At 25.8% G+C, this 72089-nt stretch overlaps 2 protein-coding genes across 2 annotated transcripts; one reads left to right on the top strand and one right to left on the bottom strand.

The window, feature by feature from the left end:
• Positions 1–14916: 14916 nt before the first annotated feature.
• LOC129988850 (E3 ubiquitin-protein ligase RNF103-like) lies at positions 14917–28414 on the bottom strand. The gene is made up of 3 exons (XM_056097130.1): positions 27729–28414; positions 21997–22249; positions 14917–19186 (listed from the first exon to the last, which is right to left on the bottom strand). Exons 1-3 carry the CDS (start codon positions 27961–27963, stop codon positions 17572–17574), a joined length of 2103 nt encoding a protein of 700 aa, XP_055953105.1. The 5' UTR covers positions 27964–28414; the 3' UTR covers positions 14917–17571.
• Positions 28415–28897: 483 nt separating this feature from the next.
• Positions 28898–52789, top strand: LOC129988827 (E3 ubiquitin-protein ligase RMND5A-like). The gene is made up of 9 exons (XM_056097098.1): positions 28898–29190; positions 30560–30705; positions 34012–34149; positions 39979–40079; positions 41472–41641; positions 42548–42713; positions 45431–45533; positions 47682–47836; positions 50483–52789. Exons 1-9 carry the CDS (start codon positions 29055–29057, stop codon positions 50544–50546), a joined length of 1179 nt encoding a protein of 392 aa, XP_055953073.1. The 5' UTR covers positions 28898–29054; the 3' UTR covers positions 50547–52789.
• Positions 52790–72089: the final 19300 nt, after the last annotated feature.

Raw genomic sequence — 72089 nt, 5'->3', positions numbered from 1 at the left:
ATTATTTTGAAGTTTCTCTTTAATCTAAAAATTCTTTTAATTTTCTATTATAGAAAAAAAATAAGGAGAAGAAATGTCACAATATTTGCCCTCCATAGTCGTAATTGTGGCATGCTAATCATCAAATTTATTTCCTGGAATTCAGCATCCTTTGTTTTTTTTATACGATTTGATCAATCCGTTGAACAAGATCTGTTGCAAAAGACTTGCGTCCCTGTTTCACTTTACTGAGAATGCGTCCTAGAGAGATAGACTCAGTTAGAGTTAGTCCAAGTACTTAGAGTTAGTGCGAGTGATTTATATCTTTTACCAGAATTGAAGAACCAATTAAGAGTTCAAAGCTTTCAGACTAATAAGCTTCAAATGAACATTAAAGCCCGTTTCACATAATTTGTGACAACCTCCTCGAAGAGGAGATCAGAAAACTGGCTCCGCGATATGACAAATAACTGGACTTTCTTGTTCAATTTTATCGAAAAATAACTGTGTTTTTATGTAATTTTTGAATATCCATTTTTCTTATTTTATATTCATTTATGGTCCATTGAAAGTTGTAAAAAAAACTGCCCTTGCATAATTTACTTTTTTCAAAAATTTACGTAAATTGGTTATCTGGCGGAAAGTTGCAAAACAAAAATTATCACAAAGTAAAATTCAAACGGGGTGTTTTTTGTTTTTTTTTATATACATATAAAGAGATGAAAATGTTCGATAAATAAGAAATACAAAACCTAAAGTGCAAAATAATTCTAATTATCTAAATTTTCCGAAAATGATTTAAGTAAATGGAAAATCAATTAACCCATACTTAATAACATAATTCAATATACTTAGACTTTTAGTTTCGCTGAAAATGCATCATAGTTTTAAAAGCAACCACTCACACTGTCAGAAATTGAATTAAGGTATCCGAACACGTTCAGAGAACATTTTTAGAAAAACATGGTGTAAACATACTTTAACCTTATATCTGGGTTTAAGAATATTAAAGATGAGCAATAGAATGTCAATATTTGAAATAAACATTCATAATTTTTGAAATTTGTCATTTAAGAGCATAAATTTAAGCATATTCTTTAAAAACTTCAAATTGGCGACACCAAAAACTATTACTCTCATCCTAACAGAACTTATACCAAAATAAACTACATAGTTTTCTCTATGGAATGAACTGCAGTCGTATGGTTATAAAAAGAAATAAAAATTTTACAACCAGTCGAAGATTTATCATGAGATTGTTAACAAATTTCTGACATTATTATTCAAACAATGGGCTATAAATTAAAAAAATATTAACTCGATACAAATTCTTTTAGTTCATTCCCTAGAAAACAGTATAAAGATTAGAAAGACTTTAGTTCATTCCATAGAAAACAGTACAGATTTCATAGTAATATAATAATTATATTTTGAGCAATTTGATTTGAAGTGAGCAACAAATGAGTAAAAAATCAGTTTTGAGAAAAATGCATTTAAAGTATACAGTATGTTTTAATAATAAATTATGGGCGTACATACTTAAAATTTACTACCTTTATACTTTCTTCTTTCTTCATCTTTTAATAATTTTTCCTTTTTTAATCATTTAAATTTTTTTCTGGCAATTTTTGCATTTGGCAGTGAATGCTGCTTAGATTCATTTATTCTGTCTTTATCGAGCTCAGCAAATGCTCTAACTGAATTTTCACTAGAATTCACTAGGATTTAGCATTCTTTTACACACACAGCATTCTTTTTAGAGTTTTTAATATTCAGAAAAACGGAAAAAAACAATATTTCAAAGATAGTATAAAAGAGGTTTTCAGTATGTTTTCCTTTAGAGAAATTTTCTCATCGAGTCTAAATTTGAATACTAATGAAAAATTATGGATAAATATTGATAAATAAGAATTATTTAAAAAATATTGTATTAGTAATCTTACTGCTTAGTAGTTTTATAAATAAATACTAAAGTAACATCCTTAACTGCTTATTTTAACATTACATTCCAATTTTTTTAAGTAAATCACATTTTAGTAAATCTTTAAAAACGAGAGTGGAAAAATAATCAAGTAAATTTATTTTAAACTTTTTGAGGCTGTTTTTTTTTAATTACCTGAAAATTAACGATTGATTAGTTATAGATTCTTTGTTAAAATGTACCTACATCGATGCAAAAATCTTATTATTTTTTATTGATTAATAAGAAATTATCCGAAATTAACTAAAAAGGTCAATTTTTTATACAAAAAAGGATCACGATAAATATAAAATAGGTTACAACGACCTAATGGATACAATGCACAAGCAGTCATACATTGATAATACAAGTGTCAATAATAAAACGTGAAACCATTGATTACGATGGTTTCTCTTAGGTTCTTTAAAATTGCTAAACAAATATAATTGATAAAAGCACTTTTGTTCAAAATATTTCGTTATAATTTTAAAATAAATATTTTTAATGATTTATTGGATGAAAAGTAATTAATTCGTTATTTTCATGTTTAATTTATTTACTTTATATTCCTTATGGTCAAGGAATCGCAAAAAGAGATTCCTTATGGACAGATCACAAAAAGAGAAAGTTAAAAAGACATTGTTTCATCTTTCACTTAAATTCCCAACGTATTAAATGTAAATTCTTCATAGCTTATTTTGAATTTTAATCTAAAGCTGCTCCATTTACAGTACTGCATATGATTTTCTTATTTAAATTATTTATTTATTTCTTGAAATTATTTTTTAAAACTATTAATGCCTTAATTTATTTATTAAAATAACTATTTGTTTGCTAACCATACATTATTTATAAAACTACTGAATGCTAAAATTAAATTTTCACTAGCATTTTCAGTATAAAAAATATTGTTTTGTCTTACCGCACTTATTTTAATTAATTCATTTCGTACTCATTTCATGCTTTTATTTAACTTGACTTGTTTCTTTGTACGTAAAAGATGGATTTCGAAATCGATCTTTTACTCATTTCCTTTTATGTGAAAGTTTTGAAATTTTATACACATGTATTTTTTAAGAGAGTAAACTATTTGAATATTTTGATGACTTCAATGTCATTAAATAGATATAATTATATTTAGATTTCCTGCTCGTGGCGCCACCTGGTAGTAAATAGGAGAAACATTTATTTCAAGATTCTATAAAATTCATAATAATGAATTATAAGTTAGAAATTAAAAAGAAAAAATAATAATAATAACTACAAAATATTTTTATTATATGAATAAAAGTATATTTTCTGAAATTCTTTTCATTAATTTATTAGAACTAGTTTTTCTTAATTTAAACTCTCAGATAAATCAAATTCATATTGTATCAAAATTTTAATGCATTTTGCAATAGTAAATCCTTTTTCTTTTGATTACAAAAATAGTACGCAAACAATAATCTTTAATTGATCACCATTAGTCATAAAAATTTAATATTTTGAAATAATCAAGATTTATTTACTATCCTAGGTGAGAGTTCTATGTAACTTTTAAAAATATATGTGATAATTCATAACTTGAAATTGTTCCGGACATATATACCGATACGAATTTTATGCAAAATAATTGTTTTATTCTCTAAAAATGTCGTATTATAAAATTTAAGCGATATTTAAGTATTTCGGCTAACAATACAATTGCCACAACACACTCTTTAAAAAATTGCGTTGCCTTTTTTCTTCCTATTTTGATTAGGAAATATTTTTGAATGGAATTTTATAAATTTATTTAAACGAGATATCAGCAAGATATGAGCTCAAATTACATATTCAAAAATATGAATTTTTTTCTCAATAAAATAAGAAAAATTAGATATTAAATTGTTGAAATGAATTCAACTTCTTTTCCTTCCAAAAGCAATTTATATCCTAAATATGAAGAAAGGAAATGCAGTATTTTACGATTCCCGAGAAAGAAATATATTTCTATATATTTTTTTTTTTCAGTTTTTAAATATTGATAGAATTATTACGAACATATTTATTACATAATAGAATACGCGAACAAGTTTTAGAAAAAGAATTATAAATATGCATATCCCAATTTTTATTTTTATTTTTAAGATCCGAGTATAATGTCTAGAAATACAATGAACTTTTTTTTTTCAAATAAACATTTCGCTTTATTTGAGTACATTGGGTATATTGGTAGAATGTATGAGAAATATGGGAAATTATGAATATTAATAGAACCTAAATATAAGACTAAAAATGCCCACTAAAATATTTTACACATGCCAAATGACAAATAAAAAATTAATTTCATGAATTTTTATGGCAAAGTTCTAATTTATAAATCAAATTTATTTTCATATTGAGGATATATTTAGAGTGCATTTTAGAAATTTGAAAATGTGTTTAAAAATAACTAAACCGAATTTCTTTTAATTTTAGAAAAGATTTTCTGCTTTCAGTGATTAACTTTAAATGAAGATTATTTATGCTCACGCGATATACGTATCAATTTAATTTTGGAATTCATTTTTCAAACTGAGGACTCCATTAACCAAAATTTCACTTTCACTTTAAAGTAAAGATGGATATTCTATTTTTTAAATATAAAAGCTATAGTTTTACATAAAAACATATCAAATATGAAAACCTTTGAAAGGAATTCGACGACTTTTCAAAGCAACTACGCATGTGTATATTTTCACTACAAATGGAATATTGAATTTTATCTGATTTCATCATTGTAATATTTTTCTCATACATTGTAACTTATTATTTAATGTTCTATTTTACTATCACTCACATTTATTTTCTATAAAATGTTAATAAAAAACTTATTCATAAAAACTTACCAGAAAAGAAAATTAACATTCTTCGAATTCCATCACTTTCACAATTATATGCTTTGTATTCCAATTTAACGATTCTGTGTAGTTCAATTTTTTTTTTTTTTTTTTTTAAATCAAAGAAAATTGTTGCCATAAATTTTTTGAAGAAATTGTTAAATCTTTTTCATTGGTCGCGAGCATTTTCATTGATTTAAAACAATAAAGATTAAAATTAAAAATCATTTAATCAAATCAATTTTTGTCATTTAAAGTATTAAATAATTTTCGTTAAAGTTTCTAGATTAAAATGATAATAAACTTACAAATCCTAATAACTTAACACATTTTTCGCAATATAGTTCGTAAATATAATTCTTTTTTTTAAGTAATGATCTAATTTAAATTAACATCATTTAGATGAACAGAAGACATGCGAAAAAAAATTAATATCATTAGATAAGCAGACGATATCAGAAAAAAAAATTAAAATCATTTAGATAAGCAGACGATATCAAAAAAAAAATCATTTGAATAAGCAGACGATATCAAAACATTATTTTCATGATGAACAATTCAGAATCGGTTGCAATTTTATTATAATAATTTAATCTTATAGATGTAATATCTAGAATTTTATACTTAATTTTAATTTACTTTCTCTTAATTACGTGTTTTTATATGCTTCTTTTCTTTCAATTTTCAATACTTACTCATCAAGTTTTTCTGAAGGTTCCTCATAATGAGCTTAGCATTAAAGATACGACTTCGGATATCTAAATTAGATTTGGGGAAATAAATATTTTCTTAAAAATGTGTGTGATTTTTTGGAAAATATCCGATTTTTTTCAACTTCACTATTTTTAAAATGTTTTTTAAGCAGTATTTTTATATCTGTATTACTATTTTCATAAAATTGATGCGCGTTGAGTTTACAGAAAAAAATTTCTAGCAATCTGAATCATTTTTAGGATTTCATACTAGGCATGTTTTGGGAAAAATAACCTGAGAAAAATGTATCTAAGGATTCAAACACAGAAAAATTACAACTCAACGAGCTAGTTACAACTCAAACCAATTATTTCTCTAAAAGATGACCAAACATTTATAACCGCGAAAGTTTAAAAAAAAAAAATCGTTTTTTTGGTTAATAATAGCTCTAGTATAATTTCATAATAATTAATAATCTAATTAATTGGTGAAAAAGTAAGAAACTTCCTTCTTTTAATTTTTAGTTCTTTTAAAATCAATATATTTAATAAATCATTTGTAATTCTTCTCATAAAATACTTATTACTTCCCAAATATAATTGTAAGGCGTTTAAATAAAATACAAATCAGAAAAACCGTCTTGTAACAATCAAAGTTTCTAGAAAAACAAACTATATAAAAATGGCCTACACAAACTTATTAATCACAGATCTTTCAAAATCAATATATTTCAAAAATCATTTGTAATTCTTTTCATAAAATAGTTATTACTTATTAAAATAATTGAAAGACATTTAAATAAAATATAAATCAGAAAAACCATCTTGTAACAATCAAAGTTTCTAGAAAAACGAACTATATAAAAATGGTCTACACTAACTTACAAATCTTTTTTATGTGACTCAAAATACTCTTGTAAAAAGCAGTTGTAAATTTTGCCTAATTAAAATTAAGATGTTCTAATAAACATCCAATGTCATTTATTCCGGTTTCCAATGAATTTGGCACTTAATTTGATTTACGGCCTCTTACTATTCATAATAAAATATGTTTTTCTGTTAACTCTAAGTATTTTCGTGCTCCTAGTATTTATTTATAGTGTCAAAATAAAAATAAGTAATGAATAATTATTTTAAAATCTTAAAAAATCTGGGTTTTTTTTTTTTTTTTTTTTTGAAAAAAAGTTTTCAAATTGAAACAAACATATATTCACACGGAAAGACTAGTGAAATTATCAAAATTACAAACAATGAGTAAACAATAGTGTTTTCAGAAAAATATTTAGCTTTGCTTCAAGATAAGAAAAATTAAAGATTTTCTAGTAAAGGTAAGCCAAAAGTAAAAGAGTCCAAGAAGCCATGAGCCATCATAACATGTCTATCAAAATGATTTCGTATCTCTCAAAATATTTGTCCCATCCTTTTAAAATTTGCAGAAGATTCAGTTCAAGGTCCAGAGATAAATTTAACCTCGAAATTCAAAAATTGAATTATAATCGATTAATACCAAGTCCCCTTTATAAGAATTATAATATGAATAATTAATCCTAATATGAATATGAGATTGCATCTCAACAAATTTTATATAATAAACATTAATCATAAAAATGATAGCATGAAAATAAAATATTTTTAATGACACGTTAATTATTCTCTGTTTGAATTTAAACCACTTAAATTACTGTTAAATTCTTTTATACAATTAATTAGTAGATTATTAATACATCTTTTATTCGACAAAAGATAAAATGATATAAATCTTAAATTAATTTCTTCTTCCTTCGTAACTATGACTCAATAAATAACGAAATTTAGAAAATTTCCGATCATTCCTGTTAGTACAATGATATATATAATACTGTTTTCCAGCATTTTGATAAACAATTATTATACTTTTTTTAATAATCAACTGTTAATTGAAATAATTATTAGTAAAATCTTTGGAAGGATAAAAAGTTATGTTATTGTTAATAAAATTATAATTCTATGAGAATTGACCTCCATTTATGAGATTATTTATTTTTAAAGAATGATAAATAAATAAATCGAAAAAAATATTTTGAGTTTCAAAGCGTCGGGATTCGCCAAGTAATACTTTCGAGTTCATTTAGCCCAAAGAAACGGAATTCGAAAAATAATTAAAATTATAAAATAAAACAGTAGTGTGTGTGCGTGCGTGCGTGATGAAATTCAATCAAATAGACTTTTATACTTTTTTTCAATAACAGAAAAATATTTATATGGTAAAGAAAACCTTACTTGAAAAAAAAAAACAGTTTTGCTGAATTAAAATGTTGATGCGTTAAAACTAAAATTTCTTTCTTTTGCCTTCTACGAATTTTATTTAGGTATCCCGAATTTCTCTATTCGAACACATTCAATATAATTCTAAATAGCCCTTTCATAACAATTGATTATGCAGTAGTTTACACTCCATAGCAAAAGATAAAAAAAATTTTAAAGGCCATACGAACTTCAGTCTGAAATAGCGCAGCATAATAACTTTTTGAACTTGATTCATCTATTTCTTTTTTATAATTATTATTTTTTTAAATTGCTTTTTTTAATTATATAACTATTAGCACTAGATACTGGGCGATATTTCTACGATGTCGTCCAATATTATCAATGCCGGCCAATGTCGTAAAGATGATGTCGTTGTAATGTTGTTGAGCAACTTCTACTAATAGGGATAGTAGTTATAATATAGTTAAAACAATAAAAAGTAATTATGTAAAACACAATCAAGATATTTTTAAAAATTTATTAAAATTAGGGAAGAAATTGCACGGAAATTAAATTGTTATCACAAAAGAAAAATATTTAAAAAAAACTTATTTTTTGAATCTTAAATTGGCAAAAAATTGATTTTTGTGCAATAATATGCTCTAAAGTTACTAAAGAAAAAGCGTTGAAATTTTTATTCCTTTTTAATTAAATATTTAATCAAAATTTGAAAAAAAATTTTGAGTAAGCTTTTATTTCCCAGGTCAAAACCGTAACTATCACCAGACAATTAAAGCAGTACTTGAGGCCTTGAGTTAAGACGGTTTTTTAGTGAGTTTAATATATATAGCAGATTGATTTATACTAGAGATTTTATTTTAAATAATTGAAAATTTAATATTTTGATTTTTTGATCTAATAATTTATAAACCTAATTAGAAATAAAGTTAATTTATAATTAAATAAAAAATGATGGGTGAAAATTTCAATGAGCAGTAAAATTATGTCAGTTTAGTTAATAGATGGCGCCACCGTAAAGATCTTCTTTGATGACAGGTTAATAGGCGAATCTGAGGATTAAGAGAAAGTACAGTTGAAAAAGGCAATATTTATGCAGGTATATCAACAATGATTCTATACTTTGGTGTTTTAAATGGTCTTTCTGAAATTTTCTCATATACTGTCCACTAAAAGGGTCATTCCTCTTGTTTCGCATAAAATTGTGAGCCTTCTGTAAGGCCGGGAATTTGTAACTTGAAATTGGCGACGACAGATACGAAATATAGATCTTTGGTGTAATTCTGGCATTTTTACTCAACTAATTTACTAAATAACCATCTATTCGTATGTAAATACGATAATTCAAAAATAGATGCATTAGTGAATGAATGAAATTTGGTATGTGATTTAGTGACAAAAATTACAATTGTTGTAATTGGTTGATAAAAAGACATCCAAAATGCATACTAGATTTTTTTTTTTTCTCTGTACTGTGAAGAACAAAAAAGCTAATGCGCGAGATTCTGAAAATAAAAATCTGAGAACTCCTGCCTATCAGAACCTTATTCAAAGTTCCCAATTTTTATGCTGGAACCGGGGAGGGAGGGGGCGATAACACCTTCATTAGGAAGTATGCGAGAAAATTTCAAAGAGACTATTCCTGCCAGTTCTATTAAGAAATGAAAGCAATACATGCTCACTTAATACCCACCGAATATACCTTCAAATCAATCTTAGAATCCATAATTCATACTGCATGTCGAAAAACAGTGAAGTTACTCTATAAAATAGCGTGCAACTAGATGTCAAATGAGGTGCAATTACATTTGTCATATGACTGTGGCCACACATGAATGGACTGAATTAGCGTATCTTGAACCCATGGCCAAATTAGACCTTCTAGGGTCGGGCCAATAGGCAGTGGGAATCTCGGAGCCCTCTTTTTCCTCCAAATTTACGAAATATAAAATGTTTATCGATTTTTAATTAAACCCTTATATAAGTAGCAAATTTAACATACTGGAAGAGCAAAACACTTAGTTACAGATCACTTTTTGAAATTTGGTTTTAGTATATTGCATAACAAAACATAAACAAAAGTAATAAATCAAATAATGAAATAGAAAGCATTTTTCTTAACCAAAATAAAAATATTTAATCATAGGATTAAATATTTAAAATATTATAAATATTAAATCCTTATAATTATTAAATAATTATAAAATAACATAAAATTTGCGGATAATAATTAAGTAGGAGTGTTAATAGAATAATGTTCAAAATTAATTTAAATAATATTTGATTTTAAATTGAATAAACTCCATTGCCTGGAATTTATAGTTAAATGAAAAAACAAAATTAAATAACTCTCAAAATATTACAATATATATATATATATATATATATATATATATATATATATATATATATATATATATATATATATATATATATGTTGAAGGCGCGGAGACTCCTAAAACTGTGGAGCCCTAAGGTAGTTGCCTATTTAAAAGTCCGCCCCTCTTGAATCTATTGCTGTATCGACATATCTTTTGGTTTTCTCGCCATTTCTCAAAGAACAGTTGGTATCAGAAAATGGAATGGCCAGTTAACTTCGAATTCTAGTATCACATCTAGAATTAGTCAGCCCATGGTTTATTTTGGTATTTATTAGTATTACGCAAAAGATTTGAAAATATTTTTAATGGATATTTGATGATAATCATAGATATTTAAAGTAATTTTTACTTGGAGGATAAATATGCATTCCGATTGTTTGTATATATATATATTGTAAAATATTCCTCCAAGACTAAAATGTTTATTTGTTGCAATAAAAGGACCCTTGCTGGAAAACCACTTTTACAGAGTTAGCAGCAATAGTATTGTTTTACAAAGACTTCATTCTCACAAAAAATAATGTTACCAATTTAGTTATGATTATTTGCGATTTTTCATGAAACCTAAAATAAGTTTAAGAGAATCCTGGATCGTTTACTAATAACAACGATGAATGTGTGTATGTATGTCTATGTATTGGACTTATGGCTGTCAAATTCAGCACAAATATGTTTTAGAGAATGAGAATGTGCACATCGAAGAAGTTTTTTAAAACCATAATTAGAGTTTATTAATTAAAAATCAAGCGAGATTTTGAGGACTTTTGGAAATAACTCTTTAAAATATTATTCCACGGAACTGTTTTTTGTATAATTTTACAATTTAAAATATTACAATTTTATTAGTTAAACAATAATTAAACAATTTTATTAGTGAAAATGATACTAATAGCGTCGTGCAAATTTTTTCTGAATTTTGGCGATTGAAAAAAACTATTAATTGGATAATTTTCAACAACAGGTTTCAGTGTTAAACTAAAAGGAGGCCCATTTTCTTTATTCCATCAAATATTTAATCATCTAATATCGTTGCATTGTTGTAAAAAAGAAAAAGAAACCTATTTAACATCTATATAGTTTTACATTAGGAATAATTTCTGAAAGTATAATTGCACAAAAACAAATTTAAAACTATTTTAAAATTGATTCTTTAAAATAATCCTAATTATGTCATTGAGCCTTTTTTCCTCCTAAGTGATGACAATGTTTTTCAAAATATTTTTTTGCATAATTTTCAACAATACATTTTACTGTTGCAATGGAACTAAAATCGTTTTCATTGTATTATCAAATATTTAATTGCTTGATTTTTATTCTATGTTGAAAACTGAGGGGAAAAGATTCTATTTTATCAACAACTCAGTTTGCTTGCATAAAATGAAGTTACACAGCTGCAAATGTTAGAAGTTAAGATTATCTAGACAGGTACATTTTTAACATCTCAATGGCATGATGGGACTCATTTTGGATGGTTCATGTACATGTGGAACAAAATTATGTACAGTTTTTAAAGAACACAGTCTTCATATATTTTAGAAATTTAATGCTTAAAACTTTTTTTTCTTTTCTTTTTTACAGTCAATGGAAAAAAATAAACCCTTTTGCGATCTCGTTAGAATAGCAGTTCCATTATACTTTCCACATGTTTATATTTTTAACCAACTTATTTATTTTAGTATTTAGAATTTTCGAAGATAAGTACTCAACAGTGTGAGAAAACGTTTAAAAAAAATCACAGAACTGCCAATGACAACATTTATTTCATGAAAAATCAGCTTCAAATACAGAACAAAATATTCTCTGAAAGACTGTTCACACTATCATGTACTGTAATTCAAATAGAAAATTGAACAGCATCATTAAAAAATGTAAAACAATTATTTCAACATCTTTGTCTCATTTATAAAGGAATGGCATCACAATGCACACACAGAGCTAGTACCAATGAGTTAAAAAAGATTTACATTTCAGATCATATTATTAAACAAATTAGAAAAGTTATATGATTCAGAGGAAGAAGCTACAATACATAGCCATATCACATTAATAGAAAATTAAGATACATTTAATATATTGAGGAAAAGTCAGTATCACCATTTGTGTAATAAATGTATTCTCAAAGTTTCTTAACTGTAAAAGAATATCCATTATACTAAAGAAACAAATTTTTTACATGTAAATCAGAAATGTGCAAGACAACATTTGTTCTTCAAATAAAACATACACAAGTTATGTAACTAGTATATGAATTCCGAATTTCAAACATTACATACTAATAATATATTTTTAAATAGAACTGAAAATTGAAAAGAATCAAATTTTGATGCTTGAATTAGTGAAATTTCAAGTAAATCGATGCTCAATTAAATACAAAAAGTAAGAAATAATTTATAATTATATTTTTAGAATTATCAAATATTTTGAAATATTAATATAAAGTATCAACAATTTCACATATAATCATTAAAAAATTAGAAATTTCAATAATTTAGGAAAAATTCAAAAATATTTGTTAAACATGTATAAAAGCTATTATTTTAAATGCTAATTTGGCACTATTAAGCAATGTACAAATAAAATACTAAGCACAATAATATGCAATTCTTAAATAGTAATCCAAATAATTTCTTAGTTCAAATGTATAAGTGAAACAAATTTTTCTTATGTAATATAAAACACGCATAATTTCCTTTGAATACACATTTAACGACATAATTATTTCAATTAATAAAACATATTTAACAATCAACTCCTTAATCTCAAAATTTGACTCTACATATATAATATTGTATTACTTTTCATTCACAATAAACTTATATAAAAATTAAAAGAAAAAAAACATTTGGAGAAATTTAAACAATTGTCAATATTCATCTGTTGCTTATAGCATTATTGAAAAGTTGTTTTTTAATGTATAAAAAGCAAATGATTAAAAAACATAAACTCTGATAAGAATGAAATTAATATCAGCTTTTCAACTGAAATAAAAAATTATAAGAAAAAAAGGAAAAAAAATACTGGCATGTGGAATAAATGTTCATGAGTTTGAACAAAGATTAAAAATAAAATAAACTAAGTCTTGATCACTCATCATTAACCAATCAAATTTGTCATAATTCAAAAGTACTGCTTAAAAAAAGAATTATGACAAAAAAAATTAAATGATTTTTGAAGTACAACATAAACTAAGCATAATCATTAATCTAATTTTTAATGTTACTTCAGCAGTTACTTTTTATGCACATAATTTTTATTAATTTAACTGCAAATTGATTTTAATAGCAAATAAAAATCATTAGAATAAAAAAATGGCTATTTTTATTACTTTGTAATAAAAAAAAATAGTTTAAGCTCTAGCAATTCCATACAATTATTCACCTTTAACCAATTTTTACAAGGATTCAATACAATTGTTCGATTAATAATATCAACAAGAAGTTAAAAAAAAGTTTAAATAGTATTTTCCTATTAATTATTAAATAATATATTCTATTTTTTCTGGAGTTTAACAAATAAAAGCATTTTAAAATAACAAATGCATAATGAACAGTAAAGATGGACCAAAAAAGAAACTAAGGTATTAAGCAAAAACATAAAAATTTGTAATCAGCATATAACAATACAAATTTGTAATAAACATTTGTACAATACAAATACACATTCTTATAAATAGCAAATCGGTTAACAATATAACACTACTGCTTCAAATGCTTTTCATATTTAACTGAATTACTGAAACATCAATACTTAATTCCAAGGAGAATAAAAAAATTGCTTTTAATACTTCCCAAAACTTTTTAATAATTTCGAAAAATATCTTGATAACTATTTTAATCATATCAAAAGCCTTTCTTTACTAAAAATCAGCTTTTAACATAAAAAAGCCAGCAAACAAACTGGCATATCAAACTTTTGATTACCAATCAATTTTGCAAATTTTTAATGTCAACTCACATTGTAATAAAAAAAAGTTGATAAAACCAAATAACAAAAAAAAAGGAGAGATAAATATTACCAATCTTTTTTTAATTCTTTATTTCCTTTTGTTTTTTAAATATGAAATAAATTATAATGAACTGCAAACTTCATACTCATAATATAATTAAAAAAAAAGAGAGTTACAAAAAATGGAAAATATTTAGAAAATTTTTGAGAAGTCGATTATTTTTACAATGCACATTGCAAAATTCAAAATATTACAGAAAAAAATTCATTACCTGTTTCTTTTCAAGGCAAATTAATAACTTCAGTGAACAATTTTTTTTCTCTTCAAAAGGTAATAATGCGAAACATAATTTATACTTTAATTTTTTTTCTTCAATTTTGCAGAGATGTGCAATTTTTAAAAAAAATTTAAATGGAACTTAAATATTGACATAATATACAAATCTTGATATAATAATAATTATGTTTCAAATTTATAAAGCTAAATGTAACTAATAAAACTCAGTTCTTGTGAAATATAGCACAAAAAATTAGAGATACATAAAAACAAAAATTTGCAAATTATTGAAAATTGCATACTTGACCAGACAGATATATAACATCTATATATAGAATATATAATAAAGAACAGAAACAAAATAACAACTCAAAGATAGACATAAAAATAACAAACATCAAACATATTATTAAAAAAACAACAAAAGAAATCATTTATTTGGCAATCTACTAACAAATAAGTTCTCCTACTTTAAATGATCATAAAATTCAAGACACACAAAATTCAAATATACATATATAAATTGAAAACAAATCACAATTTTATAAATTGGAAACAAATCACAGTTTTATGGAAATAAAATTTATTTGATGAAAATATAATCCTATCTAATTATCAATTTTTTTTTAAAATATCTTAAGTAATTCCATATTACAATCAATTTTGTAATGGAATAATGTTATTAATTTTAACATAGTATTACAAAAGAGTGAAATTATTTTTGAAGACAGTCATTCAAAATATCTTGAACTAAAATTTATTTTCCAAAAGCATAGAGAATATTCATAAGTTGAACACAGAAACTATTTTAAAGTGATCTGCTTTAAGAAAATAATACCATATTTACTTTTTAAAAAAATTGAAAAACATGCATTTAAATGTTTATAAAACTATCAAATTGGAAAAACCAAGAGAAATTTTAATACATTGCAATTAAGAACAAGAGGAAAATATTGCAAAAATTAATAGTTCTCTATTATAAAATCTTATATATTCTTTAGAAAGACAAGATAAGAAATACATGGCGAAAAAAATATTATTAAACAGTACAATTAGGAAGGAAACAAATAAAGATAATTATAAAATAAAAATTCAACTTTATGATAATATAAAATCATACATAAAGACAGGAGATAAAATCAGGTAATTTCTTATTCACCCCCTCCCCCGAAACCAATAGGAACAATACAATTCTTTATTATTAATAAAAACAATTCTTTTGCAATAAATGCATCATAAATAATTAAACACATTTTTATAATTGGAATGAGAAAGTACCCTAATATTTATCTTTAAACATTCTTTTAATTAGTTTATTTGAGAATTGAAATAAAGTTATCATAAAAGCTACCTTGGAAATTTTTTGGACTCAAATTTTTAAAAATGAATCAATCAACGAATTTTGGCTATCACTTGTTCCCATACACAAATTGTAGCAATATAGAAATTCTAATTCTCAAAGTCCTGAACACAAATTAAAAAACTGTTACGACAAAATAGATTGCACACCATAGCATGTATTTCCTTTACAAGGTAACAAGAAGACATATTCTGTTTAGGGAATGTGTTGTCATACTGATTCAGCAAAGAATCTGAACTAAACTTGAGATGGCTATTGATTTCATATAATTTTTAATCATATTATAGTATTTTTAATAGATTTCACTTTATAAGTTTAAAATATGGAAACTGATTGTAAATATGATGCATCAGCAGATCAGTTTCATTATGAATTATTTACTTTATATAATGAAAATTTTGTGTACTCAGATCTACTACTTTGCCAACATAATATTTTAAAAAGCATATTTAAACAAATTGAACATCTAAAAATCCATTATATAAAATATCCAAATTGATTGAAGCCACTTACATCAGTGAATCTAAAGAAATGGTACAAATGTAATAACATGAAAATCACAAACTGCAAACACCATATAATTTCATTACTAGCCAGAGGTTAAAGTCTGAACAACAAACATCTATATGCCACACATATTGAAAATACTACACATGCAGTATATATCTCTGTTCTTTGCAATGCTTAAAATTATGTCATATAATTGAGTACAACATAATGGAGAAAAAAAAAAATGTTAAATATGCTATGAAATAACCAGTATAAATTTAAAACTATGCAGTTTTCGCAATCACAAAAATTGAATTGTTGTGTATACATCATAAAATAAAGAATTAAGACTTAAGAGAATAAATTATTGATGAGCTGGCAAAAAAAAAAAAAAGAAAAGAAAAAAAAACATAATTTGCACAAATTAATTAGAGAAAACAAACATTGGTTTGGAACAGCTTCCTGAAGACTAGCTGAAAAGAAATAATACGGAAAATATTCATAAAGATTTGAACAATTGTGTCAACCAACTATATACACCAAAACATACACTGACATACGAGTATAACAGTCACGATACCCACATACAGATCAGGCATAGCTTCGAAGATTTAAGATAGTTCAGATCAATAAATGATAAAACTCGCAAATCTACAAGCAGAATATAAACATTATTAAAAAAAGAATAAAGATATTTAAAAATACTTTGAAATTATTTGATTGAACTTAATTAAATATTTTAGCTTGAAAAACGTTATTTAAAGAGAAAAAGGGGACATTTTTACAACAATTTTTGCTAAATTTGATTTAAACTGTTGAATATTGACATAAAATTTGATCAACTTTAAAATGTGTATACTTAACAATCTCATTATAATCACAACTTGAAACAGTTAAAATTACATGTAAAACAATCAAGAATTGTTCCTCAAAACATTCTTTTAAATCAGGCTTTATTCTTTAAATCACTATGGTGAATTTGAAATTGGACATAGTAACGAAATTTAAAGAGGTAGAAATCCATCAATCTATTCTACATTTACCAATAGCTTCTACTACAAATAATTTTTAGACAAAATTTGGCTCTTTTATAAAAAAACTTCTACAGTTTTCAGAAAGTTTTAATGTCTCTGCTCATTTTTATACCAAGTGAATATTTTGTACTTTCTAAATAAGGTAAATAAATCTAGTGAATTAAACAGAAATTAGAAATTCTACTATTCAGAGTAAAACGAAGTTCCAGACACACTTGGCAAGATTCTTTTAAAAGTTTCACACCTAACAGTAATCACATGTACAAATACAGGACATAAAACTAAATTTTGCAGACATCAAAATTTTGGCTTAATGGTGCATGTATTTTAAAAAAAAGATTCCGGCTGCTCTAATTAGAAACTAAAATTACTGAGTGTGCAAGTGTAAAGAAGCATTTTTACATTTATAAGAAGGCCAACGACAAATTGGACAGCAATGATTGTCTCGCGATATCCAGGACATAATACAGTGCATGTGAAAATTATGACCGCATGGAAGACCACACAATAGTTCAGAATAACGATAACTTTCCAGGCAAATAGAACATTCTCTAAATTCCAACATCCCTTGTGGTGCTCTTTGTTCTTCGGGTTTTTCAGAATTGGGCTTACTTGATATATCTGAACCACAAGCTGCACAAGATGAGGACGAAGAGGTGATATTCGAACAAGGTGCACTATCCACAATACTCTGGTCATGAGTTTTGTCACACTGCTCTTGACTAGCCATGGAATTTTCATTAGATGGAGAAATATTAGATTGGGGTGACATGGTATATACTGTTGATTCTACATCATGAACTGTAGATTCATGCACTGGCTTGAATGTAATTAAATTTGTATTTTCATCATCACTAGAATACAAAACCTCAACTTTCCCGTCATCGTCATCAGCTTCACACCAACCACGGTATCTCCAGACAGGTAGGTCTTTAAGATAGTCCATGTTTATCACAGGTTGTAACCATAAATTTGGAACAGCAAGCCTTTCTATAAGGAGTTCCATTCCAATTTCTAGGTCATGGTCCAGAGGGGCAATCGACCTGGTTAAAGGAACCCTTGATCTAAAGAAATAAGGTGATATGACAGTTTCACCAGGGACAGACCACCAATGGGCAAATATGGAGGTATCATCGTCAACTTGTAACCATTTGAACTTGCGCAGAAAAAACCCGGAAATACTGGCAAACACAACAAAGGTCCCTAACAGAAATGTAGATGAGTAAAAGCTCTTATAATCAGCTCTTAAAACAGAAGCTATATTGGACCCACTAACACATCGTACACACTGAAGAAAAGCATCAGTACAAGTCTGCATAAATGGAAACTGATAAAGGCCTAAAACCATTAACCAAAGAAGGAACAATACACAATTATACTTAACAACACAAATAACATATAACAAGAAATGTTTCCATATATGACTATACATGAAAAACAATTCAAAGCCAGCAATTGCATTGACCAATACTAATGACCACAAGAAAATGTCATTCATTTCAGGTACAAAAGTTCGTAGGAAAAACTCCATGGATTTGAAGTTGTAACACTCACCTCGATTTTTACCATACACAAAGTTTTTTTCTGGAGTTACAACTAAATACACAGGCTGTTCCAAGGAATTGATGAATTTTTTATAAGACTTCACTGTGGATGTGTCTACAGTTGCAAATTTTACCCTACCATTGAATTTGATAGCAAGAGCTGACAGGAACATTGGACACGACTTCAAAATGGAAAATAAAATCACCCGCAGTTCAGTCTTTTTTGAAGAAGGTGTGTAAGTCATCCATTGCTCCAATTCAGAATCAGAGGTGATTTCCTTAACCCGAGAGGCAAGATGCTTTCTTACCCACTGAAGTACTGAAAGAGATGAGGATGGTAGCAAATAATTATGCATAATGACATCTTCTTTTGCTTTATTTCCTCGAGGAAGAGCTAGTATAAGGCGAGCAGTTGTCCATCCTTTCCGATCACATAATCTATAAAAGAAAAGCATATGAAATATTTTAACAAATTTGAAAATAATAACAAAATGTGAATACCATTCAAATAAGACTAAAAGTTTTTTTAAAGCATGATGCTACATTGAAATCATACTTAAAAAATTAGGGCTTATAAATTAACATAATTTTTAATAATTTTCTCAGTGTGTGTGAGTGCATGCGTGCATATGTGTGTATATGAATTGGTATCTTGGTTAAAATAGGAAAGCTGACAAGGTATTCATTAAATAATATATTTTATTCAGTAAATATTTCATGGTGATAAAAAGATTTCAATTTTTAGATATTATTAAGGGTACTTTAATTGAACCTGACCAGGCAGTGTCTTATTTAAATAGAATAGCAGAAAGCAAGAAAAAGATGATATAAGAAAGCATTCAGAATCTCAGCAGCTTTAGAGGATAATTCAGCTAAGATAGCATTTAGGTTTCAGCATATGTAGACTTAGTATGGGAAAATAAGAGCTCATATAACTCAGAAGAAGTTAATGTTAAAACAGTGAAGTCTAAGTTCAAAACAGAAAAAAATTTTAGGACACGGATAAATTATTATTATATACATATATTAAGAATAATAGATAGTAATATAAAATTATCATAGCACAATGCTGTCATTAAAAGAGAAGAGTTACCAGTGGAAAAATGATGTAGTTGGTCGATACAAATAAGACTGAATGAAACTTAAATTTTTTAACTAAATGGAGTTGAGAAAAAAAAATTCTTTTTGTGATAGTTTGAAATGAAACCAGCCTTTTCTGTTCAAAGGGAGTTTAAATGTTGTCATGGATGTTTGCCACACTATTTCATTGAGTCAAGCATTGACTGTATCTAGTGTTTCATAAAAAATTGTTGATAACTTTTAGTGAAAACATCCTGATATTTTTCAAGCTGCAAAAAGAGTGCACATGAAAATTTGTTAATCTACTTAATCTCATTACAAGTTTAATAAAGGACTTTAGAAAAAAGAAACATGTATCTAATAGTTTTAATGCATTATATTTTATAACAAGAGCAAGACATTATGATCAACCTGCAACGCATATACCCTAGACAGCCAACTGATTGATAAGAGTTAAGAAGAATGAATGTATATATATTTTTCTATGATATAAAATAAATATCAATTTTGCAGTCTAAAAAATAAGAATAATTATATTCTTAATTCTGTTTCAAAGATTTCTTTGACAAGCTAATCTTTTAAATATGCAATTAAATTTTAGCTTGTGAAAGCTGCATAAATATTTTCCATATACAAAAGTAAAATAATTTGTGATTTGGAAAAATATATATATTTCTAAATCATGTAGATACAGAACATTGTTGCTAAAATATGCAAAAAAGTTCCAATATATATATATATATATATATATATATATATATATATATATATATATATATATATAAAATAGATAAATTAAAAAATCATTACTTAAAAAATTTCTTTTGGAGGAGAGCCATATCTAGAAGTTTTAATTTTAAAAAACGACTTAAAGAAATGTAAAATAATCGTTATTGGCAAATTAAATTGTACTGAGGTTTAAATGAAATGAAGAAAAATTAAGAATTTAAATTTATAAAACAATTTGATTTGTATTAAAATAAGTATAAATTAAAAGTACAAATATCATATCCATATACTTTAATAATTTTGCATGACTACAATATGGAATTTTTACAAAATATTTGGTGTAATCTCACTTATTTAACATTCCGTTGTTATGGCTTATCCTCCAGCAGTCTGATGAAGTCAGATAAAGTCCATTAGACGTTGATCCAGAGAAATATACATACTTATGATTTTGTGTGACATTTAGTGTTTTATCTCAATTGTCCATAAGAGAAATAGTAACTCCAATATAGACAGTAACATGACCAAGTATAAAACTTTACATGTTTTTCAGTCTAGCAATTTTATAACAGATTCAAAGCATGCAATATAACCAAATAAAAAATATTTCTATCAAAATATTGCTAAATAGAACTGCCTTTCAATGTATACAAGAAAGAAGTTCATATTATGAATTGATGTATTTTTCCTTTTCAAGTTATATTTTCACACCAGAAAAATACAATCAATTAAAATAAAATGCTGTCTACAATTTTAAAATCTGTTCATTTTAAAACAAAAAATGAAACAAGTATAATATTATTCTAATGTAATTTTTCAATGAAAAAGAAAGTCGTTTATTATTAATATTTTTAAAAAATAAAAAATAACTTACATTACATCCAGATAAATTTTAAGATATCTTCTGAGAAGAAAAACCTTTCCCAACAAAGAAATAGGAAAATATTTGTTCACAAGCTTTATATTTCTAGTCAAAAATCATTACTACTATTAATCATAAATACTATCAAATCATTAGATGATAAAATTCCCTTTTAACCACACATGATCAATTTTGTTATTTTCCTTTCTTTGCAAGATATCTAATTATCTAATATTAATGATATATTAGGGCAAGAACATAACTTTCTAATGTTTCAGTAATAGTCCATCTATATCAACTTCATATTCTTTCAGTACATCCACAATATTTATATATCGGAATTTATACATAAATAGCACTAGGCACAATCAAAAGATCACAAGACCAACTATAAGTTACCATGACATATTAGCTTAATGATAAATTCAGTATTTCAATTTATATACTTTTAAACTGTGATTAGTATATCTCAATGTAAACTGCACTTAGTGAAACATTAAAACTATAAAATCTTAAGACCATTACTAAAATAATGCATAAAATCATTTGCAAAATTAATTTCAAAAAATTCACAAACCTTCTGTCTAAAGAGCATTTGAATACTCCAGTTCTAACACCAAAATCTTTAACTTTTAATCTGACTTCTTTCCAGATTTTTTCTGGCAGTAATGGTGGATCCATGTCATCCATAACAACTTGTACCAACCAAGCACTATCTTTTGTATCTTCTACTTCTTCATAAAAGTGAGATCCACAAGTGAACTTGGTGGATTCGCCAGAAGTTTTTGAAGGAGTCTCAACATCCATCACTTCCTCACTTGTAGGAGAACCTACAATTAACGAAATAAGATAAATTCATGCCAGACTGACAATGCTCCAAAGTATATTAATTGTTGTTTGCTACTAAGCGGTTTTAATTTCAATTCCAAAAGAAAGAATTTTGATGATAAAAATAATACAATACATTGATACAAAGTATTCCAAAATTCTGGACAGAGACAGCGATAAATCACACCTAAATAAACAAAAATTGCCATTAAATACATTGATGAAATAGCATGAATTGTTATAGTACCCTTTTCCATGTTCAAACACTCAAATCTGAACATTTTCCAACAGAATCATGACCACTGAATCTGGTGATAATCGTTATTTATTTGCAAAGATGTCAAATATGAAATACCAAGTGTTACTGATTGTATATATATATATATATATATATATATATATATATATATATATATATATATGTAATAACCAAACGTTACTGATATATATAATCAATAACAATTAACCCTTCTTATAAGTTAAAAGTTCTTAGAGTAAATTACCAGTACCACTTGATGCCCTGATGCAATATTGCGACAATATCAGCATAAGTAAAGTGGTCTCTGAAGCTGTAACATTTCAATTTTAAAAAATTCTATCAAGTGCTTTTGTCAAGGCTCAACCTTTGGATATACGATTTATCTGATCCTGTAAGTAGTTTGCAATAATGGAAGGAGGAGTCGATATATTCAAAAGCAATGACATCATCAAACCTCAGTCCCTGCTTCATTTCCAGTTTAATACACCACAATACTCTGAATGGTTAACTATACTTGGTACAAGTCTGAGTAATTGCAAACTCAACCACCTCTGTTTGAAATACCTTTGTAATTTTGTTTTTTGCAGGTTGACCAGTGTAATTGTGTACTTGATTTAAGTTCTGGAAATGCTCTTGGTACCACAATTTTCTATACTTCAACCATTTTTTTGTCCAGTATCATATTTGTTAGAAGCATTTTTTTTGCAGGCTTTTTTTTTTATATTGCTACATCAGTGATTTATATTTTATATCCATCTGATTATAAAAATTTTTGAATTAGAATCACATTTTTTTTCTTATTTAATTTGCCTAAAGTAATTAAATAAATTAGAAAATTTTATTATGTTAGAACATTTGGTTGTAACAGTAATTTATCAAAGAACTTCTAACTTATAAGAAGGGAAGCTGCTACTGTTTAACAAATTAAACTCTTATCTAATCTTAAAACTTTGATCTCTTTTTTTATATTGTGTTGGCAAATCTTTTACATGGCCAAGTATGGAATATTTTAGAACAGTTGCTGTTACTTTGATAAAATTCAAAATATCGCATTCTAGTCACTATTTCCAGAACTTTCCATTTCTCACCAAAAGTTGCCAATTTGACAACTTTCCTTAAAATGTTGCAGGATTTTTAGACTTATATCTCGGTAACGGGATGACAAGGACAAATAATTTATGCATCAGAAAACATGTTTCACTATGCTCTTACGATTGCTACTTATTTAGATTTTTTTCATTATTACATTAAGGTATGGTTTCCAGGTTAGTAATGAAGTGACTTTTACAAATGGTGTTAACATGAATGCCGACTGGATCTCAGATAAAAAAAATCCCTGCCTTGGTCGATTTTCGATTAAGAATGAAGATATGACATTGTTCTAGAACATTCAATGCCCCATCATGAGAGTTATAAAAAAACTGAAAGACAGAACTGGAGTTATAGTCAGTTGCGTGGAATTAAATAAACTGAGCTCAAGCGAATTATCTCTGTGTGTTGTTATATAGTTGTTTATTACTGATTTGCTGCTTTTTACTGCAATTGCTGTTTTCTGAATGCTTCTTCTGCATTTTTCTACGGTGAATTTCTGCTTTCATGCAGAATTAAGTGCCTTTAACAGTTACTGAGCCAAACTATCTAACAGATTTCAGAAATTTTCTGTAAACAACAATAACTTATTTTATGACATGTTTCCTCCAAACTTTAAATTCCTATATTAAAGTTAAAAAAATTTCATCTCACTCATATAACAGTAACAATAGAGTAACAATGATAAAAAAAGATAAATTGTTAAAGTATTAAAATCATATTTATTTATTTATTGTTACTTTATTATATGAGTGAAAATTTTTTTGCTTTAACATAACATTTATTTGGAAAATTTAATATTTGCATAAATTTTATGGCCAATAAAAAATTATTCTAATGGTAAAAATTATAATTTTATCTATGCATAAAGATTTCTGTAGAAATAAATCTTGATAAAAATATCCATCAAAGCAATAATCTACTAATAATCCTGAAAACTATTTACATTTTTTCAAATATCCAATAACAGAATAGGAAAAATCAGATGCTAACATAGTGTATATTAAACGTTCAAATTTAAATCACCACTTAGATAACATATTTGGATTAATATCAATATTCATATATGAATTAGGAAAGAAATTTCTCGGTAATATTAATATTGATCATATTATATTAATGATTTGTAACTATACAAAGGTAATTGTGCACAGATTGTAAATTAGCATTAAGATCAGATAGTATGGATAACATCTAAACAAGAAATCTAACTCTTTAAAAACTTCCATATTAAATTACCATAAGGACTTCTGATCTACAACAGCACACTGTTACTTATGAAAGATTGCTAGATATGGGATGAATAAGAAATGGGATATATAAAAGAGGCATATAATAAAAATTTAAATAAAAAAACTTTCAAGTAATGATAAGGAAACTTGAAAAATGCCAATCATACACAAGAAGCGAGACATCAACATTTACAGTTTCTTTCCTAATTATTAGGAATTCTTTCATAATAGTACTAGCTGTTTTTGGTTACCAACTGGTTTGCCAGGACTAATGTTGGCAAAAATTCACAATTAAATCTTTTATACATACTATGGTTTTAATTACTCCCTCAACAATACAATTCCAAACATCAAATTTTGACAGATATGTATGTCATTAATATATTATTTTAATTTATATATAATTATAATAATTATATTTTAATACATAATAATTATTTATTAAAATAATATATTAATTTAAAAGCCTTACACAGTTAAACTATATACTTTCTAATTTATTGCTATTTCACCTTAAATTTTAAATGGGAAATGAATACATTTCAAGTAATACAATAACACTCTTAATTACTGAAAATATGTCTATAAAAAATTCAAAGAGAGAAAGCATTGAACTTCATTCAGTATTGGAATTTTGTGTCTGCTACAGAATATAATTTAACATCTGCATTATGACTTAGAAAACTATTAAATGAACAATTCTTCAATTTAATCAAAACCTCAGTATATTCCAATAAGAAAGCAAAACTTCAAACTAGAGAGTGATAATATGTTTTCATGACATCCAATTATATTATAAGAGAGACAAATAGTATTTAAAAATTTTTTGTCAATGCTTATTTCTGAAGATTAACCTTAAATATAACTGCTACAAAAGTTTAAAACTTTTGTAAAAAGCATATTTTAAACAAAAGCTGATTAAATGCAGATAAAATAAGCTGAATTGTTAAACTTGGATCATCAAAAATAGATGAAAAATCCAGAATGAAATATAAGTAAAATGTTCATTAGTAATGTTTGAATTTTATTGCAGTAATGAAATTATTGTTGTAAAATACATTTTATAAAGTCATTAAAATAAAACCAAAAATTATGTCAGCTAAATTCTTAGCATACAATTTTTTTATATTTTTACATCATTATAAATCACTTCTGAATAATAATATTGTTGGAAAATATGGCAAAAATGTATTTAATTTTTCAGCAATTGAAATTACAATTTCTTTTTTAAATCATTCTAAAATGTAAATGTGTTAACTCTAGGCCTAATATTTTGTCCAATAGAAAAATCAGGACACACATTTTCCTTTATTATTACTAAATACTGTTACTTTAATTTATTCTATCCTAAATCTAAAAATTGCAAATTTTCAGATATAACTTTCAATACTCTTCCAATTTTTAACTCAGAATTTTTTAAATACCTCCAAGCATTACTGTTATAATTTTGATGAGTTTTTTTTTTTTCCCATTACATTTGAACTATTTCTAAAAGTGTTTTTTTTAGATTGATTTCATAGATTTAGGCTAATTTAATAACGATTGATTTCATAGCTTTAGGCTAATTTAATAACAATATATTAATAAAGAGCTAGCATGTTGGTTGAACAATGGTGATATTTTACATAGTTATTGAAGATATTTCAAATTATTAAAGATTATTTTAATGCAGAAAATAAAATGTACAAGAATATGAATTTTACATGAGAAAGACTACAAAAGTACCAAGTTTATTAATATAGTAAAATAATAAACAATTTTAGATCTTATATAATTACATCTTATAAGAAACAGAATATTAAAAGGGTTTACTGCATTTCTATATATATATATATATATACTTTTATCTTTTAGTCTAATTTTTCTAGAATATTAACAAAAATACAATTATTGAAAACTAGGGATCAGAAAATTAGATAGCACAAAGAAAATTGGTATTTTTCCATTTCGCTGGCGCAAATCTCGATAAGCAGACTATATTTGCAACACATAAAAAAAAATGTTAATTCTATAATATTCCATTTGTATCATTGATTGTATCATTTTCGGAGATTTTATTGCAGGTGCCAGTGAAATGAAATGGTACGAGAAAAGTTAGAAGAATTATTATATATGACAATATTAATGTTGATTGCATTATAAATAGAATTCTTTTCAGCTATGTTACAAATTCTTATTATAATAAAATAAGAATTTGCATAGACTACATCTTGGAGTACAAAACCTCAACAATTAACTTCCCTAACAGGTTAGGATATAATATAAAAAAGCCAATGAAAGCACGCCTTTGCTTTTCTTTCCTGAATTTAGATTAAAAACAAATTTTTAAAAAGTTGCAATTTTATTGAGAAAACTATAAAAATGTCTTACTATAAAATATATATATATATATATATATATATATATTCGGTTCGGTAAATATATATATCAGAAAATCAATTTAAGAAATCCAAGGAATTTTAATACAATCAAACTATTATGTTTCATTCTTTCCGCATGAATTGAACCTGATTCGCTGATAAAAAAGCCCAAATAAATTGCTGTAGAGTTATAAATTAAGATATATAAGTAACGCTTGATTATATACATTGGAAATTACAAGATCAATTATTAGTCATAAAAAGATAAATAAAAATATGAATAACTTATGAAACTATTTATTTTAATCAGAAATTCATTTCATATTATCCAAGCAACTTTTTTAATTGCACAGCATCATAAATTTTTAAGCATTAAAAAAATGTAGAATTTAACAATTTTTAACAAATATGCAAAAATTATATTTCTCATACAAATGGTATAAAATTATATTTCACAGCTCTCATACAAAGGCTTACATATGTAAATATATGAAATCCTTTTACATTTAAATAATGTAAAAATATTTAATTGGATACAAACCTGAAGACTCTACAAGTGCAACAAGTTCTTGCTTCTCTACAACACCAGAATAACTCACGCCTCGATCATCTAACAACTGTTTCAATTTTTTAACGCTAAGCTCAATCGGATTTAATGCAGCAAAAGAACTTATTAACGTCCCTGTGTCATGATACCAAGATGCAGCTTCAAACAATCGAGATAACAAAAACAGACACAATAAATATGTAGCTAAAAGTACGACCTTGAGCCACATTTTAAAAGTTTGAGTTGGATAATTTAACTAAAACATTTGAAAATAATTAACAGAATAGAAGCTAACTCAGAAATCTCAAAACTGGAGAGAAAACTGGATTGTGAATATTTGACAATCGTGATATTTCGATTGTCACTAAATCATTGCTTGTTGCTCGGATTGTTTACATTTGAAATTGGGAACACTGGGTAGTTTTACTTTCATTTTCCAATTCCCTTTCGCTCGCCCATCTACAGGATAATAGCAAATAAAAAAACTGCGTAAATAAAACTTGAAATTACTATTGAAGTAAATAACCTTTAAGCTACGTGTAATAATCAAATTGTTTGTTTAGTTTGCTCATCGCAACTGAGAATATTTACTTTGATGTCAAACAAAAGTAAATATTGCCCGGAGCAATATGTTGCATAATCCGAACAAACTTCTGTATTCCAGGAAGTGTTTTGATAAATAATTTCTAAGGAATCATCTGCCTAAATTGCATGTTTTCCTTAAAATAATATTTTTTTTTCAATAATTAAGATATCTTTTTTTTAATGAAAGCAATCTCTAAAAAAATGAAAATGAAAATAAATAAATAGACAACCTGCAAAAATTCAATCAATGTAAAACTTTCTTCATTTAAAAAAATAATCTCTTTACTATTGTAATTTCGATAGTGTAAAATTTCTATATTTTAACAGCTGTAGTTTTTATTCTAATTTTAAATTCAGATGAGAATATTCAGAATGCTGGTATGCAATGTATCAGCAAAATTTAATTTCTCATTTAGTAGAGAAAGTAATTGTTTAAAAACTATTATTTATTTATTTTAAGAATACATGATTTTCAACAATTAAAAAAGTGCTCCCAGAATGGAAACAAAGAAGGAAATTTATAAAACAATTATTACGACTCAAAAGTAGCACCAAACTCTTCAACTTGAATTTGTTGTTTACAATCATTGCAAAAATAGTTTCGAGTTTATTTTTTATCTCCTTATCGAAACGTCAAACAAGCGGCGGAGTTTCAAATTTTAAAAATAGCTTGATTATGACGCATTAATTAGAGTATATTTTTTTGTCCTGTAAGGTTATACTCGAAGTTTACAAATGGAATCTTGCATTAATGTCGAAAAGGAGATCGAAAAAGTGCTTACTAAATTTGGAGCATTCAATGACCACGTATGGAGAACATTAACCGAACTTATCGAATATGTACAAGGTATTCAGAAAGAATTCAATGAAGGTTAGTTAAATTTTCAAGAAATGTTTATTTTGATATTCCTATAATTTTTCAAAAGTTGTATTACCGTTCTTTAAATTTGTATTCATTAAATCCGATGAGCTTGTATTGAATATCTATGCGTTAATTATTATCCATTAACATTCTCTTTTATTTTATGTCATAGTTATTATACTGTGATAATTTTATAACCGTCATTTATGAAATGTTATTAAAGTGTATTTTCGTTATACAAAAGGAGCATATGAATGACAAGAAGTTAAAAATATGAGGTGGTTTTAAAATGTTTTTGAATAACTAAATTATTTTCATTTGCTTTTATTTAAATTCCTATTGCTTCTTTTTATTTTTAGTAATTAAATTATGGTTATTGTAGTAATAAAGTTATATAGTGATTTGGATTTTATGGTTCTATTTTGAAATTTTTTCGATTTCAAAAGGTAAAACATTTTTTTTTCTTTGATTATATTTTGAAGAATGTTTTTTTATTAGTTTATATCTGCATCATTTGGTATTTTGCTTAAAATTTTCTTTATTTAAAATTAAAAGAATATATTTCAAATATAACATGTTGGTTATGATGGGTTTTATTGCTAAGCCCCTTTGTCCTGTTCAGTCTGTACTGTAGAGAACACTGAAGAGTTCCAGTAGTAGTGTTTCTCCTCCTCATAAATCTTAGTCATAAAACAAATCAAAACTTTTCTATGATGCAATACAGAACAAAATGTGTGTACATATAGACGAGACTGAGTTGCCAAGGCTGTTATTTGAGATACAACATCTTGATCAGCAGCAGTTGATTCTGCTTCTGAATTGTTTACAATAAATTAATCATCAGAATTTGAGGAAATTAGGGATATTATCAAATGGGAAAATTCACTACCTTAATCTAATTTTTTGTTTATGTCCTCCTTTATCCACATAGATATTATTTGTAAACATACTGAAAAAGTGAAATATTATTGTTTGTAAGAGGTTTTCTTCACTATTTCTTGGTTAATCTTATTATCATTCTATCTTTTTAAGCTGTCATGTAGTTTTTTTTTTTTTTTTGTTTTTTTTTTTTGTATACTTTAGAATGTTTTTAAAAAAATTCTATGCTTTTTATCATAATTGATATCAGAAATTCTGTTGTACGACATACTGTTTGTTATTTTGCATTATCACTGTACATTATTCTAGTAAAATAATAATTCAACTCCTTTCTTGAGAATGATTTTTTTTATTACTAAATATAAACAATCCTTCTTAATCATGTAAAAAAATTGTTACAATTTATAGTATTTTTTTAATTATAAGTATTCATTTAAGTATCTAAATACATTTAATGTGTGTAAGTTACTTTTGATTCTAAATCTAAATATCATTTTAGCTCCTATGACAACTGAAGTGAGTGCTGCTCAAGCTCTTATTTTGACTCAGTGTGCAAAAAGAGTGAAAGATGTAGTTGCTTCAATGGCGACTGAACATAGAGATTTACATGGAACTGTTTCAAAAGTGGGAAAAGCTATTGATAAAGTAAGTCAACAAAGTAAAATTTTTATTTTAATTGCACACACCTATATTTTTTATATATATACACAGTTTTCTTTGCATCTTGATCATAAAATATTTATTATTTCGAGTAATAATTATTGCTTCAAATGTTTAATAAAATTATATGATGAACATAAAACTTTTACTTCCTTTATTTTTAAATGAGCATTCGGCATGAGTTTTTGGTGATATTTTTTTGGTCTTATTAATCCTCTTCACTTATTTCATGTTTCCTAATAATTTTGTTAAAGTTTTATATTGGAGAATTTGCAAGTATTGTTCTACGCAATGTGATTTTTCTGTTAAAACATTAGACACTTTTGAAATTTATCTATTTAAAAGTAAAATAGTAATTATTTTAGTGTAATTGATTCTTTTTAGAGCTGCCATTGTATTCTAGGCTAAAATCAGTATTGATGTTAGCCTGATCCAAATAGTTTTATTATATTTGTTTTGTAAAATATTGTAAATATATATATGTATAGAAATTATTGTAAATATATATATGTATAGAAATTATTGTAATTTTAATCGAAACATTAAAAATATATTATGATTATTTCATGAAATATTCAATCATGTGATTTTCTTCTATTGTTGACAGCTTAAAGAAGAAGGGTTCTTCTTTAGGCTTCTTTATGCTTAATATCTATATAATTTACAAGACAGATAAAATGTTAGATGAAATTACAGTATTGCAAAATTTAGAAGATAGATGAACCAAATATTTACATTTTTAATACCCCAATAATGTTATGGAACCCTCTCCATTAGTAAAACTCATGTACATAATAAGTAAAGACTTTAAATAACCTGACTTTAATGTCAAACATATTTGGCAGAATCATGAAGATGAAATTATTTCAAAACAATTGATCTGAAAACAAATATAACCAATGGTTACCTAAGAGAGCTAGTGTTTAATACAATATTCTTGAGATATTAATATATATATATATTTTAATTCATCTCTTTTGCAGTTAAAATTGAATGAGTTATAAAAATTTGAATATCACTATTCCGTGAAAACTTGTGATTTTACACCACTCTATCAGTTATCTGGAAGAAAATATGTCAATCAGGGCCTGGAATTTCTACGGGCTTATTGGTCTAAAATAATGAAATTGTTAAATGTTCTAAACCAATGACGGTTCAGTGCAAATTTGATTGTAGAACATTGAAAAGTTAAATTCTCAAGATTATTTTACTAAATATGATTCATAGGATCGGAGGATCGTATAAAATTTAGACTTCATAATTATTTTCAGAAATACATTTATTGATTAAAAAAAAAATGTTATATATTTTGTTCACAGAAAAGAATTTTTTTTTAAATTTATTGATGTTTTATGACTTCTAGTTCAATTTCAAGTTCATATTTTACGTGAGCTGATGGAAAATTTTCCATTAGCTCATGTAATACAGATCTTTTATAAATACATAGTACAATGAATAGAATGTCATAAGGCTTCTATAATAGTATGAATTATATGACTATCAAAATTTAAAGCTTAAAAATATTTTACTGAAGAAGCTGTCAAGACTAACATACATACAATATTTAATTGAAATTTTTTACTAGCATTATTTCTGGAAAACCATGTGGTCATCAAATGCAGCAAGTATATAATAAATTCAAACTATCCCATTCTTAAAATTATTTTCAAACCATTTGAATCCAAACTTATTGTTTGAGTATCTGGCTTTTTAATGCTTCACAGTCTTATTTCTGTAACTTTAACTAACTTTCTGAAACTACAATACCTCATGAAAAACATGTTTTAAATAACTTCTTGTTCAACCAATTTAACAGAAAATTTGCTTTTGAAGCTACATAAAATTTGAATGTGTTCTTTTTTTATCCTGCTCTGCTTTGTCCTATAGACATGTCAGTTGAACTTCTGGATGTGGGTATAACAATGAACTTTGTATAACAATGAACTTTGTGGGATGTGGGTATAACAACACTGCTAAGCATTGAGCCACTTTCTTAATTATGAAAAAGAAGGATAAAGCTGTCATTTAAAAAGGCTCCGTCACCTGCTGATTTTATCAGAATTTTATTACTCCAAAGAACAATATTTTTTTTACAAACAATATTTAAAAAATCACTGCTTGAATGTATTGGTGAAACTCAGACCCTTCCCACTATATTTATGTGTTTTTATTTACAGGTTTTCCCCACCTTTTAAAGTAATTCAAAAAATTGGTAACCCAAATTACTAGAATTTGAATAGTTTTATTTCTGTATTTAAAGCATTTATATAAACTTTGAAAAAAAATATAAAAAGAATAAAAATTGCTTGTCAATGGTATTGACAAAACATGTTGGAAGGATCTAAAATTTAAATAGCATACAAGAACAGAAAGTTGATGAGCTTATTTAGAATTTTTAAATTTTCAGAATCATTTCAGTATAGTAGATGACTCAAAAGTCTTCCCTTAAGAAAATTATGTGAAAAAAATATATTTAACATGAAAAATTAACATTTTTATTTGATTTCAAACCTTATCTTTATTTGGGTGCATTGTACAATTATTGTAGATTATTCAGTTCTTACTTGCATGAACTTTCAAGGATCTTATTCAATTTCATATGGCAGTAGTTCCCAAACTTTTGTGATTTTTTACCACTTTGTGGTTGCAAATTTTTCCTGGGTGCTTTTTGTAAAATCCAATTAATACTTTTTTATAATATTATCAATAATGTTTGTGTTAGTCAATTAATTATAAATAAAATACATTTTAAGTTCACATAAAAATTTAGTGCACAAATTTTAATAAATTATTGGAATGAATGAGTTACTTACACACAGTTTTTCAAAACATGAAATTAAGTTTTGAAGTTACTATCATCTCTTTTCTGACATTGATTTCCATGCAGTACTTTGATATTATTACAGTAACTGTCAAACGCCAGCTTCCATAAATAAAAAAATAATAATTAGAATTAAAATTCTCTAAAATACTTCCATATATAAAAAATAATTTTACTAATTTATATAAAAAAAAATTGCAAAGTATTTAATATTTTGGCATTAATTTTTCAGCTAAAGAATAAATTAAATGGATAATAATTTTTAGTGGAAGCAGATTTAAAATGTAGGAAATATACAATTAACTTTTTTTGAAGACCAAAATTTAATGCTAAAATTATTTATGCAATTTTAAATTAAATATGTATTATTATTTTATAAATACTTTATTATTATTTTTTTATATTCAAAAAATCACTCAAGTCTGCTTGAATATATGAAAAACATGTATTTATTTCCTTATTTATTTTAGAATTTTGTTGCTGATTTCGCATCCACCAGCAATGAAGAAGTTTTTCAGGGACCAGATAATGTTAAACTCTTAAATCAAGTGATAAGTGAGCATTTCTTAAGGCAAGGAATGCTTGATATTGCTGAAGAACTCATTAAGGTATGTTTGTGTGTATCTGTTTTCACATTGAGTTATTCAAACTTTGCAGCTGATCTATAAAAATAATTTGTATCTGAAATTTTCTATCTCGGATTCTCTTTATTTATATATATTATACCTTTTATTTTCTCCCTTCATTTTATCCTATATTCTTCCATAAAAATATTAGTATGTGTTCGAATATGATATCCATGATTTTTATTCAATTAATTATAGTATCCATATATAAAGTAATTATTTCTAATAATGGAAAATAATGTGTGCTTGTTAATATCCTGTAAAGATAGATTGTTAGATAGAGTTAGGGTTAAGAATGCATATAAAAAGTGGGATGGTCCAAAACCTTTTTACAAATTTTAATTAACAATTAAGAAAAATTGTAGCCTTTTTTATTTATTAATTTTAGAAATATTATCACAAAGAATTATTTTTCCACAATCTTAAAATTCAAAAATTTATCTTTTTAATGTCATCCAATTTTTTACCCAGTTTTTTAAATATGTTTTTGGAAACATTTTTATGCATAAGGTACAATAATCCATTGAATGTTGCAATGAAATTCAAACTGCTTTCATTGTTTTTATAATTTTTTTTTTCCCCTAAAGGTGGAGTTATGTTTCAGTTAGTTGTACCCTTTAAGACAGATGATGAGACCTAGAACTATCAAATTTTGCATAACTATACCTTAGATATAGGGAATGTGCTCTTCTAAGTATTTTTTTAACCTTGAAATTTTAATTAATTCTAATATAAGTGAGATTTTAGTGTATACCCATGATAACTTTCAAAAATAATATTGCTCAAAAATGTATCTCGCACCACTTTAAAATTCAAAAATTATATTTTCAATGGTATTAGTTTAATTACTGTAAATTTTTTTAATTAATTTTTTTTTTTAATATTTTGAAGCCAATTTCATATATTTCATTGTTGTAATGAAACTCAAATTGTTTAAATTGTTGTTGCAAATATTTCATCTTTTTTTTTTATTATTAATGAAGATCTTCCATTCTATGATAATACAATTTATTTTTTCATGTATTTAATACATTTGTATTTAAAGTATGCATTAATAAAATTTGTTAAAATTGCATTTCAACTAAAGTTTAACTTCACAAGTAAGCAATATTCAAAGAATATTAAAATCCATTCATTTTTAAATATTGCTGCTCTTTTCTGTATTGTAGTTAGATGTATAAAAATACATTACCATTCTCATAGATGGAAAATTGCTTCCTTTTTGCAATACACTTATTTATTTTTTATTGAATCAGTTAAATAATGTTCTGAAATACTACATAAATTATAAAACATATTTTTTTAATACATATAAAATTTCAAATCTAAAATTTCTACTGTATATCATTATATTTTTAACAATCACATCTAGCTTTAGCAAGAAATTTATTGTATTATTTAAATGTAATCACTTCTGTCTAAAATCAAATTTTTTTAAAAAAACTGAAAATTTTGAAAAATAGGAGATATATAATGAACAGTGTGATATAAGACTTCTAAAAGAGTTTGATTGGTATGTTTATTAAAATTTAGCATTTAAAAATGCACTGCTAAAAAAGCCATTGCATGCAAGTTATATAAAATATTTAATTGAAACTTTTAGTTATCAGTACTTGTGAACAAACTGTTTACCAAAAAGGTCTAATTTATAGTAACATTATTTTCCATTTTTTGAAAACTATTACCATATCTTAAAATACTTTACCTTTGCTTTTTATTTTATTAATTTTTCTGTGAAATCTTTAATTGATGTTTTCTAAATTAAGTGTATTAGGAAATATATCCATTAAGCTCAAAAATTATGGTGTCTAATTTTTTTTTTTTTTCATTTACATGTTTTAATTCAATTAACTTCCTTGTTGGCAGAAAATGTATCATTTTTAATGACAATCTATTTCCATTAAGGATGTTTATGTAATAAATAAATATGCCATGTCCAAAAATATTCTTTAAAAACAGGTTAAATATCTATCACAATTTAAAATTACTTCATTAAAGTAATCATGAGTATCAAATTATGCATTAGAGATTTAATTAAAACCCAACATTTCTGGTGAACAGTGGCAACTGGTAGACGTAGTATATTAATAAAGCATTAGTAATTGTTATTTCATATAGAAAAAATTGAAAGTTTTCCCTTCTACTGCTCTTTGAACCTTTTGCATGAACTTTGGTTAATAATATAGTTTCATTAGATTTCCACCATTATAATAAAAAAAAATTTAATATATTTGATTTGTTCAGTAAGTTTTCAAATCAAGTTAAAGTTTTGGTTTAAGTACACAAACGGAAACTTCATATACACTCTACAGAAAAGCATTGCCAGCTGACATTCATATCAAGCCATTATGGCGATCATTGGTATCTATTTAATGTTATCACTGCATAAAATAGTTTATTTTGTGAGAATATTAAATACTTCATACTATTTGTTGAAGTATGCTACTTATTGTTACTACTTGTATTATTTCTGTAAAGCATTTTAACAACATTCAGATTTATTAATAAAATATATAAATCCATATTTTTGTTCTTTGTAAATAATCATTAAGGTAGAACAAAAATGGCCTTAATTTTTTTTTTTTTTTTTTTTTTTTTTTTTTTAAGATTTTAGTTTGGTAATAGTGCGGAAAAGTTACTTTTTAGGTTCAAAAACAATATTTAAAAATTTGTTGCAATATTACATTATCTTGAGGTGCCGCAAAAAGCTTGAAATTTGTAAAAAAACTGAAATGAAACTTTATGAATTTTTGGTTCATATAATGTTACAAAAGATGATTTTAAATACATATACAAGCATTACAATTGGAAAAAAAAAATTCTTTTATGTCCAATTTCGCATTTCTTGCTTCTCTATCTTTAATGTTCACAAATGCTACAGCTGCAAAATATTTGTTTCTTCTTCAATACCACATTAAACAGTTCTTTTTTAAAATTTTGGCATATTCACATACGAGTCAATTTTTGCTCTTATGTAAACTTCTCTTGTGAATTGAACCACAGACATTTTGAGCCGATTCGGCCACCGGTCTCACAGCTCTTTCCGCTGCTTGCATGTGAAAATTAAACCAGGGAAATTTGATAACCGAATTCTCTATACTATTTGGTTCAGCTACAAATGCCTTTTGTGTAAAGTTTTAACTTATCAATTAACTACACAGTTAATATTAATAAATTTTAACTTATTAAGTTAATATTATTAAACTTAACTATTCTCTGTAGTTCTTTACTCTTTCTTGCTTTTTTCTTCCTCAAAGCACTTGTGGTAGCAACATCAAAATTAGCTATAACAATTTTTCTATTAGAGCATTGGTCGTTTAGAACCTTTTATTCCATAACTGGCACTCTTTTTTCTTTTATACAAGTCAGCAATATTAAATAAATATTTGGCTTCTTTAAATTCTGTGAGGTTGAAATTAAACTTATATGAACATTTTCTGCTTTTAGACTTTAATAAAGTCCTGTATTTGGCATGATCAGCTTTTACCTTTTGTGAAATTATTTTGCTAGAAGCAATAGAAGCTCTTGCCCATATTTGTTTTATTATGGGAATTAAAGTGTCACATATTTTGCTTACAGTAGATTCCTTCTCTGAAGCAATTTTGAGGTTATGTCTAATATAACAGTAACACTAGATTCATCAGAAGTGAACTTCAAGCAAATCACTAAATTCCACAAAAATTGAAAACTCCGATATTTGTCTTGTGTTCACTAAATTAGATTGAGCCATTTTTATTCACAGCAAAGCACACAAGCACAAACTAATAAATCAGTTACACAATAGACGGAGGGAAGACGCAAACTCAACTGAACACGGCAAAGCTATTGATTTGAAAGCAGCTCTGGCCTTGTCACCGGATGCAGACAAATCTCCACCTTACCCCAATAACAACCGCTCCCGCGATGACTTAGTGCCACGCCAGTGCAATAGTAAAACTGTTTTCATACTTTTATTCATATGATGATGCCTAATATAAGTTTTTTTATTTCATAATCAAGGCATGCAAAAATCCTTAAAAGTTGCAAAAATTTCAATTTTATAAAACTTTAACATCTTTACGGCACCTGAAGATCTACTCCAATATTTTCCATATTTATAATTTATTTTATGTACACCAAAAGGCAACTTTTCTGCGCTATTACAAATTAAAAATCAAAAATAGATTTTTCATTCCACCCTAATGACCATGTTGACATCCCCATCCCTCTAACACAATAACAAAGTAAAGAAAAAATTAATAAATCAATAAAGTAAGTTTCATAGAGTATTGAGGAAAATCGAGTGTGATTTTTGAGAAGTACCCTTAATCTTGCCTTTTTAATCCAAAATTTAATGCCAATTTAATATTTTAATCTAAGGATCATACAAAATTTCATTCATCTTGGTCATTGCAGTTTTAAGTTATCATATTCTTTTACACTTTAACAAGCAACCTTACTTTTATCTTTATTTTCTTTTTTCAAACATTTATAACATCAACGTCTATTAAGTTCTGAAGGTCTGATTTTTTTTATTGTAAATTTGCAATATTTTATTCATGTGTAATTTTTATATAAAAGAATAAAAGTGAATTATGGCTATTCTCATGGATAATAAAAATAATTTCATATACAACCATCTTCATATTCCTTTTTGATAACTCCCAATATAAGTTTAATATCAGATGCTACAGTGACTTAATCATTGAGAGGCTGTAATTTTTTTATTCTTGAAATTTATTTGTAAAAAGGATTGTTTTAGTACATGTAAATTATAATGGTATTTTACACTTTCTAATATTGAATAGCAGTATCCAGGCTTTCTTGTAGTAATTAAAATTGCCTAAATGAAAAAATATTTTTTCATGTATTTTGTATCATCTATCTATAAATGTGCTATGATGTCTTTAAATAGGAATACAGTAATTGATGCTTTTAAGAAAATGTGCTTTCAAAATTATTTATATGTGTATTTGAATCTGGGTTTCCTAATCTATGAATCATGATCCAAATAGAATCATCTTATAATAAAACTGTATGTGTGCGTGTGTTAGCACTGTGCAGGCCAGACCATTTTACTTCGAACTACCAAATTTGGCACACATATATTTCAAAAAGTGGAAATGTGCACCTTAAAATAATTTCTTTTTGTTTTAATTCATTTAAAATTAAGAGAAATTTTAATATTTTTCCACAATAGCATCTGAAAATATTGCAATACAAAAATAACTTTTTACGTCATCTTGGAAATTCAAAAAATTTTCTTTTCAGTTATACCAATTGAAAAAAAAAATATTTAAAGTATATATACAAACAATTTATTTTATAAAAAATAAAATTGAAAATCTGAGAACATTTTGTATGAATGGGAAGAATTAGTTTTTATTAATGTTGACATCACATTTCTAAAAGTGGTTAATATGAATAATATTAGAGGTGCAGAAATTTTGAAATTTCTCTTGGTCAAATTTCCAAGCAGTTAAGTAAAAAAAATTACCGAATAAAATCATTTTATTAAAAAATATTTTAAATTTAATTGCATTAATTTTTTATATTATTATCCTTTATTTTATTATTTATTAAAATATTTTAGGCTTGTAAAAAGATGCACATTGGAAAAGCATTTAAAATTTGCATTTTTATTTCATTAAAACTTTTTAGGCCTTTATTCATCTGAAAACTATAGTAAGAAGAATAGTACTGTAATTCTTTGCATCATAGTAGGGAAGAAAAAAATTAGAACTCATTGAAAACTAACTATAATTTTATTTATTTATTCATTTTTCTGGTAAAATTTATTTTTGTTACTAATCAATGAGATACTTATTATAGGAAACTGGTCTACAAATGGAGCAGCAAAAAAGAGAACCTTTTTCAGAACTGAATAGAATCCTGGATGCTTTAAAAAAAAGAGATCTAGAACCTGCTTTAGCGTATGTGCATAAACTAGAATTTTTCATTTCAATTATCATATGTTTATTAATTTTATTTCTACATGGCAAAATAAGAAGAATCAAAATTTTTATAGTGAACTTAGTATTATATTCATCATTTAACCAATTAGATAAAATAGTTTTATCCTTCTTCATTTATTTAGGTAATTTCATATAATAGTATATTAAATTTTTAATATCCTGTAGTCTCTTTAGAAATTGCCTTGATAATGCTAATGTACATTTAGATAGTAAAATTAGTACATAAATATTTTTAAAAAATCCATCACTAATGATATACAACAATTTAAAAAAAAAAAATATTGATTTTTTTTGAAAAACTAATACTTTTAAAATGAAATTAATTAATGCAAATGAATTTTGAAAATTTTGATGATTAATTGCTGGACTTTCTAAAAGCAATTATTTATTTTTAGTTATTTGACTCTAGTGCAATGAATTTATTTATATGATCTGTTAGTGTACTGATATTGTATGTAAATGCTCATAATTCTCTGTTAGTTAAAAACAGTTTCATCCTTAAATAGTCATAATGTTCCTCATGGGCATAAAATCTATTCTACAAAATATTCTTCCAGTTTTAATAATTTTTCTTTCAGACAAAAATAATAAGTCCAAATTAAAATGTAAATACATACCCTGCAAGAAAAATTCAAATTTTATTGCATTAAAAATAGCTAGCACATTCTCTGATTGTATGCACATTTATTATATGTTATAAATAATGGGTTTTAAGAAATCAGTAATGGTTATATATAAATTAATTTTGTTTGTAATAAACAGAAGATGAAAAAAGAAAACAGTCCTACAAAAAATATTATAATGTCTTTAAATAGTGAAAATTAACATAGATAATAAATAAATGAAATTTAAACAATTTTTGTTTAAATATACTGACCATTGAATTATTATTTTTAACAACAACCAAATAGCTACCTCTCTTGTAATTCTAAATGCTTTTTATCTTCCACTATTATTGTGTATGAAGAAATTCATCAATACAAAACTTTCCAATATATTAAAATTTTCTTCGATTAATTTTTATATTAATTGCATTATTCAGAAATATTTTTTCATGCCTTTGTAAGCTAAATTATCAAATAATAAAGTGAGTGAATTTTAAGAGCTTCATACTTTCTTCATAAATAATAAATATCAATACAGTTCAAATATCACTACACCTATTATAATTTATAATATTAATGAATATAATATTTTTGTATGTACTGAATTTAGAGAAATATAATGCAATAAACTGAACTTTTTTCAATCATCATATTGAGTATTTTACAGTTACAGTAGTATTCCATGCTTTCTTAATATGACTTGATTAATTTCTTCACTTATGTACAATCAAATATTTTATTTCAGATGGGCTCAATCTAATCGATCAAAACTCATAGAACAAAATAGTTCCTTAGAATTCAGGCTTCATAGGCTACATTTTATTGAATTACTTCAACAAGGTGTATTCAAACAAGATGAGGCTATAACATATGCTCGCAAGAATTTTCAGCATTTAGCAAATCAGCATGAAAAAGGTAATAGGATAATTGACTTTTAATATGTTTCATTTCTTGTTATTAATTCATGTTTATGATGGAAATGAGAAATCTTTTACACTGACACAAAATCTTACATATCCAAGGATTGATCAGTTAGCTGTTTGTTATGCTACTTTCAAAATTTCTTTTTGTATCTGATGATCTTATTTCATATTAATCTCAAGAGTTTTAATTTTATTATATAAAATGGAAGGAAAGTCAATTTAAAAATATGCTTTCAACCTCCAGAAATTTTTATTAAGAAAAGATATGCACACTTAGACTGATCACATAATGAATGAATATTTGTAAATATTCAGAAGAATGGTTCAAAAAATTGTCATAGAATTCTCATGTAGCATACAAATTATGTAAATAAACATAATATTTAATTTTCTGAATATTTTGAGAGAGACAAATACATTTATATAACAAAATAATATAGTGAACAAAAATAAAACGATACAAAACATGATCCCATTGCAGCATAAGCTGAAAAATTATAAACGCATTGATTTAGATAACAATTGGTCCTTGGAATTCTGATGCACATCTTCTTGGTTTCACATAAACTTTGTGAAATAAAAAGTTAAATAGTTAGAGCAATGTATTTTTTTTATCCATAGGATTTCATTTTTATGAAAATAGGAATTACCCTTTTAAATACTCAACATGTATTTAAAAATATAATTAAACAATTTGGAAAATGATAAAATGCTTGTAACCATAAGTAAATATTTACTTATCAATCTTCTCCATTTCTGCATATTTTTTTACAATAATGAGCCTTTAAGAATAATCAAGTAATTCACAAAACAATAATGTAAAATGTTGAATTATTTTGATAATCTTTAATTGATCACATTTGCTCAGTTTTTTTTATTAAAGTTTTTTTCTTCTTAGATATTCAAGTCTTAATGGGCTGTTTGCTGTACCTCAAACAAGGTGTCCAAAACTCACCCTATAGTTACTTACTAGATCCGATCCACTGGGCTGAAATCTGTGATATCTTTACTAGGGATGCTTGTGCCCTCCTTGGCCTATCTGTTGATAGTCCTTTAGCAGTTTGGTAAGTAAATTTGATTTGAAATTTTATTGTTTAAAAAAGTTAATTTTATTAATAATCAGACAATGCTTATTACATTATGTTTTAGCAGGCATTTTGATCTAAAATTTTATAATGCATTTGAAATTATAAGGAAAATTATAGAGCAGTCACTCAGTGCTAATCACTGGTCTGATTTCACCCAATGCCTATATATATATATTGGTATTACAACCTCCATAAATGGTCACCTGACCTTTCTCAGCCTTTCATTTCGAAGAGAAAGAGGAAAAACAATATTTTATTATATAAAGAAATCCATGACAAAAAAAACCGTGGTAGTTTCCTAGCCATAATAACTAAATTGATGTCATATGAAAGCTCCTAGTTTCCAAATACTTTTCAATTGTCATTTACTCTTTCTTTTTCCATTTCAAGAAATACAGCAAAATAAAAACTTTTATGGTGCTTTCAACTTTAACAACTGGACTAACTTTACCTGCTACTTTTGACACTTTCTAGTGTTGTTAACCGTTTAAAATTTTCTATTATTTTTGTTCAAGTATAATTTCAAATACTTTTGATTATTGTAATTATACTTTCATTGTGATAATTTCATTTGGTGTTGTTAATGTTAGTCACCTTCAACAATTATATTAAAAGTTATAATATAGTCATATTGGCCATTTTAGATTTGAATGTTAGCAATATAGGATATAAAGCAACAGAGGTTGTTATCCCTTGAATGTTAAAAGATATACTTGAGAGCTCGAATGAAGAATTCAACCAATTTTGATGAAATATATAATTATGATTGCATAATAATGAAAGTGCATTCTGATTGTTAGCTATGCTTGCAGAGTGACAAAATTAATTACCAGAATTTGTCCAGTTGTTGAAGTTGGAAGATCTTGTCTAAATTTAAACATTGCAGTATTTCTCAAAAATGAAGACGGCAGGAACAGGCAACCTTTGATGCTATCTCTACAGCTCATATTAACTAAAAATTACAAAATTAGACATCTTTTAAAAATTAGTACATTAGATATCTTTTTTAATGATTTTAACTAGAAAACTTTTTTTTTTTTTTTCTAAGAGAACATACAGAAGTAGTGTGTGATTTTTTTTTTTTTTATTTCAATCGCAAATGAATGGTGTTGAAGATAGGAGATTATTAATGATGTGTCGTAGACTTTCATATGCAATTAAATTGATGCAAGGACTAGGGCTGAGACCTAATTCCTTAGTTTTCAAATCATTTTTAATATATGAATATTGGGCAAACAGCAGATCACGTAAAATCACTGGTTATGTAATAAATTTTTTTAAAAAAAATGCAGCAAATTAAATTGAAGAAATTTTATTTGGTGAAATTACTTTGAAATCTTTTAAATCCTTTGTAATATGCTTTCTGAATCTTAGACATTACTAATTTTTCATTGTGAAAACTTCGTCTTTTTTAACTGAAGGTGAAAGTGTAATTTTCCTTTTTCAAAAATCAACTAATACTTTTTCTTATTGATCTAAAATCATGTTTGAGACTTGAAGATCCTTATTCAAGAAGAAAATGGAAATTTTATTAGAATATTATGAAGGAAATTCTAAAACTTTGAAATATTTTCAATTCTGAAATTGCAATCTGTTTTGTTCTTATTTATTTATTTAATAATTTTTTTTATTTATCTTTTTGTTACAGTTAAATACAATTCTCAATTTTCTGTTTATTGTAATTTATTACATGTTTTTTTTTTTTTTTTTCATTCAAGTGAAAGTATATGATTATTGTAAATGCAACATGAATTAAAATTTTGTAGTGCTTGAAATCTATGTAAATTTCTTGGCAATATATATATATATATATATATCTTTTTTGCAATGATTATTATAAAGAATATTAATCAAGTTTGCATGAATATTAAATGAATCTTAAAATGTCCATTAAACTTGGATCAAGTTTCTCATTTATTTGTACAAATTAGGAAATTCTTTGGATATTATTGATTATAAGTATTCCCAATTGAAATGTAAAAATTGCTGTTAAATTATCTACTTATAAAAAAATCTGAAAAACAGATTTTAGCAAAACATTTTATTTTATGCACATTATTAAAATTACCTTGTCTATTATTTTCGATTACTAATTTTAAATTGTTCCTTTAACTGCTAAAAGTTATAAAGTTACAAAATAAATTTTACCATATTAATAATTTTAACCGATTAAATCCAGATCATTAATGTTTTAATTAAATAATGTCAAAATCTTAATTTGTCTAAATTATTGATCATTTCGTTTGCTAGTCTTAATGCTGGAAAAAAAATTGCCCATATTAGTTGATTTATTATAAAATTGCTTTTGAAATAATTTTAGAATAACTTCTATGCATGTTTTTTTAACTCTCTAATATAAAAATTATTATAATTGCTAGACTGAACAAACTTCATCAGCCTGTGAAGAAATGTAATCCCAAGAATATACAATATATTTCATTTTAAAATATTAAAATAAACTTGTCTTCAAATTGTGTTCTAAAGTGCCCCATTTAATTAATTGGGTGATCTTTTAAAAGAATATTTAATCAAAGCAATTGTAATTATGTAGAATAGTTATCATTGTCACAAATGTTCTATAGAACCCGATAATTAAAGATGTACCAGTTAAAAGGTTAAAAATTTGTGGAAACAATTTTCTAATCAATAGTAAAAAAAATTTTTACTAACCTTTTTTTAAATATTCTTTTTAGCACCAATGCTGGTTGCATAGCTCTGCCTGCACTTTTAAATATTAAACAGGTCATGCAGCAAAGACTTGTGACTGGAGTGTGGAACACAAGAGATGAACTGCCTGTAAGTATGAAATAATCATATTTAAAAAGTGTTTAGACATATTTTATTGGTTTTTAATTTGGAGTTCAGAATTTTATACAAATGTAACTGGTTCATATTGGCAACCATTAATTCATTTTCTTTTGTAATTAACTTTTAGTCTTTATTGTTTGTTTCTTCTGAATAATTTGTAGATAAATCACCATTTAGCACAAAATGCCTATAAAAATATTGTTACAATATCTTGTGCTAATAGAACATTACTCTAATATTCCAACCCTTAAAATGCATTAAGTGTGAAGGAAGTTAGATTTGTAACACAAATTACTGATGCAAGCCTCAAATAGTTTGTTAAATGGCACAAAAAACATATTAAAAAACAAATCTTATAAATGTAAATCTAAAATAGTATTGAGACTGTAAAATTAGGTTTAAATTATGATTTTCAAAATTCAGATTATTTATTAAAAGCTTTTGTTTATATATTTTTGAAAACTTTTTGCTACATTATGCATGGCGTGATGTTTACCATTTTGAGCAAAATGAAAAAAATTAGGAAAGTAGATTTTAGGAGGGGAAAACTAACATCAAACCAAATATTTCCATCAGTATCATTCCAGAATTAAAACAAGGAATTCAAATTGCATGTCTTTGTAGGCATAGAAAAATTTAAGAGAACAGTTGCATATAATTTTCTTCTTGAATCAAGCGAGAAGAAAACTATTAGCCATGGTATTAGAATTACTGTTTTTTCTCCAGTTTTATGAACCACTAAACTGCCATCAAACAGTATCTATTAATACTTTTAAAAAGTTGTTTGCAAAAATTAAAAAAAATAATAATAAATAAAGATTTTTAGAATTTTTAGAAAGAAAACAATCAAAATCTGTTTTAAATATTAAAATTTTTAAAGTGGTTGGTAGGGTTTTGCTTTTTAAAACTAGCTTATTTAATTTTCAGTTTTATATTAAGTCTTTCTTAATAATACATTTATTGAAATAACCTATTGCCAAAAGTATATATCTTATTAGAAGAGTTTTTTTGTTTCTTTTTTTCTTTCCACAATGCGCTTTTCTACAGTCTACAGCATCTAGATATATTATTTAAAATAATGCAAATCAAATATAGAAAAATTCAGATTATAAAAAGTTGTTTTCATAAATTAAAATTGTTTTTCTCATCTTCATCTGATAATGCTTGACCACTTCTCTCAAATTGCTGTGCTTGGATTTGGGTTCAAAAATATAGTTATATTAAAAATATTTAAGTACATTTTTAAAAAGTGGTTATTAGTGTAGTTAACCCATTCATTGCCAGACAAATTTAGAGTGTCTTCTCCTAGGTGCCAAAGTCGATCTAAAATTGCAGCACACATTATAAGATATCTCGTAGCTGGCAGTTTTGGTGCACATACTTACTAAGAAATATCTCGTAGTTGACAGTGAATGGGTTAGCATAGGGTTTAGGGAATGAAAATAAAATTCAAATACTGAGCTAGTCACTTTTCTTCATTAATAATGCACTTTTCTTCTTTTTAACTTACATAAAAATATATTAAAAACTATACTTATATACTTAATATTAATTATATATTATAATTATATATTATAACTATATATATATAATAAAATACTTGGTTTATTCTAAAATAGTAATAATATTTGTAGCCTTAATGCTGATTATTATTCTAAGTAAACTAAACTTGCTATTAATTTCTGGGCATTGTTAATGAAGAATAATAATATAATATTTTACTTTTAAAATACATTCTGGTTTCTCTGATACATTTAGTAGAATTTTTTATTGTATATTCTTGTTTTCATTGAATCTGGTGAAAGTTTATTACAGTATTTTTAAATTATCATATGATTACTAACCCATTTACTACAGATAAGACTGCAATTTACTATGGTAACAGAAAAAAATTAAAATATTGATTTAAAAGTATATAGAAGTTAAAAGGGTCTAAAATTACTGAGTATGTCTACTCAGATATCTGGTGACCACCATAGATAATAACAAGTTTGAAAACGTGATGTGTCTATTGACAATTACCACAATGCAAAGCAGAATTGTTAAATTGCTGATTGACTAAACTTCTTATGCTGTCCATATAAAAATATCATTTACTAGAAACAAAGTTAATTTCTTCTTCTTTTTTTTTTTCAGATTGAAATTGATCTTGGTCGGAAATGTCATTTTCATTCCATTTTTGCTTGTCCTATTTTAAGACAGCAAAGTTCTGAAAACAACCCGCCAATGAGGCTTGTATGTGGTCATGTTATCTCTAGAGATGCTTTACACAAATTAGCTAATGGAAGCAAGTAAGTGTATCATTTTCCCCCCTTTTTTTTTAATTTTCAATAAGCTTATCCATTAAAACAAAATATTAGAGGTAGAATTAATTTCTTGTGTAATTAATTACAAATTTAAAATTTAGATTCTTTTTTAATTCTAAAAATGAAAGGTAATTCTAAAAAGCAATTTGTTGGGATCTACATTAAAGGTTGAAAATATATATAAAAATTGTATCTGTTGTTATTAGTTTAGGTTTTAAATTCTTAGTGCAAAAGAATTCTAAAAAATACTAAATAATTATAATTATATTCAATTACACAATGAGGAGGGGGAAAAAATAATTGTCATAACAATGATAAATCTTAATAGTATATTCTCAGAACATGAGGAGATGTATAATACCAAAATTCATAAAATTTATCTACCATGAAGATAGACGAACAGCTCATTATAAATGTAAATAAATTGTCATGATAGAAAAATTAAGCAATTATCAAATGCATATAAATTGCATATTATTGGTAATATAGAAGTTGATGAAAATTAACTCATTATCTGAAATACTCCATTGGTAATTTATAACTTTAAAATAAATTAAATCAAAAAATTCTAAGAAATTAAGATTGAAAATCAATATTGCTAATTTCTACCAAGTATTTTTTATTATTATTTTTATCCATGTTCATCATTCATTTCCTTATAATTAATTATTGTCTTCCATATTGTCATTAATATTCTCTCCTGCAGTTTTCTGAAAAGGGTTATTTTAATTGTAAATACATAATGTATAGAAACATCTATTGCATTTCTTTAAATATGTTAATATTTGTAACTTTTTTTAATACTTTTCTGTCAAATTATTGCTTTAAGTTATTTGCTGTGTATCAACTACCTACTAAATTTTATGTTTTCTTAATTATTGTAATCATCTTTTTTGTTTATTTTCTCTCTCAAATTGCAGCTGGGGAAAAAAAAAACTGACGAAAATTTTAATGAAACTACAGTCATTTTACCTCTCATAACACAAAAAACAGGTTTGAATTATTTGCCCACAACCAATTTTATTTAAAAAAAAAAACAAGAGGCTAAATGGGTGAAATTTGGCCTCTAAACTATAAATTTGTAAACTTCTGTCCAAGTTTGAATGAAGTCTGTTTATTTTACTGTGTGTCTAAACATTACATATAATTTAAAAATATAAAGAGCTACATTGATCAAATTTGACATATGGTTTTATTACTAAAATAGTAAAACTTTATTTGATTTTGAATCAAGTGATTTGGTTGATTGCCTATCTGTGAGCTGTTTTTCATATATAAATTATTTCAATAAGTTAATAATGTAGAATAAAAATATATATGCAATAATAGCTATTACTTAAACTTTTTAAGCATATGATGTCAAATATAATTAACAGCATGTATTAAAGATTCATATTTATTCAAATTAATTATTGCATTAATTACCATTCATTTTGATCTATTAATTAATTTGAATTGTAAATGAATTGAAGAGAATAGCTTTATGGTGAGTGGAATTGATGGAGTCAAATACAGAATAGTGTATTTTTTCCATACTCACTGAATTGCATTTGTTTTTGGAGAAGGGGGAGGGAGATATTGAAACATAATGTTTACTGTTCAGAACCATCTATCTATTTCAAATTTCGAACAAAAGTATTGAAAGAGAAGGTTGGTAAATTTAATAACATGCAATTCCATGAATCAGATCAATAATTTCCAATAATGGATTTTTGCTTAGGCAACTGCTTAGGTTATCTGGGCTAAGAGATACCACAAGCTGATCAATTTAAAAATGTTAATGGCTTAGATCCTAAAAAATAAGTTGCTGAAAAATACGAATGTTATTAATTATAAAATAATATAATGATAAATATTTATATTATATTATTAAAATCATTATTAAATGAATTAAAATATAATTAAATGCAAATTTATAATATACTGAATTATTAATTGTATATTTAACTGTTAATATTATGTTTCTCATTCAGGTCCTGTGAAATAGTAAATTTAAATTTTATATTTGTTTGATGAGTATTATTTTATTGTAATTTACTGTATTAATTAATTTTACATTAATTAATTTTCTTATTTTTAAATATAGAATCATTTATTAAGAGGTATTATGGTTAACCTATTAAGAATATTAATTATCATTTTCCCTTTATATACATTTATAAAACAATAAATACAAAATATATTTTTACACAAAATTATTAAAATAAATTATTAACATTTGATTAAATTAAAAGTTTATTGAGATTTTAGTTACATCACAATGACTATTTATTAAAAGATGGGCCTTATAATATATACTATCAAGGGCTGCAAAATTAACTAAATCTATTACTAGTAATATCTGAAAATTTACAAGGTTCTATATTTGAATTATATATAAGTTATGAAATTTCAATGTTGCTTTTCATTTCTTTATATTATAGTCATTCAAAGAATGCATACATTTTTGGGAAACCCAGTATATTTATTTTACTGATATTATCTTAATTGGTCCTGCTTATTGCTTATGTTGATTGCTATTTTTTTTTATTTTACTTTGTTTTATCTAAACCATTCAATAATTTTATTTCCTTTTTATGTAATCTTATTTAAAATAATATTTGATAAAACTAATTGTTGTTATTATTTCAGATTAAAATGCCCTTACTGTCCAGTGGAACAGAATCCATCTGATGCAAAATTAATTCACTTTTAAACCTTCTTTAGAAACCCTATATGGAAAAAAAATGGAAGAAACCATTATTCCACTACAATATGTGTATTCATTTTCAGAAAGCTCGGTGCCGAACTCTTTTCAATTCTCATTTTGATCTCAAAAGAAAAATTTTAATCTTGTCATATTTGTCATTCAAACGATGTTTCTGACATTCACTCTATTTTGAATTTTCCAGAAACAATTTTATATCTTTGTGGTGTAAAATTTTTTATACTTACATCCCTCCTGTAAAATAATAACCAAAATAATAATAATAATTTCACATTGTATATGGCATGTATTATTCATTTTAGTAATATGGAAATATAGTACATATAATCTCTGATGTTTAGTTAGAAATTGTTAAAATAGTTTTGTTCTTAATGAGATATACAATTCTCATCAAAATGGGAAAATCTTATCAAAGGCATTATCCCTTACAGATAAAAGCAATCACTGCTGTAAGTATATCTGAGTACTGTTCTGAAACTGTATAGATTGATATACAAAATATAAATAAACTAAATATATATTTGATTTTACAGGCAACTGGTGTGTTATAATTAATTCAGAATTTAATTTTTCATTGAGAAATGTACAAAGGTACTTATCAAAGTTTATTTGTGCTGAACTAAAAATGTGTTCTTACCTTTTTATACTAATCTTAATTTTATATTCTTAAGTATCTAGAACCTTTATATTTATTATGTAGAATCAAATAAATTCATTGTGTGCATCTATAGTAATGAAGCAAATGGACATCATATCTAAATTTGTTACACTATGAGTGGTATTTTTTATATCTCATTGCAATATCATTTACTATCTTGCAGTATTTTGCTATTATCATCTGTTTAGAAATCATGATTGGTTTGAATTAAATTTTTATTAACAGGTTGTTTTTTTTTCAGTTATTGTTTCAATATATCTCACAACAATATAATGTTTGCGATATTTTTATGGTTCTCACATTTTTCTTTGAGTTTTATTTTGTGCAGTTGTCTTTCTGTGCTGCTGTGTTGCAATAATTTGATCTTTGGTTAAATTAATATCTACACTTTGTGAAAGCCCTATGAAAAAAAATAATTCTGTCAAAAAAATTTTTAAAAATACTCGCTGTTGGAAAAAGGAGTTAAAAATAGAACTATAAATTCTTTTTTATATGAATGTTAATATAGTTCAAAATATGAAAGTTTAATGTATATATGTTTCTAAATATTAGAATTAACTGTAGAGTTAATTTTTTTTCCATATTTTAAAAAATATCCTTATACTTAGAATGCTAATGATGAGAAATATCTAATACTACCTTTATTGAAGCATTTTTCTTATTTATATTTAATCCCATGAAAATGCATTTGATATACTCGCATGTTCTGTATTCATTTTAGAATTTTCAGTAAATTTTTCCAGCTGAGTGTTTTCAACATATTTATCTCATTGATTTCCACACTGGAATAATTTATGATTTATCGTATTTCCTTGGAAAACTTTTGAATTTCGTACCTTTTTGTTAATGTGGATTTTAATTTGACTGTTGTACGATAAAACCCGCAATAAACAAATATTTCGCGTTTATCAACAAAATTTGAGTAAAACAAAAGTTTCAAAATTCATATACTTTTTGTGTAAAATCTTATGATTTTAATACGTTTTCAGTGGTTTAAAATCTTAAGTATTATGTTTGACTTTTTTTTCTCTTGATTTGAAAGAAATTCATAGTTAATTTAGCATCTTTTTAAGATGTTTGCTTCCAAAATGGTAGTTCTAATAATTTATTTTACATCTATCTTATTTTTAAAGCTTTATTTTTGTATATTATATAAATCTGCATAATTGAATTTATATTCATTGAAATGAAGAGCAGTTATAAATAATTTATTAATAAAAATATCACCTAGTCTGAATCATTTAAAAAAATGTTCCTATTTTATTTTGCTGTCTCGATATCAGTTTGAAAGATTTACATACAATACAGCTAAATTATTCAAGTGTATTTAATGCCTGAATGTAACTTCCAAAATTGGATTTGTATGGAATGCATATTGGTTAAATTTTTTCTAATTTTTTTTTTTTTTTTTTAGATATTAAGTACTTTGTTAGAAATATTTTGGAAATGTTTCTTGTATTTTAAGTATTTTTGTGGATTTAGGAAAATATCATTCTTAATAATACTTATATTAATTAATGTGATGTTTAAAATATATAAATTTATATGTTGGGTGATATACGAGAAGAATGTTGTAAATAAAGATCTTTTTAGTTTAGTTTCTCTGCTTTGCTGTTTTTCAAAATCCAGCATAGAAATGTGAATTAAAATATAGCTGATATTCAAGTTATAAAAAATTAAATAGTGCATAGGCATCAAGAAAGCGCGAGTGATAGTAAAAATTCTAAAACTGCCCAGTGAAGAAATATCTGAAAAATTGATTAAATTTTTTTATTTTTACAAACATGAAACAAATCAAGTTAAACTAAAGTGTTAAAAGATTATCAAATGTCCCTTTTTTTCATATAGCAGTCAACTATTTTTTTATGTGATTAAGTCTGCTTCCTAAAATCACAATTGGAGCATTCTCAAATAAGCTGTAGCATATTTTAATAATATTACTTTTAGACATATTAATGCAAAATAGTAGTTTATCAGCAATTTTTAATTTGTATAGCACTGAAAAAAAATTATTAAAAAATTGGTATTATTATAAGTAAATGTCCCTAGTTTACAAATAGCAGCATTTATTTCTATGATAGATAATAAGGAAATAATAAAGTTTGACTATATACAATAATAAAAATTATTATTTTATTGACCTGTCAGTTAGAATATATTGCAGCTAGTTAAATAAATAATTAATGTTCCAAAATATTATAAATAAATATTTGATTATATATTAATCTGATTAACAGTGATTTTAATAATTCAATGTAAATATACATACATTGTTCTTTTGCTGTTTTGTAATTTAGAGAATTTGTATTCGTTATAAATTTGCTTATTTGGCAATTAGATTAATGACATAACATGTTTTTAATAGATTTGCCAGCGTTCTAGTAAGAAATCAATTTTAGCTTTATCATCAATAATCAGATAAATAAAATCAGAGAAATCTTTTTTTTTTTTTTTTTTTTTTTTTTACATATGAATAAAATAGTGATTCCTCTATAAGTATTTTAGCAGCTGTGTTATTATTTATATCATCAGCTTACTCATTTTTTTTTTTTTTTTTTTTTTTTTTTAAACATTCTGCACGGTTTTGATAGACATTTCAAAACAATTTTTTCAAGAATATTTGCTCCATAAACGAGTCCTACTTCCATGTTTTTAAGAAAAATTATTCTTAGCATCTCGAAACTTGATTTGTTATTTCTGTGAAATTATCAATTTCTATTCATGATTAGAGGCAAGATTACATTTGTTTGTAAGGAATTTAAGATATTATCTGACACTAAATATTCTGTTTCCGGAAGCATTTGAATAATCACTATAATGTAAAATAAAAAAACTTAATATTTATATTTATTTGGAGGCGTTTTTTGATAACTTAGCTACATTTAAAAGCATTACTTAACTTTTGTCCAAGAGAAAGATGGTTGTTATTGATTACAGCGATTTTCAATTGCCTCGAAATAGAAATTTAAAATATCAAATAAGTAAGAAAATCTATCAATCATTGTAACTGATAAATGAGATGATTGAATTATATATAATAATCGTTCCACACATTTTATTTATCTTATTCACGACTAGGCGCCTTCGTTGATTATCTGGTTAACAGGAGATAATTGCATGCAGAGTTGGTTTAAACCTTCTATACTCTGTTTCACCCTAACTTGGCAGTAGTGTATATTCTATGCATGCCGAATCACAGTCTCTGTGAGGGGAACTGGGTTACTTTAAAGTACAAAGTTTCTAGAAATGTAGATCGCTGGCGAAACTTTATCTCGCAAATTTTTCGCCAAATAGTAAATATTTATTTACTTTATTATATTATCACTTTATCGCAGAATTAATTGTTTCCTTATTTTCATTATTTATTCAATATTATCGATACATTATTTTAATAAAACATTAATGTTATTTCATTTCGTTTCATCGTTTCTCAAAAGAAAACCCTAAATCTTTCAATATTCGGTAAAGCGTAGTTCGGCTAATGTTTTTCGAAAAGATATCTGTATCATCGTTCACATCTTTTAAAACTTTATCTAATGTTGGGATCTCATTTCTACGAAAATATGCATTGATTTTTCGTCAAATACAGGATAATGTAAAATCATCCTATTTTACAAGACCTGAATGTTTACCTACTGAGCCTGATCATTTCTTTCCAGGGGTACTTAAAGAACTGGATGCCTTTATTTCTTTTTTCAAAAGAAAAACTGTTCATTGCGAAACACCTGTAAAGTGCGAAACTTTATCGACGATTTGATTGATAGAATCTTGAGGGTTTTCTCGGAGTCGAGAATAAACGTTTAATATGTGTCTGCATGCTGCACTTATTGTTGGTTTCACTCGTCTTGAAGGTGTGCACAGCGTAGTCGGTGATAACACTTTCTCTTTTTCAGACATTTTAGAAGTGAATAAAAATAACGAATCGAATAAATATTCAACAATCAAAACTAATAACTACTAATGTGATTAATAGTATCAAAAATATCAGCTGGTAAAAAAGCGAGAATAAAAAAGTACGAAAGATTATAACGGTTTCGAACTGAATGAAGCTGAGTTGGCGGAGACGTAAAAGAAAAACGCGCCAAATATTTGACCTTGAAGACCGGTTCTTGCCAAAGTGGAATTCATTATGTCAATCTTTTAGCTTTATTCGTTCGCTTTATTTACAAAATACTTAACATATAAGCACTTCTAACTTGAGAATAATTTTAAATACATATTGATAAAAAAAGGATTTCTGTAATTTATGATATTACTTGAAAAATTTCTGCGCATTTTAACTATTTTAAAGTCGGAATTATGGGGAACTCTTTCCTAACGCGGAGCGTCACATTTTCTACCTTTTATAATACTGCCAAGTTAGGGTGAAACAGAGTAGTGGCCCTTAGACAGTGTAAATCCCTAGCCTCCCTTTGCACTACAATGTTTTAAAACTAATTTTTTTCAATTTTAATTGAATTATTATACATGAAATTTTAAGTAATAAATTTGACTAACTGAAATAGCAAAAGTTTTAATTGCAGATTACTTTCTAAAATGTTCATCATTGTATTGAGTATAAAAGGAATGGAAAAGTGAAATTTAAAATATTTTTTTAAAAAGTAGTAAAAAAAATAATAAAAATTTGCTTGTCAAAATCTAAATAATATTTAATAATAGAGCGGATATTTATTTTTAATTATAAAGTATTTTTTTAAAATTCTGAAATAATGCAACATGAAACTCGCAAATAATTAATTAGGAATGTTGCTAGTATAATGTTTCAAAATTAATTTGAAGAAAACTTGATTCAAATAAAATCTCTCTATAATTAAATAAGAGCACAAAATTAAATATTTTTGTAAAATACTGCAAAAAAAATTTAGAGAGCTTGGTGGCTTCTAAAGTGTAGAATCCGTCAAGCAGTTGTCTATTTAAAAATCTGGCCCAGATAAAATCTTCAGTATGATTATCATCTATTCGCAGCTTGATTTTTAATAATCACCCCAACAAAGTATTTTAAAATTTAAAAAAAAAATTATGGTACTTATTCTGTGTATTTAAACTGAAGCGAGATATGATTTAAATTAAACATAGGTTTAATGAGAGTACAAAATTAAATAATTCTCAAAAAAATCACGAGAGAAAACAAGTTATAGAACTTTCTTGTAAGTTATAGAACTTTCTTGTGTGTGTGTAATATAACAAATGTTCATAATTTTGTAATACAGTGCACTCCCGATTATCCGCGGAATTGGGTGACGCGGATAACAAAAATCGCGGATAATCCGAAAAAAACCTAAAAACGGGTATAGCAAAAGAGAAAACAGTCATTCCAACTTTGAAAAATCGTTTTATGTACAATAAAACGTAAAATAAACAGCAGGAAATGTTTAACTAACGCTTAATATTTTAGTATATCACTCAAAACGAACCTAAAATGCATTTTGTTAATGAAAACAGAAAAGTGCTTTGTACCTACGAGAGGCGTCAAGGATACACAGAAAAATTAATACATATGTACTGTTTTAATACTGTAATGTATTATGTAATTACAAAAGCATAACTGTAAAACTACACCTTTTTGAAGAAATCAGTCATTTGTGTTTGCTTCTTGCTTTGGAAGCATTTTCTCTTTGCTTGGAAGCAAAAAAAAAAAAAAAAAATTTAGTGCGGCAGGCGCGGATAATCGGGAGTCTACTGTATATGAAAAAAATTTCTGTTCACTATTTCTGCAAAAAAATTTATTACTTTAAAATAAGAAAGGAAAAAAAATTCAAATTTAAAGAGATAACTTATTTTTACATCAAATTAGTATACTTCAAAAAAGATCAGAAATGATTAGAAATGTACAAACTATTAAAAAAAATCGTTATTGCCGACTTTTGAAATTAATCTTTATCAACATTATACAATACTTAAAAAGAAATTTCAAAATTTTATTAAAAGGAAACGTATACAACTACACAAAAAACAATAGGGGAGAATCATATATTAATTATGAAAATGCTTTGAATTGCATTATAACATTGAAGAAATACAGGGTGTCCCAAAAGGTATGCAGCTTCTAATATTTACAGATTAGGATAGAACACTCTTAAGGCGAATATTTTGATGTATATCATGTGGAATCCCCGAATATAGCGTCATAGTCTAATTACACGAAGAACGTTAGCTACGAATCCGACAATTTGTATTCCAAATTACGATACATACGACGATTGCACATCGTGAAAGCTTCCCTAGGTACTATGGAAATTTGTGGCAACCAATAAAAAGAAAAGCGCGTCTTTATGTGAATATGCAAATTCTTATGCAGCTCTGTTTCCTCACAAAATTCAAATCAATCACCATTGACCGATTTGAATGGTTTAAATAGGTTTAATTTAGCAGGTACGATGATTAATAAGGTTGAATGGGGGGAAATTGATTTTAATCGGATCTGGTTCAGTGGCGAGGCGCATTTTTCACCTCCAACGATATGTTAACAAACAGATCTGGAAGTTCTGGTCCACTGAACCACTTAGACTCACAGTTTGATGTGCATCATTGGGCCTGTTTTTTAATCCAAAATGTCACCGGTGAAGCTTATTTTGACGTGTTGAATGACGGTGTCATACCATTCTTGCATGGCATAAACAAGATAAGCTATTATTGGTTCATGTATGATGGTGCTAGAATTGAGCGATTTTCACGATAGACTGATCGAGTTGGATTCCGTTCTGATAACAGGCAATGGTAAAGTAGCTCCCTTACTCTCCAGATCTTAGCCCGTGCGACTTTCTTTTGTAGGGACGTCTGAAAGATACAGTGTATCTCCCACAGCCCTCAACATTGGACGACTTGAGAGCAACAATTGAAAACGAGATCAAGAAAATTGTAACAGATGTTATGCAGAAAGCAAATGTGATTTGACTAATTTTACACTGTACTGATCTTTTGTTTAGCCCTTTAAAGGGCCATTTTTTTCTAGTCATGTTATGTTAAAATATTTTTAAGCTTGAAATTAGAATAAGAAAAGGGATTCATTTAGCTTATTAGATAAATTTAATTTGATTAATTAATTAATTTGGTTAATTAATAATTAAGTAACAAATCAAGACACATCATTTTGTGTGAGATAAAGAACTGAAGCCTCTAAGTTTCTGACTTACTAAAAAGGTATGTCAGAACTTATGCCAACCTACATAATTTCATACAAAGATTGATAAATTTGGTGGAAAGCATACTTCCCACGGCCCTAGAAAGGTTTAAAAAAAGTTCATTAAAGAAGGAAACGTAAAATAAACTTTCTATACGATTTGCCCCCCTCTCTGCCTCTGATATGGGGGCCCGGGACGTCTACCCCGTATGCCCCTGCCTTAGTCAGGTTCTGGGTGTGAACTTCTATTCCGGACTTCACTATGTCATTTGTTCGAACGGTCAACATTTTGAAAATTTGATGTATTGAAAGTTCTCAATAAACTTTGATTTCTTGGAGGGGGGGGGAGTCCTCATTTCTTGAAGTTTGTATGATACAAGCTTTACACTTTAACTAGATTATGACGCTATATTCAGGGATCCCACATGTTATACATCAAAATACTTGCCATGACTTGTTTTGTCCGAATCTGTAAATATTAGAAGCTGCATACCTTGTTGGGCACCCTGTATTATTATAAAATGTACCTAAAAAAATTATTTTAGCCTGCTAAAATTAGAAAAAGAATTGTATAGCTACTAAATTAGTATCATGTAAAAAAAAATAATAATATTTTTATTTTTTTTTTGTACTTTGAGATAGTGTAAAAGGAATTTTTGTATAATAATATTTCGAAAATTATAAATAAAAAATAAAACACATTAAAATTTAGTTTATTTTTACATTAATTAAAATTTCAAAAAAAAAATCTCTCCCAACACAAAATGTCACTTTCCGAAGCATATTTGTACCAAATTGATAACTCCATGTCAGATGCATCTTCAGAAAGATGCAAACATTTTTCTTTATTATTAGTAGAAATAGAGAATGTTGTTGCATGTTATTGCTTTTCATGTCTTTTGCAGTTTTGCATGTGATTAATTAATGTAAAATTCAGAATTGCAATGAAATAATTAGTTTAAAAGCAGTGAAATTACAAAGTTTCGTTTCACCATAAAATAAAGTATAAAATTTGATGTAAATGAGCAAAATGATACTAAGAAAATTGATTTACATATTTATATACTGTAGGATGTAATTCATATTGTACTAAAACTTAAGAAAACGATAATTTACTGAAATCACGATATTTTTAGAACATTTCTTTATCAAAATTTTCTTGAACTTTCCTTAAATGACAAGAATGAATCGTGGAGTTTCAAATAAAAATGCGCGCGATTAGGTTTATTGCCATTTAGCTTTATTTACCAAACAGGGTATGATTTACTACCAGGTCGTGAAGATTTTAAGATAACATTGACATAAAATGCGAGAAAGTTTTCCCTAATCCAAGCAAACATTCCAAGTTTGAAAATTAAATTTCTGTGGTAAAGAAAGAAAATTCTATTTGCATCTACTTTATATTCTTTTCAAATATGAACTGAAAACCACAAGGCAAATAAATAAAAGAAAATATCGTTTGCAGAAATGAAAATATTCTTTTTATCCTGTCGTATTACCTCATTCTAAAAATTCAATTGTGTGATAAACTTCTTCATTCATTCTATTTTATCCTATCTTTATTTATTATTTTCTCGAAAAGAATACGTATGTTTCTAAATCTCAAGAGTAAAATAAACACGAGAGAGGAATCAATCTTTTCTTATCCAGCTGTCTGAGAAGAACAACACTTTCGAGAAAAATTGAAACGGGTTGTTTATTTTCTTGATGAATTCGGGTAAAACATGTCATTTTAAATAATAAATCTATTTATAAAACAATACCCTCATTAAACAGAAATATGTCATATTTATAAGAAAATTTCGTTTCTATCTATATAATTTTACTTTTTAATTATATAATATCGTTTAGTATCATTATGTAATTAGTTCATGTCACAACGTTTACTAAATTATTAATAATGGAAATCCTTCATATTATGTAATTAGAATAAATTGTTCTACTGATAATGTAAGAACAAAGATTACATTGAGTCAATAAACTGATTATTTGTATAAGATTGCAGTAAATCATACGTTAGTAAACAGTATTTTATTTCATCTAAAATATACGTTAACAACTTTTTGAGAAGAAAATTGCTCTGCTAAAACAATTTTTAAATGCTTAAAACAAAGATTGTATAAGTTTTAAGAGCAAAATTTTTAAGTCTAAATTATTCTGTTTTTTATGCATTGATTTTAATTAACACATTGGTTATTTATGACATATAAAAATAAGATATAAAATGTATAAACGTATAGATATGAGAGATATATAAACGTATAAAATTTATAACGTATAAAAACAAATAAGTTATTCAAGTGAAATTAACTAAATCTCTACTAATAATAAAAATATGTGCGTGTTGGTGCTGCTGCTCTACAAGTTAGCTAGTTTGACTTATGTACATCTACTAAATTAGGCTAAAATATTCACTTGAGGGAGAAAATATGCACTTTGGTTCGATTTTTTTAAAATTTTAATTAATTAAAAATTAAATAGAATTTTAGTGTTTTTTCCGTAAAATATTATTGCATAAAAATGAATTTAGCATGATTTCAAAATTTAAAAAAAAAATTATCTTTTTAATAAGACTATTTTAATAAACGTGTAAAGTTTTCCAGAATTTTGGCAATTTTTTAAAAATATATTTTATCAAATTTTAGCTATAGAATACATTGTTTAACACAGGTGCGGATTAAAATTTAGGTATACAGATGAGCGCCAAGGCCTCTAAAACGAAGCCTTTTTTTTTAATTCAATAATAGGGGTTTTTTTTTGTTTTTGTTTTTTTCCCTAAGACGCTATTTACAAATTTGATTTTATCCACAAACCATCCCCCTCAATAATAGCAACGCTGATTCTAGAGAAAAAGAAAAATAACTCTAAAAACACTATAAATCGATTATTGACGTAAATGATTTTGCTCAAAATGTATTCTCTTCAATGGCAATTTTTGTTATCGTTTGGCTTAAAATATACTGTTAATTTAATAATATCGTTAAACTAAATATTCTTTATCATTTTTATATGTAATAAATTTCTTGAATTTATCTGCTTTTGAAATTATTTATTGATCTGATTAATTCTTTGTGTTTTCGTTCTTTGAAGTTTTTTTTCTTGTTTTATTTGTCTATTTTAATCATTCATTTCATTTTTTCAAACAAAACTGATGGGATTTTTTTTCTATGAACGATGCAAAAAAGTAGAAAATTACCATCGAATATCCACTGAATACATTTTTATGTCCTATAGATTTCATTATTCTAGGTCTAAGTTCATAAGTGTGATGTATTTTACATAATCGTTTGAAAATAAATTTTTCTTCTATTCCGCTGTGATTGCTAAATTTTATTAGACAGAAATGAATTTTCAAATGCAGAACTGTAAATCAATTTCATAACAATATTAACCTCCAAGGACCATATTCATTAAGGGCATGCATGAAAAAAAATATTTTTATTGAAAATTCGTCTTTTTCTCATGAAAACTTCATTTATAATACTTTGAATGTTATTTGTGATAATTTAATTACAGATCTTTCTAGAGGAAACACAAACTATTTTATTATTGATAATATTTATTTATTGTAATTGAAATCAACGATTTAAACATGAAAACCAAAAGCAAACTACTTTTGCCTGTCTTATTGCTTTTAGAGTTACTATGCTCACAGACAGAGATTCAATTCCAAAAATGTGTTTTTTGAACTCGAAAAACGGGAGCATCCAACAAAATCTGGAGGGGAAAAAAAAAAAAAAAACTTTTTTTGCGATTATAATATAGAAAATATCCACTCTTATCGTGGACCAATTGATTCCTAAACAGTTAGAAATACACTTACAGTTTAAGTTGGAAAAATGTTTTAAATGACAAAAAGAATTATATTTTATATTGCTTCAGTCAATAAATGTATTTCTCAAAAAGATACGACATCTAATTTTTTATAAAGTCTCCCAGTCCTATTCCTACTTAATAAAATATTTTTGGCATTGTAATATTTAAAAATTCTTCTGCAACTAAAACTGTTCGATTAATAAAAGTTAAAAAATCACTACCTTAGAGAACTTTTACCTAGTTTCAGAGTCTTGAGAAAGATTTTAAGGGATCGTTTGCAAATTGAAATTATGTTTTGCTGTGCTAAGTTTTCAAATAGTTCCTTTGAATAAATTTATATATAACCCCCATTTAGGTTAAGCGGCAATAACTAGAACAATTTTAATCATAAAATAATAGAATTTTCTATGTGTTTTGAATATTGGTAAATATGATTGATAGGATCGAGGAGCCGTATAGAAAGCTAGTTTTTGTAACATACTTATGAAAAGGAATACAAACATTTGGTGACATTAACTGTTGAGAAAAAGAATTTGACTGCATTTTGATGTGATAAAAAAATGGTATTGAATTTTTAAAATCAATTTTGTATAATTTAGCAAAAGTACCAATAAACGACTTTTTAAACAAGAAAAAATAATATGGAAATAAATATAAAATTGAATTATAACATATTATTTATTAGCATCATATAAGATACATTTAGAAGATCTTCGAAAAGCTTACTTGCTACTTTTTTCAATATTTTTCAGTTTTTTTTTTATAAAACTACTTTTGTTTATTGTAAAAACAATAGTTAATTTTAATTCTATAAGATATCTGAATTAAAATATTCATACGGAAATCGTCGATGAATGCACAGTAAATATAGTTTTACAAGCTGAATTTATTACATTTTATTCCACCTGGAAACACGAAGCCGAGGATTATATAAAGAATAACACTTGTCGAAATGAATAACATAAGAAGGTAGCAAATCGCCAATTAAATCATTGCAACAACACAATCAACAGCGCATGGTACATCTATATAAATATCAACAGCTCGTACAACGATCAACAGACCAAAGAGAGAGTGAATGAATTTCTTTAGCTTTTCGAGTTTGTATAGATTTTCCAACAAGGAGTGACGACACATGGAATTTTCCAGACAAATCTTCGAATCTCTGTTCCTAATAGATATTTAGTCATAATTCTTGGATTTCCCAGGACCCTTATTTTTATCGTAATTGGCTGGGATCATTAAATCATCCATTCAGCATCGATTAAGAATTTCTATAAATCTATCTTTCTAACCACAATCAACCGCATGTAAAAAACGGTATTACAAACCACTAACTATATAAATCATTAGAGGAAGAAAAAAAAACTTTCCTACAGAAATAATCAATGGAAAAAAAAGCATTAAAGTAAATAATTTAAAAAGTATTTATTTTGTTTCAATTTTTTGATCATTTTAGTAAAAATATCTACATGCACTCATTCCATTTAAATTAAATATTTCGTGAAAGGCATTTTTTTTTTCTTTTGGAAACGATATAAAATTTTGGATTTTACGAATTTTATTTTCAAATAAAAATAAATGACATCAAGAAAAAATATTATTATAAAAAACAAATCTAATCATTAAATTTTAATTCACAGAAATATATTATAATAATAGATAATAAGTATTTTATTCCCTTGGTTAAATCAATCATATTTTATTGCTTCTTATTTTTAACAAATTTACATGTGTTCCCAAATTTTTAGACATATTATTAGTATTTCCCACTCATTAGCCAAGCCATTGAAGGTGAAATGTCGTCATTTTGAAATTTTCATTTTTTTTTTCAAGACAATTAAAGAAAATCGGAAATAATCACTAATTTTGATATTTTTATTTTTTTTTTAAATTTTAATGAATATGAATACAAAAAATTTCATAATATTTTTCAAATTTTGCCGTTATTTTCCTTAAAAAAATTTCAAACATAAAAGTTATTTTCGGAATTTAATTTCTTTTAAAGTTATCCTGATTTTTGTATTCTTAGCAAGATTCAAAAAAATTACTGAAATTTACATTTTTATTTTGGCACCAATCAGTTAAATTAATTCTGAACAAATGTATGATTGATTCCAAAAATCTCTGTTTTTTCCATCAAACTGAATTTAAACTGATTAAATTGATTGAAAGGGCAGGAAATACAAAGAACTGTAACGGTATATTTGAGAAGAAAAATTTTTAATCAATATATTAAACAGATGCACAAAATCACAACGCATAGTTTTGCTCAAAACTTTCAGAGATGTTAAAAAAGAAATAGAATTATTTTATTTCCGTAAAACATGATTACAATCTAGCAAATTCTCGAAGCTTCTTATGAAATAATTTTTGGATTCTTTTATTTTTTGCACCTTTCAATTCATATTCAATCAGACATCCACACATAACGTAACGGATTTCAAATGGATTTGATTCTAAGCAGAGCAAATATATTACCGGATTTATCTTGAGAAAGAAAAAAAATTCTAAAAATAAAAAAATTTAAAAAAAATGTGAAAGGGAGCAAACGAAAAAAAAGAAGAAGAAAAAAGTAGATACAACTTAAGCGAAAAAGAATGAGAGAGAAATCCTATTTCAACTTTTTATCATCATATCACTGAAGAAATATATCCGCCATTTTTTTTTTCGTACTCTTCCCATTCTAGAAGAACAGTTCTCTCAAAATTTTGCGTTCTCTCTTTTCAAAGTAAACATCATTTTCTGCTTTCGTTTTCCCCTACCTAGAACGCGAAAAGCAGAAAGAACTATTTTATGCAGAAGGGCCCGGTGTAATAGTGTCTTTTTAACAAAAAATATATAAAGAGAAAGAATTTACGATATTTTTTTTTCGTTTGTTTTTGTTTTTCGTCCTAAGTATTATTTTAAAAGGGTTTTGCGAAAAGGCTTCTGTTTATTTATTTACCGGAAATAACAAGATGGGACATGTGCTACGAAAAACAATTTCCCTTTTATCTTTTTTATTGTTATTTTTTCCCCCAAACTATCTCACCTTGTTGTCTATCTTGAATGTTAGTCTGTTTAAATATGCATGATAGAATTGCCCTTCGTGTATTTATTTAAAGTTGTGTTATTTTAAATTATCTCTAGCAGTTTCAGCTCAGTGAGTTATTTAACATTAAAAGACAGCTTCAAAAGTTCGTTTTCATTCCCAGTGTGTTGTTTTGCTTTTTACGAATTCGAATTTCTTTATTTACATGCTCTTGTAACATGTTAGAATATTTGACATTAAAAGGCTATCCTGACATCATAGCTCAGAATTTAAATAAACTTGAGAAAGCAATTTTAAATGTTTCTTATGTTGTTTAAAATGAATGGTGGCATAATCATTTTGAAATCAAAATTTAGAGTTTCGCTAAGAATATTCCAAATAATTAAGTTTTTCGCTCATGTATTAAAATGCTAAGGAATGATTTCCTGAAGAATTAGAGGACTTGTGAAAATCTGACTTTTCAGAAGCAGAATTCAAATCAGGATACAAGTTCGATTAAGCTTCTAATATGGACCTGCATGAAAGATAGTTGGAATGACTACAATTTTAAAATGTGGAATTAAAAATTAAACTGTAATGCCGAGTTTATACTCGGCCAATTATAAAATGGCACATGTGCAGAAAGGAACTGATTTATGTTTGCCACAATTTCATTAGATAGATTCAGACATTCCATGCTTGGCTATAAATTGCCGTCTTGGCGTCCCTAAATTTTTTACTGTCTATCGTATTAAAATGATGGATATTTACGCGATAAAGTATGGTAAAATAAAACGAAAGGTAAACATATCTAAATTTGGAAAACCATAGAAAAAAATGGCAAATAAAATAAAAAACACACACACGCAGACTTGGAATTAATCTATGATAAGTGATCGATTTTTTTTTCATGCCAGTTGCTACAAATGAATGCGTAGTAAGAAAAAAAAATATAATACGGCAGCATGTTGTTGTCCCGTCGTGACAAGTATTTGCCATGGAACGAACAGCATTTTTAATAATTCTATTTGTCTATGTAGAATATATACAGTGGAATCTTAATGAATATAATTCGTTCCTAAATTGTACCCGCAATGCGAAACACTCTTTAAATAAAACCATTTTTTTTCCCATAGGAATCCATGTAAAGTAGAACAATGCGTTCCATCAAAAAAATTTTTTAAAAAAACACTAAGTTTTACAATTTGGCGAAATTTACTTAGTCGACAAGTGGTCACAATGACCGGCAGTCATTGATTTCGTAACCATTCAATTTCCATAATAAACATCTGTAAATTTATTTTTCTTACTACGAGATTAACTGAGCAGAGAGGCAATATTATAGCTTCGTAATATTATTTTTTATTCATTCAGAGCAATACCGAGTCTCTTTTTATATAAAATCATGTGTGTTTGTATACTCATTTGTTTACGTAAATATGCGCAATGAAATATTCAAAACACTTTACGCTACGCCGCGCACAAATTGTATTAATTTTTATTGATACTATTTAAGTATTTTTTACTTTACTTTAATTTTTAATTTAAAAATATTTTAAGTACTTTTTTATCAATTTTTATATTAATATTCTTTTAAGATTTCATAAATATTTTGGACAGCATTCTATTTTTTAAATTCTAAACTCACAGGCAAGCGTAATAAATTTTCGAAGAAGTACAAAAAAATAATTTTTTAACGAAACATCAAATGAATTTTAAAGTAATTTCAAACCGCAAAACGTAACTGAAGGGAAAATTACTTCCAATTACTTTTCTTTTCAGATTTCTTCCTTAGTTATAGACATTTGAAATAAAAATTCTCTTTTTTTCTTCAAACGAGTTTCTTCTTCTTCTTCTTTTTTTTTTTTTTTTGATTCATTGATATGCAAACGATATTTTATAAACATTAATATGCTGTTAATAAATAAAATACTTACTGAAAAATAAAAAATAAAGATCTAAAATATATTTACATTTCAGGAAATTAAGAAATGAGTTCATATTTATTTGATATTGGTTTTTATAGCACATTTGCTATTAGTCTTCATTTGATTTTTAATTTACATAATTTAAAGTAATCAGAATATATGAATAAAAAATGGAAAGGAAGTGAAGCAATAAATTGCTTCCTTGGGGAAATAAATGGTAGTTTGAATTTTATAAATGTGGCCTGAATATTAAACTTAATCGTAATACGTAGTAACGTTTACGATAGGTTTTATGTAAACTAATATTTTACCTAACAGAAAAATAATCTGTGTTATTTTCATACTTTTTCCTTATACTTCCATGAAAGGATTTTATTCATAAATTGTAATTGAAAATGATTGTGCATATGTTTTTTGAAATTCGTAATTTTAGGAATTAATGATTTCGTAATTTTAGAAACTATTTATTGTTTGGGAAAAAATAACATTTTAAAGAATCTTAAAATAAATATATATTTATGTATGTTAAGTGACATTTGATCGCAGTTTGATTGTTCTATTTTCTAAAATCTGTTTTTAATTATAGTCATGTTAAAGCGCATGCAAATAAATGTGTTCAATATTTTCACTAAACGGATTCGAATTTAGAATATAAATTAAAGCAAAAAGGCATACACTATTCTTAATGAATGTGAATTTGCAATAAATGTGTAAAAATTATCTTTGGAAATAATGTGAATTGTCTTGTAGCTTATAGAATAACGAAGAAAATTCGATAATACATTTTGCACAAAAGAAAACATACTCTGAATGGTATAAAATTTGATATAAATCAACCATTTAAAAGAGTCAGATTTGTGTTTTATAGCAGAAAATCCATCTACTGCACCTTTGCGATATTAAAACATTTGTATGAATTTTCAATAAAATGGAAATATGGAATATGAGTTCAAATGCCTCCAAATGTAGAAATCATTACAAATTTAAAAAAAGCAAAACAATGAAGTTGCAAGCTATGGCATAAAATTATTGAGCACGACTAATGAGTAATAAAATAATAAAATGCTGTACTTTTTATAAAGCGAAAAAATTAACATGAGGAGTTTTATAAAAAACGAATCACCTAAATTAAGGCGCGACATTTGAAAAAAATATTCGACACCGCGAAGTAAAACGCGTAAAATAGATATAAAAAGTTGCAAATTAAGCGAAATTACGATCCAGATGTAAAGGCAATATGCAAAAGTCCACTCATCTAGCTCATTATATTTTAGAATTATTGCATTCGCATATATTTAGAAATAGTTCCGATAGTTTCCATTTGACGTTGGAAGATCTAAAATTTAGGAATCCATTTTCTGATACAAATGAATTTTTTTCGAATTAGACGAATAAAAAATTTTTCCTCTTAGATGAAAATTTGGGACATTTTTCCACACATTTAAGTGAAGTGATCGCTGAATTTCTGTCCTTAGAATTTTCGAAGAAAGTTTCTATTGTTGAAAAAATTGTTCGAAACAAATAAAATAAATGCCCAAATGTTAAACTCGTCAACACAGAACTGAATGCTTACACAAAAGAGGCTTAGACTTTTCATAGTGTAAAATTCTAACATCAAAATTATAAAAAGTGCCATTTTTCCTCTGATTCAATACTTTGATTTATTCTTTTACCTCAGTAACTGATATTTCTTCTAATTTGATCTTTATCTCAAGAACTGATCTTTCGTCTAATTTGATCTTTATCTCAGTAACTGAGCTTTCGTCTAATTTAATCTTTATCTTAATAACTGATTCACAACAGATCAAATAAACACAAAATTAATAAAAAGTGCATTTTCCTGGAAGTATTTCTTTAATAAGATGCAATTTTTTTAAAGTAAAAAATAAAATAATTTAAGGGTAAGAGGATAACGAGAAAAGCAGAGGGGGGGGGGAGAACTCCAAAAGGATTCACAGTTTTCACAACGCCATGAAAAAAATATATCATTTTTCCTCTTAGCACGTTTACTTTATCTCATGATCTAGGTGGCAATCTTTTAAGAATCTGATATGGAAACTATTCAGATGATGATTTTTCTTTTAAAATATTAAAAGAAAACATAAGCATGATTTTAAGATTAATAGATCGAGACTGTTTTTTATACATCCAGATTAAGAATGTGGAATTTGTAGTTACAGATGTTGATTTGTATCCATATTGGATTATCAAATTCTTACAACAGAAATTTGCCTACACTAATTAAGGAAATTAAAAAATTCTCAGCCTCTCCATATAAATAATTTATTAATACATAATAATAATTTATTAATTAGACAAAATAGAGTAAATCAAATAATTTGATATATAATAATTGTAAATTGATTATATATCAACGGGAATTGAATGAGTTAATATGAAGAGGGTGAAAAAAAAGGAAGAAATTCTGTTAATTGATTTAGAATGATTTAATTATTTGCGGAATAAAAGAGTTCATGTTTAATTGAAGAAAGGTATTTTTAATCATGAAGTATCCGAAGATATTTTTAGAGAACTGTTAATATAATTTGCAAATACTTCGTGTCAAAGAATTTTGTGTTCATCTGTGAAAATAGATCCAATATATGAGTTATGTGCAGTAGTTTCTATTCTGTAATTATTATAATGAAATTCTCTGTTACTAAATTTTGAATTTTGTTAAGGAATTAGCAATAAAGTATTATTTTCTTGCATTTTTTTATTATATACTAGCTGATATTCCTGGTATTGCTGAAAATATTTTAAATTCTTTTATTAATAAAAAATAAATAATCTACATTAAAGGTTCGTTAACATATTCCTTATTCTTTAGTATTTCCAAAAACAATTGATGTACCAATAGCATTACAGAATTTACAATTATTATATATCAAATTATTTGTTAACTATTGCATACCGCAAATGTTAGATAATGAGAAAGAAAACATATATTTCATATAACCACTCAATAGAAATATCACGGTTAATAATACATATTTAATATAATTTGAATGTAGAGATATTGTTGCGTAAAATATTTTATTACAGAAAATTCTCTTATCGTCTGCAACTTTCCTATTAATTAAACTGACAATTAAGTTACATCAAACGATTTTAAGACTTTTAATTTCCGAGAAGTATACAAATTACACCAAACGATTTTTAAAATCCATCGGAAATTACTTATTCGTTTAAATTATTAATATTTTTTAAAAAGCGAAATTAAATTAAATTACATATTGAGAATAGCAATTTAGAGACAAAAAACTAAAATTGCTTTAAAATATTCAATACCATTTTCCTTCAATAAAAATGACAAAGCTTAAGATAAAATACTAACTTTATAGTACAATTTTTAATTAATAAAAATTATAATAATAAAATCTGCCTTATAAGTCATAATTATTATCAACAAAATTTGAATCTTTATTTTTAATGATAGTATAATCTATTATTTATGAATTTTTATTTTTATTTATAATATTATTGTAGCAGTTACATTACTCTACTTTTTTTCTTTTGATACAACAGATGGCGTTACCTTATTAATATCAAGGTATATTTCCCATGATTCTTCTTGGGGATCATTATTAGATTGTGTTCTAAATGAGTGTCGTGTATTTTCGTGTTTGTGTTTATCTTGTCTTGTGAAATGTGGAACTTAGAAAATAATTGAATAACTGTTCATGAAACTTGTCTATTATTTTCACCTACCTCATAACGAAGTTATAAAGAATACTCGTCCCCCTACATTATTCATTTTTATTTAAATATCTCCAGCCACTATTAAAAAAAATGTTCCCTGACGTAACCACGCCAACTCCAGCTCTCAACTTCACCACATAATCCAAAAATAAACAGCTTTCAGTCAGCCATCCTCTCTTGTAAAATGAATAATAACATGATTAAAGAGTTATGATAAAAATAACCACCGAAATCAGTCTGCCAATTTTCTTTTTCATTTATTTACTTCTTTGTGGACTGGAGGAGTCGTGTTTCAGATTTCAATTGTCGAGTGGTAAGAATGGGTCTGCGAAATGTACTTTAATGATTGTTTATTTTCTGCTGACAGCCAGGCTGTTCAGCCTCACGATCGGGAATTGAGTGAGAAGAATGCCATTAACCCAATCAGTCATCGCGAGCATGAAAGAAAAGACAAACTTGTGTCTGCGCTCTCTTAAATTATAACCGCGAGCATCGAGTGCGTCCCGTTATTGACTGAAATGGAATATTTTAATATCTCTCACGCCTACGCATGCCTAGAGGAAGTGGACCAGATGAGTTTAGTGGATAAAAGCTACTTCAAGTAGTGTCATGAGTTTCAGAAAGAATAAGACGATTTTTATTTGGCGAGGCGGTGGAGTTCCGAGTGGGCGTCTGGGACCTCTGGCATAAAAGGGGTTGTAAATTAATCGATTGAAAATGTTATTAACCTAATTGCCAAGAATATAAATTTGTAATAAAATACAAATGTATGAATTCTTAAGCATAAAGATTAAAAATAAGTTAATTGTGTGTATGAGTGCGTGCATGCGTTGGAGCGGTGTAGAAATTTGTAAGAAAAAATACAAATTTATGAATTATGAAATATTAAGGTTAAATATAAGGAAAATATGTGTGTGTGTGTGTGTATGTGCATGCGTGTATTGGAGCGCTACAAATGTAGAAATTTGTAAAAAAATACAAATTTATGAATTATAAAACATAAAACATAAGAATTAAAAATTAAGTAATTGCGTGCGTGTGTTAAAGCACTACAAGTGTAAAAATTTGTAAAAATAAAAGCAAATTTATGAATTATAAAACATTAGGGTTAAAAATAAGGCAATTGTGTGTGTGTGTGTGTGTGTGTGTGTGTGTGTGTGTGTGTGTGTGTGTGTGTGTGTGTGTGTGCGTGCGTGCGTGCGTATGCTGGAGCGCTACAGGTGTAGAAATTTGTTAAAAAAAATATATAAATGTATGAATTATAAAGCATTAAGGTAAAATTTAAGGTATTGCG

This window comes from Argiope bruennichi, chromosome 10 (assembly GCF_947563725.1).
Source record: "Argiope bruennichi chromosome 10, qqArgBrue1.1, whole genome shotgun sequence".
NCBI lineage: Eukaryota > Metazoa > Arthropoda > Arachnida > Araneae > Araneidae > Argiope > Argiope bruennichi.
Note: the sequence above shows the minus strand (reverse complement) of the source record. Positions and strands in the feature narration are given on the sequence as shown.

Coding starts and splice junctions, on each gene's coding strand:
- LOC129988850 (XM_056097130.1), bottom strand. CDS start 27,963: ATGTGGCTCAAGGTCGTACTTTTAGCTACATATTTATTGTGTCTGTTT. Junction 22,250..27,728: donor TGCACTTGTAGAGTCTTCAG/GTTTGTATCCAA, acceptor CGTTAATTGTAG/GTTCTCCTACAAGTGAGGAA. Junction 19,187..21,996: donor AAATGCTCTTTAGACAGAAG/GTTTGTGAATTT, acceptor TTTCTTTTATAG/ATTATGTGATCGGAAAGGAT.
- LOC129988827 (XM_056097098.1), top strand. CDS start 29,055: ATGGAATCTTGCATTAATGTCGAAAAGGAGATCGAAAAAGTGCTTACT. Junction 40,080..41,471: donor GATCTAGAACCTGCTTTAGC/GTATGTGCATAA, acceptor ATTTTATTTCAG/ATGGGCTCAATCTAATCGAT. Junction 42,714..45,430: donor GATAGTCCTTTAGCAGTTTG/GTAAGTAAATTT, acceptor TATTCTTTTTAG/CACCAATGCTGGTTGCATAG.